The 72,089-nt window shown below is 36.9% G+C and overlaps 2 protein-coding genes and 1 long non-coding RNA gene across 10 annotated transcripts; 2 read left to right on the top strand and 1 right to left on the bottom strand.

Annotated features, from left to right (window-relative positions):
- Positions 1-25,899: 25,899 nt before the first annotated feature.
- Positions 25,900-31,887, top strand: LOC134537844 (uncharacterized). The gene is made up of 4 exons (XM_063378707.1): positions 25,900-26,192; positions 27,705-27,868; positions 28,897-29,037; positions 30,106-31,887. The coding sequence occupies exons 1-4, from the start codon at positions 26,021-26,023 to the stop codon at positions 31,885-31,887; spliced, it is 2,259 nt and encodes a 752-aa protein (XP_063234777.1). The 5' UTR covers positions 25,900-26,020.
- Positions 31,888-34,223: 2,336 nt separating this feature from the next.
- On the bottom strand, positions 34,224-38,484 carry LOC134537848 (uncharacterized). Its single transcript, XR_010076057.1, has 2 exons — positions 38,022-38,484; positions 34,224-35,728 (listed from the first exon to the last, which is right to left on the bottom strand). It is a non-coding gene; the product is annotated as an uncharacterized LOC134537848 (long non-coding RNA).
- On the top strand, positions 38,263-60,957 carry LOC134537845 (EGF domain-specific O-linked N-acetylglucosamine transferase). Of its 8 annotated transcripts, none has more exons than XM_063378715.1 (11): positions 38,263-38,428; positions 40,008-40,114; positions 42,143-42,328; positions 45,284-45,490; positions 47,461-47,609; positions 54,872-55,035; positions 55,135-55,406; positions 55,919-56,119; positions 56,604-56,737; positions 58,959-59,061; positions 60,595-60,957. In XM_063378715.1, exons 3-11 carry the CDS (start codon positions 42,146-42,148, stop codon positions 60,745-60,747), a joined length of 1,566 nt encoding a protein of 521 aa, XP_063234785.1. In that variant the 5' UTR covers positions 38,263-38,428; positions 40,008-40,114; positions 42,143-42,145; the 3' UTR covers positions 60,748-60,957. The 8 variants fall into 8 exon arrangements, with proteins under 8 accessions (XP_063234785.1, XP_063234778.1, XP_063234786.1 ...); XM_063378708.1 differs by having other exon boundaries at positions 55,132-55,406; XM_063378716.1 differs by having other exon boundaries at positions 38,263-38,662.
- Positions 60,958-72,089: the final 11,132 nt, after the last annotated feature.

The raw sequence follows: 72,089 nt of genomic DNA, 5'->3' as shown, positions 1-72,089 counted from the left end.
ATCTGTATAAAAAGTTAATACTAAAAATATGTGTGTAGCTGAAATTTGAAACAAAAATGCATTTACCTTCTCCCATACGTGTAATGATTTAACTGTATCTTCATTATCCGCAACACACATCTCATTTTCGTGGAAATAGTCAACACATTTTTTGCACTCCTTAATGTAGTTAGATACATCCACATACATGTAGCGCCAAAACATAGTAGAGTTGATCAGTTCATACATTTTTCTTGCTCCCCTGTGAACACCTGAAATAATACATAATAATGTATAAAGGGATGTAAAAAAAATAATTAGGTTTTGACATATTTTTTATATTTTTCAAATACAATTTTCTCTGCAGTGTACAGTGTTAAACATTTGATTACAGATTTTTTTTATACTTCTCTCATCTTACTTAAATTTAATAGTTAATATCACAATAATATCTCGGGCATCTATCAGTAAACCAGAGTATTTGTAGATAAATAATACCAAAGTAGCAAAAATTTCTTAGGGGCCCCATCTGCCCTGGCTCATATACAGTGTGCAGAGCTTGGGAAAAACTACGCAATTTCAAAACTGCACAAAATATCAGATAGGGGTCCGTTTACGAAATACACCTTTATTTTCATTTCTATACCACACACCAATAGAATGCATTTAAGATTAAGAGGGAGTAGAATGTAGTGTACTTGTCTCCTTTCACACCTACATTACGTACATACTACTCCGTGCAGCTGTGTTATGTTTTCATCCCCTTGCATGTGTATAACAACAAGAGTTGTATCAAGTTGTATATATGACTATGGGCATCGGCCTAGTAAAAGACAATATGCTTAAAGTTGTAGTTTTTAACGCTCCTTGCTACAGAAGCGCCCTTAGGGATTCGCTCTGAACCTCTCTAACTTCTTTCCCAGGAAGTGTCTTTCGGGGCTTGCTCCTTCCCTCACAAACCCCTCCTTACACTAGCAACCTCCTCCCCTAACCCACACTCCAGACAGATGTCTCGAGACATGTCAACCTACATTACTATAATGGATATATATATATATAAAATAAGTCTATAAGACTGTGTTTTTTTTTTTCATATTCTTACTCTATGTACATTCAATAATATTGTTACCTGTCCCTTCTTCAATATGAACTCTTGCTAGTATTTTCCTCTGTTCTTCTTTTTCACACACTACTATTTTTGGATTCTTGTGACCATAATGGAGAACCCCATCCAACACCTACAATGAAACAATTCAGAAAATAAAAACAGTTAAAAATTTTAGACATAAAAAAATTGTACCTATTATAGTTTTTGATGTGAAAAACACTTTAGCTCTCGTTATACTGCATTTGGTGGGAGTAATTTCGTGAAAATGGAACGGAAGCAGATGAACAGAAATGTGACACAAAGATGGTGAGCCCACGTGTAGCAACATAAACCCATATATAGTTACTTTTCCTAGACATTAGGGTACAAACCAAACGTATTTGTGCGTCAAACAAAGCTTTATGATAGTGAAACTACTCTGAAATATATTTGGTAAAATAAAATATGGTCACAGTAAGAAGTAATCTCAAGTATTAATATACCTAAGAAAACTGGAATTACAATGATTACAACAGATCTACTCCTAAATTCTCAAGAGTCATAGCGGCAGAGCGTGCGCTTGCTAACTTTAAGGGACATGGTTCAAATCTCGTCACTGAAAAATTTTTTTTCAATAATATTATAATATAATATTAAATAATAATTTTATATCAGCTCAATAAGGTTAAGGTTTGTTTGTATATTGGTGTTTGCCTAAATGACTGAAATCAGTCTGTAAACACCAATATACAAACATATTTGCCTACGTAGTGTTATAATGTGTGTTTTAAAATGTTTCAAGTTAATATTTTGGATAGCATCTGCACAACAAAGTTAAGCCGACCATGCTACCATGGCTGACCATGCGAGCATTGTGAATGTTGCCTAGTGCTCATGGAATATCATGACATATTCTTGTACATTGAGAGCAGCTGAAAGCACTATAAAACCACAAGCATACTTGCTGGGCAGTTGGCAGCTACACCTCAAAGTCGTCAGACTACGGCTACATGTGCTCTCCTGGTGGGCGTACTGCAATAAGGAAACTTTCACTTGTGAGCTTCTGTTTAGTTTCTAATGAAAGAAAATCCAATCACAAATCTGTCAGCATTAAAAATAGACATAAATGTCATGAAACAACATAGGGAAAATATTTTACTGTGAATTGTGATAAAACCGAAACAAAAAAAAGCATGTAGGGATGTGCGAATCCTTGATTTTCAGTTCGGTTCGAATCTGATTCAAATCCCTGGCAATATTTCAGATATGAATCCGATTCCGAATATTAAGCACAGAATAATTAAAAATAACTGATTAATTTAAAAATAATGTGTGTTCTCTTTTTTCTAACTGTAACTACTGGCAATTATCTACTACACTGAGATTGTAATGTTTATAATTATGTAAACTTAATTAATAATAAAAACTTTAAAATATGAAAACCAAAACATATTCGATTCTCCAACTCAATCGTAATAAACTGCACGCCACAGGGAAATCTCAGTTTTATAAACGTTTCAGCAAACGAAACCATTTTTTCTCCAATAAAGAGCCAAGACTTTTTTTCTTGTAGGTATGTAATTGTTTTTAGTTTATAGTTGGCTATACAACGAAATTCGTAATTATAGTTTAAGCTCTCGAAATCTCGAAATTCTTTTTATTTCACTGTGTTAATTATTTAATTTACATATCTTTTTTTGATACATCATATTATAAATACTTACGTAATAGTAGCCTAATTTTATTTTTCACTGCTGGTATTTTTGAGCCGTATTAAATTAATTTATAACTTTTGTGAATATTCGTAATACTGTTCGAATCCATGTACGTACAACGATTGCGGGTTCAGGTAATTGTGAATTCGAACCGTACCTGAAAATATTGGGTACTCGCACATCCCTAAAAGCATGTCAATACACCATATATCACCGAAATACCAGTTTATCATCGTATAGCACCGAAATGCAAGTAAAATCATGATATTATTCACAAAAACGTAATTTTTCAAAATATTAAATTCAATCAACCCCAATTATTTAGCTTTAATTTTGCACCCAAAATGTATGGGCCTAAATGATATAAAAAAAAATGAATTATCATTGTCAGAATTTGCATCTCTTACTAACTCATTTTTATTGTACTGACATTGGTATGTTTTTCGAACACATAGATAATAAGAATAGCTGATTTATTTTTACTAACCAGAGAAATTCTGTAATAACTAGCCCAATATTATTTCTCATCCTCATTTTTTAAGACTTTCCAAACCTGCTGATACAACTGTCTTTTATTTATAAACAGAAGCCCAAACACCAATTTCCATATTTCTAACTTCAAAAATTACAAACTTCTTCTCAAAATGTAATAAGTAGGCACACAAATCACAAAGAACACTCAATTAATTTGTTTCTTCTAGTCAAAGAAGCAGAGCTTTTGATATCTAAAACACAATGCTAGCCAAGAAAATTCAATGTTAGTTTGTATTTGTAATTTCACTTAATTCTGTCACTGATGTAAATTTACGAAAATACTTCTCTCACCGAGGTAAAAACACTAACCACTATATCTATTGTTCTTTGGTGTAGTACACCGTGATATATGAGTCACTGAGGTAAACATCCGAAACTTCTGTGAGTGCCTTTTAAAACTCAACTAACGAACCTCAATCTTTTGACTTATCTCCGAAGTGAACCAAGTTAAAAAGACAAAAAAAAACTTTAAATTAAGATGTATTTTTTTTTTTCTGAGACCCATTTTTGATGAAATAAAGTCTACATGTTGCCCCAAGCTATGCTCCAGTAATTTGTGAAAACCCCATGAATTAGTCGGGTAGTTTTTTGAGATTAGCATGTTAAGCAGACAAAGAGACAAAGTTTTTAAAAATAGTCTTATTGTATTCCGTCACACTCCATACAGCACCACCAATCAGTTTTTGCCAAATATTTTCAATGTTCAGACATGAAGGTTCTGCAGTTTTATTATTGTATAGAATATAGATTGTTGTTACAATTAAACATGATAACAGTCAAAACTATACTATTGTTGTGGCATATGTATTACATATTATTTTAATGTAATTTTTGTGCAATTACAAAATTTTATTTTTATTTTTAATAATAAAAACAATAATGCAGAAATTGCCTGTTTTAAAAATGAAATTGGGCTATGAATAAAACCTCAAAATATTATCTTTACAAAATTGTATTAAAGGCATAAGTTTGCATGCACAAAGCTACTGAGATTACACTGCTCACTTCTGCACGATCCACTGAAGGAGTTCAAATTAAAAACCAAACTGTATGCCAATACGGTATAAACAAGTCTTGTGGTTACTTACACAATAATACTGACAGCTCTTCTTCACCATCCGCTTTGAATTTTCTGACACACCTTCAGGAAAGCTCTTGGATGTAAGATAGGAGAAAATTTCGCCGTAGTAGCCCTTGTACTGTGTGCGTGATGCGGTCACACTCGAATGTACATCTTGAGAGGTCTTACTCACAACCTAAATGGAACAGAAAAATACTTTTTTTTTATTATTTACAATTTTTTTTATATTCTCATAATATAATATAATAAAATAATTGTAATCATAATATAATTGTGATCAAATTTTTATGGACAACAATAATTTATCTAATGGTATGATTGAAAAAAATGGGCCAAGTCTTATAGTGCATATTCCCAATAAAGATCATAATGAAATCAATTAAATACCAACTCGATAAAAAAAAGTTTGAGTCTTACTAGAAGTCACGACATGAGTGAAACAGCTCAGCAGTCACATACACCAAGGACTGTGCTATGAAGACAAATAAGCAACATCAGCTAACTCTCTAACTCTCTCTAACACTCTCTAACTCTCTCTAACTCTCTAACTCTCTCTAACTCTCTCTATCTCTCTAACTCTCTCTGTCTCTCTCTCTCTCTATTACTCCTCTTTTACTTCAGCAACATTACTTAAGCAAACAAAAACACTATCACAGAAAAATACAGATGAAGGGCAATCAGCTAGACAATGTGTGTTGTCCCTTTTAGACTTTCTATACTAATTAAATCTATTGTTGCAAATGTATGCCCAAAATATCAGTTATGTAACTGATCTTAAACTAATGTTATCATTTCCTTCAAATTTTTACTATGCAATTATTCTAATATGTAACAGTCATGTCTCCAGAAAAAAAATTATTTAAAAAAATTTTTAATATTTGGTGATAAGAAGTGGAAAGAGGCCAAGAAAAAGATTAAAATTGTCTATCCATCTGTTATTTAATGAAATCGGAATGCAAAAACTGTTTGGTAGCTTAACATACAGGCCACATATATTTAAAAGATTTTACTTAAAAGGAGGTGAAAAACCATAAAACTTGTTTTTCAATAATAAAACCATTGAGTTAAATTAGCAGTAATTAGTTTGGGTAGGAACAATAAGATCCTGTTACAAGGCTGCCAGAGGCAATGTCTGGCCAGCCAGATTGACGCGGAGGTTAGGCACTATTTGCGACACTAACGGCTTCAATCGCTTTGTAAGTTGGCTGTAAGCACTAAAGAATTTACATTAACTAAATATGAATTAATTGAATTAATGAATGAATGTATTGTGAAGTTATTTATATTATGCTTTAAATACAGTTTTAGTTTGCATTTTTTGTTTGGTTTAGTTTTAAGCAGAGCTCTTTAAAAACTCATGTGACTTCTTAGTGTTAAATAAAGTGTTAAATAAATTTAAAAAAAAAAAATAGTCATGTCAGTTTGCAATGTTGATCTAGCTTGCCAAGAATTGACAATCATGCAAGAACCCAACCATTCTAATTCCACGTGAACACAAAGTTACAGGCATAGCCAGTACAAGTACATGAATGTACGTACTTTTTGTAAGTAATGTGCTTACTCATGCGAGATATGCTAAAGTGTTTTATTAGTTTCGAGGATACAGAGGAAAGCATGCGTAACAAGTAGAGGGACAATAAGTGTATCAGAGTATCAGCAGAGCACTGGCAAAAGTGCTATCAAGACAATTATAATAATTACTGTGAGAAGCACCGTCAGAAGCTGCAAGTAGGCCACATAATCACGATTCCTTAGCCGTGAGTATAATGGCTAGATGTTGATGCATTTGGCCTCCCAGTTGATTGAAGTGAACAGGCAAGTGAGTTCGCTGACTAAAGCCAAGCAGTTTACCTCTGCAAGCTTGTTGCTCGCAACTTCTCCGGTGGACTCCGGCCGGGGCGGTGGGGCTGCCCCTCCCTCACGGCAACTGTCTGTTTCCTTGTGAACCACTTCGGTGGCTGTGGACATAAGACCACACACGTTAGTCACATCACCGAGAATGCAACAGTGCCTACTGACCAGTACATAAAAGAACATCTGTACTGAGCTGGAACACTTGGTTCTAGGAAACATGTTGGAAGCTCATGAATACTGATTACACAGTACTCAAAGAATAACTGTGTTGACCAAAGTACACTAGAGGGCTAAAGTTTACCTTCATGAACTGATTTCAATTCTGAGCAATTGACAAGAGGGCTTTAGCCACTTGGGTCCAGCCAGCTCTTTCCCAACAGAAGTTCCTGTCCTGTCTTGCGCGGACTCCTATCATATTTATATGATTCCAAACACTTAATTTTAGAGCCACATGCTTGAGAAAATAACACAAAATTGAACATAAATAGTGATAACCAAAATGTATTTTTTTGAGTGATTCTTGCAATGGGGGAGTTTGATTTTAAAAAATTTTATGGACCTACGCCACAGCGATTTTCTACATAATACGTCCCCCGAAATTCTCTGTGCTGTTTATTCATTTAAAATTTTGCATTGGCTGAATTTCACCTTTTTTTCTGTATGTTTGTGTATTCATCTTTCTTGTCCATTCCAATGGTTACTTTATGGCATATAGTGAAAACTAGCAAAGGCGTGAGTCCACAAAAATGTTCCAAGTCAACCAAAATATAATCGTAAATCTCTTACTTCACTTTGTACTTTTTTCTTGAAAATCAAAATTTGTACCCCAACCAAAAATAATGTTTTTGTTGCTACAGGCCTGAATATCAACCCCAGATACTGTCAGAAATGTGGTGGGTGCTGATTGCTGGTATTCCATCACAGCCCATATTGCAAAGGCCTCGTTTTATGTCCCCAACAGACAACTAGTTCATAAGTCCACAAGTCCTGGTTAATACCCTCAATCAGTGTCACTCCTACTGTGTTGTTGTTAATCCTGTTGTCATTGTGGTTGTTTATAACCGCTAGGTTGTACAAACTAGCCAAGGTAATTAAGTTTAGTATTTTAATGGTATGCTGAAAAACTACCTATTCCAATTAAAATTTAAACCCATCAAAAGTAAGTTTGTAGGTATAGAGGAGGCTATCAGAACTAAAAATTTTAATAATAAATTCTATGTATGACTTACTTACCTGAGCCTGGCACGCATTGTTCTACGTTAATAACGACAAATTGTGCAGCTGCTGGTTCTTCCATTACTTCTTCTGTAGGCCTGCCCACGTTTCTCCACAGTTATTTCTCAACATAAAACCAGTGCTAATATTTACAAACATAACCTGGTGATGTCAAGACAGGTTCTTTCCTTGCTTGTTGAACACTTTCGTTACCTTCGTAGTTCGAACTCAGTTATCATTTCCACTGCCCGGCGGTCCTGTAAATGAGAACCAGGATGAACTTAGAGATGCGGAAGTAATTTACAATATTTTAAATATGAGCTTGGTCCAGGAGGGCACCAGGTTAGCCCGGACATCTAACCCCCAAGGGTTGGAGTGGGTCGCCGGCCCCAGTGTGGCTCACTAAGCTCGGTAGCTGCACCTGTAGGTGAAGACCCTACTAACTAACGACATCCTTGAGCGCTCCATTTTCCACATAGGTAGTTGATTCCTAAGTAGGTTGGGCGGCAAACTACTAAATGAAACAAAATTTTTTGGAGGCTGTGGTTTTATTCACTTGAGCCGAGGGACAAGTACTGAGTCTGAGTCTGAGTCTGTCAGTGGCGTAGCCAGGATTTGTGTATGGGGGGTGTTAAGAAGCATGGCTCCCCTGTATTAAAGTGGGGGGTCCTCCCCCCGGGAAAATTTGCATTTTAAGGTGTAAAATAGTGCTATTTTAGCAGTTTTCGGTTCTTAAATTTAAATATTGTAATGGTAAAAATTTTATTAATTTTAATATGAAATTTGTTTGAGTGATGAATAAGAAATTAATTAAAGATTTGGTGCTGGGGGGGGGGGGGGGGGGTTTAACCCCTAACCACCCCCCCCCCCCCCGGCTACGCTCCTTGAGTCGGTATGCTACAAATTACACTGGAAACACTGTTAACACATGTTGCACTTCATGTTACTCGTCTACTGCCTCTGGCGGCAGTCCCACTATAGAAAGATTGCAATTCGAATCAGTTGGCCCTGAGCTCTATTTAAAACTCCATGGCACAGTCGTACGGCGAAGGAGAAGTTACGGCAGGAAGGGTTGCACCCTACACCACAAACGGGTCCAGGTATTCGTGGTGAATTAAGTACCAAAGGTTTTGGTAGATTAATAAGAGTTACTGGCACGCAGATCTCAGTGATGTAAGCGTTGCAGCTTTTCCACGTGACGGTCACCTCCGCCTTGTACCACGAACTCTTGAAGACTGCCACCAGAGGGGAGCGGCGTTAGAGGGGAGGGACAGCACCCTAGCATGCCACATCCATAAAGAACTAATACCTAAATGTTTTACGTCAAACTTTACGTCCAAACATCTTACAACTTACTTTGTTAAATTCCTCACGTGGGGAATGACTGACAGAAGGTCTAAATATGTCCATATTATTTATATGGTAATTTTTTACTTGAAAAACACCAGCCAAACCAGAGACTGTTCATCACTCGTGGGCTACTCTGTTACCTGGAGCCCAATTATTTATATATTATTAAATACACTCAGTGAGCACTACGTATTAAATCTGGCCTGGGCCGCAAAATATATTAAGACATTCGTCAAACCAGGTACTTTTAAAGGGTCACACACATACTTAATGATGCATATAATATTATGACTTTACGTCTGCACGAGTGCCATTTTAGATACTCCATTTCAAGACATCCATCTTCGTTTACATGATACATCTTTGCGTAGGTATGTGTCATTGTAGAATGACCTTTAAGCCTACACAAAAAGCCGGGGAAATAAATTCCTATTAAAAAGGACCATCACTGCATTAGTTTGGAGTAGTTTTGGGAAACGATGCAAAACCAAAAATGGATGGATGGAGGACGGTTGGATGGATGAATGGTTAGGTAGAAGGATGGATGGATAGGGATTCGAACCCAATCCTCCTGAACTTCAGATCAGAACAAGTTTATCAATTAGATGTTGAATCAGAAAAAAGTTTATCATTTGTATATCTTTATGTTTATAAGTTATATTAAAAAACCGTGTGATAAAGTAGGTATTCAAAATCTGATAATTCCAAGCAGCAGGAAAAACACTGGGTGAAGTGTATCTTGAAGACGTCATCGATGTTATGGAATCTTATACCTCACTAATCTCAAAACAAGTGTCGCTAACCAAAAAGATTATAGATAAGATTAAGAGAGATTGTGAATAATCATACAAGAATGGCAATAAGAAATATTTTAGCACTTTTAGTCAAGACTTATTTTAACACGAAAACAATATGCCTGTGAACTAGATGAAATTGATTCATTATAGCAATCAACAAAGCTAGTTAAACTGGATTTTTATATGGTTTGATTTTGCAAATATTACGCCTTAACCTAAAAAGTAATTATCTAAGCTATATACAAAATAGTTCTTTTAAAATTATTGGCGCTATTAACAAGTAGAACGAAACGCGAATGTTAATTACCTACCAATTTCAAATTGCAAGAACACTATTTGGGATAGCCTAAAATTCACAGGTTTTGATCGAACTCCCGTTCGGTCATGTTCGTGCATTTTCGGATTCTTTTTCAGTTGTAAACAAAATACATTGGATAGTATGCACACATCAATCACAAACTGTTGGAAAATTTTGTTTTTGTTTTTCCAACAATTTTACGCATCTTTCAGGTAAGAGAATATTATATTTCTTGTCAAATTGATGTTGATTGGTAACAATACTATGACGCCAGCCACCGGTGCTCCCTCTGGGTCGCCCAGGCCATTACGTCCCAACAACACTTACTCGAATTGCATGTGCAACGAACACGCCCTTGCGTGATGTGTGCCGTGACGAACAGCAAGCCGACAGAAGCGCCCGGCCGGGTGTGGCAATGCGCTAGTGTGTGATAAATGTGTAATTTTCTATTCTTTCCATAAACAAAAATAATAACAATTTTAGAGATAATAAAGTAATATAAGAATTGTACTTATACCATTGTTGAATAATTCTTTTATATATCAAATTAACAACTAAGTCCATAACTGGTCGTGGCTGTTTTCCCGCGCTCCACGCGTTTTGGCGGGGGTTCGCGCTGCGCTTTTTAGCCAGTTGCCTTCCGGCGCTCACCAGGGCAGTCGCACCGCGCCCGTCGCGCAGACATCATCGCGCCAATACCAGCATACATATATGGCATAAGAAGATCCTAACTAATGACTTTTGTATTCGCAATGCAGCCTCGTCATGGTGATCTACAGTAACTTTCATGTTTAGCATTCATTATCAAGTTAGGCTTTTCTAGGTTCATAGTTGTCGTCGTCCCTCCGAAGGCCATAAAGCCCGGCCTCCACCCGCCAGTATTAAACCCCGCTAACGGAACGCACCCCTAGCCCATGTCACGTGAGTCAAGCGAGCCGTCGACGCCGGTGAGTGCCTTCACAGATTACGTCCATAGGCCAACACCACCAAACAGTTCTTATGCATCATTAATTACTGTGAGTAATTAAGCGATTTTTAATTAACAGAACAACCCTTAATAGTGAAAGTGCCAATAATTAACCACAGTGTTAATCAACCTAATTCACCTCCATGTTTTACTTGCAAATAGCCCCTGGAGTAATCAACAACTGACAGACAGTCTCCAGCTTGACTTTCTATTTTCAAATATTATTCATCTCAATTTTTATATATTATTATTATAGGCCTTCCGCCAACTAATTCAGACAGATGTCATTAATTTACGAGGGTTCTAGAAATAATAATGACTAATTATAATTATAAAATTGGAATAACGGCACATTAGAAAGTTCAGCGCGTCATGATGCTTCCTCCCCTCCCAAGCCGGCACAACGCGGCAGTAGAGTTTTACTCACGGGCCAGGGCGGACGTGTGATCCCGTGGGGAGACTTCAACTTTTGTACTCCTGATTCTTCTTACTGGTAAATATAATAATTCACTAAAACCTCTTTTCCTCCCCCCACGTGCCCCCGTGCCTTTTTACGGTGCAGGGCTTAACCCGGCCGCTTTAATTTTTGCTCGTCGCGGAACAACGGTTTGCAACGCAGCCACTTTACGGTCCGGACCGACTCCCACGAACAGTAGTTAATGTAATTCGTTGAGCATACGACTGTCGACTGCAAACTTAAAGACTTTGCCCCTTAATATTATCTTCGTGGGCCCACGACTCACACAGGTGAGCCCGGGCACGAAGCTATCTCCAGTTCAGCACGGGAGTGGCCGTTAAAACACCCAAACTCTTCGTCGACCCTCAAGCCAATGTAGGGACCTTGTTTGCAAGTGCCGCAATATGTAACACGTAATTAATTGTCAGTGCGAGTGTGTGTAGTGCCAACGTATTTTTGTCTAGTGTAATTGTGTAACTTGTGCCCATCCACACTATGTGAGATGCGAAATTAAAAAACCAGCACCTAAATACTGTTTTCTTTATTTCGTAAACGCCTCCTGAACAATTAGGAAACAGTCCTCTATACTGTTTAGAGCCATTGCATATTAGAAGCAGGGACTCCCTCCCACCATCAATAGCCGGCGATCCTAGTGGAAACGCAGGGGCAAAAACCCACGAAAACCTCGGTTAATCCTCGAATTAACCTGGCGCCCGCCGGAGATTTCCTTTAGAACCACTGAAAACCACTACGACCGCCCCAGTTCTCGATCACCAGACCGCGGGTGACGGCATAGTTTATTTAACATTATTATAATTCATTTGTGTTATATGTTCATAATCCAGCCGCGTCATGGCAGTCATCAGTAACAGTCACGCCTCGCAGTATATTTTTCACGTACATCTAAGCGTATTTTAAATCCATCACGAACTTAGTCTTATTAATATATGTAGTTGCATTCCTGTTTAAGAACTGTTGATCATGTACTTTTGCCATTTCATATTCAAATTCAGTCATAATATAAATTTAGTTGCAACTTTTCAGTCCTGCAGTGGTTCGCCGCGGCCTTAGTTTTGTCAGTGCCGGCCTCATGATAGAACTTCTACATACGTTTTCCGCCTAACCTGTTCGTGCGCAACGTCGGTTTATTAAACCGACCGTGTAGAGACGATCTAACAGACTCGGCCAGGATTAGACCAGCAAGTGTATCAAACCGTAATAAAGTGCAGTGTCTTTTCAGTCAGTTTCCTTTTATTTCAAGGCGTCCTGGGTGGCCTGAACAGCACAGGTAGTTTAAACTAACGACGTACCTCCTGCCTGCAGCCACGAGGTCAAACCCTCCCCCCCCCCCCCCTTTGAGATCATTTTCAATTCAATATTTATTCTAAACATAATCAGGCAGCAGGAGTGGCATCAAATGGCGCCCAACTAGTGTGGCTTTTCAATAACGAACTTTCAAACTGCTTTCTAACTTCAAAGTGCATCAAAATTAATCGAACACGAGGTAGCTCTAAGGCCGACAAGTGGCATTCAACTTATGTGAATTTTATAATAATTCTGGACCATTCACTAAAGAATACTTGCTATTAACAAAATTTTATTTTATTTTCTTAACTCCGACGCAACAGTTTTACGCCAAGGCGACAGCAGAAGCTAGCGCACCGTGAGGTCACGGGAGCCGACGCCGCGAGATAGCGACGGGAGACACAAGGATCAGTTTTGCTGCAGCACGTTAACGCCGGCTCCGCGAGCAACGGCCGAATACGATTACGCGGTGTCTCACCGGGCTCGGTTACGGCTTGGCACCGCGGGAACGACGCATCTCAACCGCGCGGCACCTGCTCGAGCTGAACGGTGATGTCGCGTGGGCACGCTCGCTGTCGTGAACGGATCACAGGGCTTCCGCGGTACAGGCCGCTTGCGAGCACGGGACACTGACTCGGGGGTGAGAAGAGGTGGTCCTCCCTACCTGCTCGCGCCCTGTCATCGACGCCCCGATCCGTCGCTCGGATCGGTTTGCCGCGACCGCGTTACAGAGGCTGCATGTCATTATAAACATGAACAACTTCCAGGAAGCGTATGAGTGCTGGGCCAATGCGGACTGTTCAGAGCCAGGCGAGAGTTGCGAGCACTTCTCAAATTAAGAATGTGGATTTTGTTTCGAATACCGGGTGTATGGCATGACGATGTGGGGTGCGCATTCATGCCCCGGAGGACACCTGATGGGTGGTTCTGCAAGGAGTGCGGAAGTCTAAGAAACGAGGAGTGTTTCCATCCTATCGCTCGAGAAGAGGCGTAGATGTTTGAATTTATGTGTGACCGGTGCCGAGCAAAGCTGTGTATAGACGCTGCCACAATAGTCACGATGCCGCCCCCGGAAGTTCACACATCCACAACTACTTTAGACCAAACGACCACGAAAGCCCAGTGGTCACACTGTGCGTATGCCGACACGTTGATCACAATGTCTCTGCTTGAAACGACAATACTCCCGATGCAGCTGCAACCGACGCCACCACCCCAGACGCCACCGTGACAACGTCTAAAAAATCGATTAATGCCAGCTGCACACACAAAAAAGTGTCCCGTTACGCTCATTGTACTCTTGTGTCGCATCTATCTCTCTTCCACTCGATTGGAACAACCATCGATTTGAATTTTTCGATGCACATTAAACTTGAAACACTCCCATTCATTTCCTACTTTTTCTATCATCGTCCTGTCCTTAACAGAATAACACAGATTGGAAGAAGTTAAATAGCAAACATGTATAAAAGTTATAATTAAAATAATATCTTTGTTAAAGTAATAAACATATTTGAATTAATGAGTGCAAATAAAATTAAATTTATCAATTAAATTGTAGATTTCAATTTTATTCATAAAAGTATGCAATCATTTTGTCGTCGCCTGGTCGACTAGCCCCTGAATGATATTATTTTGCCAGCTACTCAGTGTTCGGTAGAGGGGGGTTCGGGCCGTGTGGCCAAGGGACTTAGTCACCAGAATAACAATTGACACACTCGAAAACAGTTTCCAGATTCTTTATACACGGTAAATCGAACCCTTTACAGGGGGCTGCCGCGTTTCTGCCTGTGACTGTTTCTGTAGGGTGAAGCCTGGTTCCGCGCACTTATACTGTATGGGAAAAATACGTGACGTCCTGCTCGTGACGAGCATTACCCACGCCGCTAAGACTTAAACTCGCTATGACTCGCGCAATAAGCTGACTGTCTGACCGGACAACACAGTGTCCGGGAGGGCCCGTAAATCACTGTACACGCAATGGCGAATATCCAGTCCACAAAAGAACTCCGCGACTCGCAAACCTACGGAGAGACACGCACGCGAGAAGAATGACAAACTGCAAACCGCGACTGAATGACGAGGTGACACACTCGCCTGAATTACAATACGACTGTAAGAAGTGAAATTCCTTCCCCTCGGCAAGGCCTGAACTACAGCAAGACACCACGTCCGTTCCACTCTCACCGTCTTGAAGCGATCTCGCAGACACGTCCGCTGTATCCCGTGCCCAGCTGCCGACTGCTGACTTCCCCGCCTCGCGCGCCCGAGCGCCCGCGTCCCACCCCTCTCCGCGAGCCCAAGGAACACGCTCATTGGTCACAGGCGGAAGCTACAGCCTTGGCGCCCGGTGGACAAGCAAAAACTTATTATACATCACACTTCAAATAATAAAATAAACTATTTACAGTAAAGAATGTTAAAGAATATTTACAATAATTAGTCACGTCTGGTTCTTATGTATTTACATTAAATTTCCACTGGCGCGCGAATCTCTCTTCCCTCCCCTGCCCTAGCCGCACAGCACTATCGTCGCACACGCAACTCAGGGCAGGAGAAGGCGTTGGCGTGGCATAACGGGCTGTGAGAGCTGGGTCGACACTTGGGTCGATGTCAATTTCATCAATGTTTTGTTATGACGTTGTCACGTTAAACTAACGTCCATAAACAGACTTTACAGACAACCAATTTTTTTACAAGTAAGGACGATATTGCTGTCCTATGCAGATAAAGGTGAAATAAATACATTTGTTTACTGTTCGTGTTCCGTTACAAAAGCCACTCTTAGTTTAGAGTTCATCGATCACACCACAGTAAGCTTTGGTTCGACATCGGCAGTTAGTACCTCGATGATGTGAGCTGAGTACACAATAGAGTCGGGCTTGCGCAACGGGATTGTTCTGTTTTAATGCCACGGTTTATATTAAACACCAAGTGCAATTTTTGTCGGCTTTACTACACAATTCGTTGAGTAGTGAATATACTTTATGGATATTTTTGGTGAGTGACTATAATTTCTTTTACTTACTTTTTTCTGCATTGCTGCTTTACAATGGAGGATTCAGAAACAGTTAAAATAAGTGCTTGTGGTTCATCGGGTGTTACGAAAAAATGTAAGAGGGCCTCAAAAACGGTTGGTGCACTAACAAAACGAGAACAACATTACAGAAGAGAATGCTAAAAAAATCGGAATTCCGGGGATTGTTACAGAAAGTAAAAGACGATTCACAAAAAGCTTCTTGTTTACTTTGTAAAGCAGTATTTAAAGCAGATATTACAGTGATAAAAAAATCATAGCATTAGCAAGAAACACCTTGAAATATGCAGAAATGTTGGTTCTGGATCGTCTCAAAAAACTATCGAAAATAGATTTTGTAAACTTGATGCGTTGAACAGTTCCGAAACAAAAGTGAAAGAAGCAGAAATTCACTTGACAGGTTTTATTGCTGAGCATAACATTTCGCTCCAAATCGCATCGCATCTTGTTTCTGCGAACAGGTAGTGCTATCCAGATTCCAAAATAGCTCAACAAGTTTCTTTAGGGCGAACGAAGGCAACAGCTATAGCTATAAACATGTTATCGGGAAGTCTCATTTTACAGAACTTAACGAACAGCTTTTCCAGAACAAATGTAGTGTGATTTTTGACGAATCAACTGACATAGGTACAATCAAAACTCTCGCTATTTGTGTGCACTGTGCTACTCTGAAAGAAGGCGTAGTTACTAGATTTTGGAAAACAGTACAAATTTTTACGGGCCAAGTTGCAGATGCAGCGAATGAGGGTGCAAAAGGCGAACGATTGTTTAATATTTTGATTCAATCTTTCAGTGATGCTGGGGTTCCTGTAAACAATAGCATGGGTTTCGCAAGTGATGGTTGTAATACAATGATGGGGACAGAAAACTCATTAGCCCAGCGACTGTCAGAACTGCTGCCAGGAATTATTATTCAGAAGTGCATCTGTCATTCACTGCATCTTTGTACAAATCAAGCTTGCACGAAATTGCCAAACAGATGTGAACATCTCGCTAGGAATATTTATGGTTATTTCAAACATAGCCGTAAGGGACAGACACAATTAAAAAAATTTCAAGAATTTTGTAATGTTGAACCACACAACATTTTGCGGCCATCACAGACAAGATGGCTTTCTCTTTTAAGTGTTGTCCAGAGAATAGTAGAACAATGGCAGCCACTTAAATTGTTTTTCTGTTCACAGTTATTTGAAGACACGTTAGGGACTATCAGAGATATTTTAGAAACAATGAATGAACCTTCCATAGAGTTGTATTTTTACTTTTTGGAATGGGTACTTCCTAAATTTGTACGACTCAATGAACTATTTCAAAGTGACCGAACGTTGGTAGCAGCTGCACGTAGTAAGATGAGCAGCACATTTAAGGATGTGGTGGATACATTCATGAACAGAGATTACATCACTAAACGATGCTTGAGTTCAGTTTATCCTGCTAACGAGACACAAAATAAACACATTGAGCAAATTTATCTTGGGGTTAAAATTCACCAGAAAATCTAGGGAAATGTGTTATCCAGAGATGTACTACGCATATTTTTATTGCACTGCAAGAACTTTCTCGTTGTTGCTTGTCAAGAAATGAAGAAAAGGTTTGATTTTTCACCACAGTCACCTTTTGCAAAAATGTCATGTTTGCAACCAGCAGTAGCTCTATCGCTTGATTATTCTCGACCATCTACACTGCAATCCCTAGCAGGATGTGTTCCACGAGTGTTGTCACCGCAAGACACCTGTAAACTGCAAATTATAGATGACCAATGGCGAGCGATGGTACTCTCCAATTTTTCGCCAGAACTCATATCTATGGACGCTGATAAGTTCTGGACCCAAATTGGTGCATTTACAGACTTAGGCGGGAAAAACGAATACCGAGAGCTATCGGAATTTGCATTAAATGTATTGGCCCTTCCACATTCGAGTGCTGTATGTGAACGAGTTTTTTCTAAGGTGAACCTTATAAAACTAAAAGTCGCAACAGACTTATGACAGACACTCTGAATGGATTATTGCTCTCATCACAGCATGTGTCCCTTAACGGAGGTTGCGACCAGTTCCAGCCAACACCGCGGCAATGGTCGCTTCGATGAGAGCCAATGTCCTCTATCCCTAAAATTTCTCTTCAACACCAACAATGTCAGTGGAAGTAGAAGATGACCAATTCAGTTTTGAAGATTTATGAATCGTGGACCCTGAGGTTACCCAGTGTTTGTTAAAACAACAAAATTAACTAGCAAGTTTTGACGTGACGTCTAATAAATCGATGAACGCCGGCTGCACGCACGAAAAAGTGTCCCATTACGCACATTGTTCCGTTACGCTGTGTCCCATTACACATATTGTTCAGTTACGCTGTGTCCCATTACACTCATTGTACTCTTGCGCCTCATCTATCTCTCTTTCTCTCGACTGTTTATAAAGTGAAGTGAAAAGTTAATATTGTTTTCATTGTTTATTACAACAACAATTTCGGCAATAAAGGTTATTATTCTTGCATTTTAAAAATCTGATTACTAGTATAATTTCAAGTATTTATTCTTTTATTATTCAAATAAAAATGATTCAATTTTATTCATAAAGTACACAATCATTTAATCAATGTTTTGTTATGACATTGTCACGTTAAACTATATTCCGTAAACCGACTTTACAGACAACCAATTTTTATTTTAATAATAAAAGAATAAATACTTGAAATTATACTAGTAATCAGATTTGCTTTGTTATGTGCTAAAATTGGGGGGGGAAAAAGTTAAAAAAGTGATTAGATTTGTTGCAATGTGATAGTGGACATGTGCAAATGAGAAAATGCACGAGTGAAAATCGTAAACATATTATTAAACATATTAGATTTGTTGCAATGCGATAGTGGACATGTATGTGTAAATGAGAAAATGCACGAGTGAAAATCGTAAACATATTTATTGGAGAATGCAGATGAAATCATTCAAAATGATGAGTAAACTCAGTTGTTACTCAGTTTTGTTTGATATGACTTAATTTGTATATTTAGACAATTTTACAATTTGTTTTGGAATATAATTTTATATTTTTACATTTTTGTGAAGAGTTTGTCGCGGCCTCGTCTCTGGTGAAGATGTGGAGACGGGGTGGACGTCGCTCGGTCGTTCAGTTGTAGTGTTGTTTGCCCGGCGCCAGCTCTTGGGTAGAGCAGCCTCACACTCTGAGGCGGGAGTGGACCGTTCGGCCCAGTGCAGCTGACCGAGGACGTGCTGACAAGGAGTAGCTAGCAGGAAGATTGGGTGTAGAAGAGAGGATGCCCGCGGTCTCACGAAAAGTCGCTAGCGGAAAGAATGGAAGTTGGAGAGAGGGATGCCCGCGGTCTCACTAAGAGTCGCTAGCAGAGGATTGCCCGCGGTCTCACAAGGAATCGCTAGCAAATAGGTGCGAGAGAATGAGAGAGAGAAGGAAAGCCCGCGGTCTCACGAAGAGTCGCTAGCTGAGGAAAGGAAGATGAGGAATTCAAGCCAATAATACCACTTTTGAATGAGGGTAAACTTTATTCTCCCAGATTAGCTAGGAGAGAGTAAAGCTCACAGTGGTATTTCTACTCACAGATTGGCCGGGAGAGAAGAGCTGTCTAGGCAATTTTTTTTTTCCTAACCTAACTAAAACTAAGTGTATTTTGTTTGGGAGGGGTCTGGGTTAGGGAAGACTCTAGGTGCGTCCCAGGCCGAAGCCCTTACGCCTAATCATGCTGGGTTTAAGCCATGCAGAAAGGGAGGCATGCATCGTGTGCTTTGTTCGGGGATTGGCCAACCATGGCAGCAATTGGCGCCATGGCTAACTCCCCTATCTTAATTCTAGACTAATTACTAGATAAGTTGGGCCCAGGTAAAACCTGCATAGACACAGGGAAAACCCTGGGCACTTTCATGCGGGATGCAAAATATCATGCATTATTAGCAGGCAGGTTGAGTACAGGAAAAGAAGGATGGTCCTGGAAGAAGAGTTGGGCAGATAGAAAAATTCTACTAAGCAATTTGGGAGCTTGGACCTTTTGTCCGCATTTGTTTTGGTGGGCACTGGTCTTTAGGGGCAACATGTTGTTGTTCCCACCAAGCTGCCAGTCAGCTCGCGTACCTAAAATAAAATAAGAGTGATATGTTGTGTACGCACGGTGTTGTTCATTGCATTAATTAACCGCGAGTATTGGCACTGGGTCGTACTCCGGAACAGGCATAGCTTCAGGTCGCCTGTCGCCAAGATGGCAGTCGGTCAGTTAGAGAAATTACCTGATCCGTCATTGCAAGACCCTAGCCGCAACATCTACGCTATGAAGCTACGAGTAATTAAGTTGTATTGTGTTACCCGCAAGTTGATGTGTCGGGACACACTCTGGAGAGGACATAGCTTCAGATCGCCTGTCGCCAGCAAAAGGCAGTCGGTCGGTTAGAGAAATTGCCCACTCCTTCATCGCGGATCCCTAACAACAACTCCTACGCTTTATTTCTAACGGTGTTGTACGGGCTGTGTGAGAGCTTGATGTAAGTGTTTGAGCTGCCAGCAGGCTCGTGTATTGTGCCCAGCGGCATGGCCACCCATTACAGTATAGCCACACTCGGCGCTGGACGGAATTCTCTGAACAGTCCGCAACCATTTGGTCGGGGTCCGGACTCTGGGCGCGCGCGCGCTGTGATTGGCCGGAGGGTCCGGCCAATCACAGCGCTCTACGGTGGTCGGTGCGCAAGTACCATTTTCGGTCGCTTAAATTTAATTATTTCATCTGGATCATATTGTCCTAGTGATGAAACAAGTGGATTTTCGTGTGTTGCACATTTGTCATAAAATGTCTGTGTGGTTCGGACGTAAAAATCATGTAATGTTTCTGTGTTCGTTTCCCGATGGAGAGCCTCGACTGGGCAGTATCGGGGAGCGTCTGTAGCGATGCGAATGCATCTGTTCTGTATTCGCTGTAGTTTTGCAAGGTGTGATTTAGCTGCTATAGCCCACACAGGGGCTGCATATGTAATTATTGGGCGGATGAGGGCGTTATAGAGCAGCAGTCCGTTTTTAACTGTGCCTCCGAGGCGCCTACTCATTACTGGGTACAATGCACACATTCTGCCATGTGCCTGTCCCTTCTTCGAATCTATGTGAATCCTGTATAGTAGTTTGCGATCCATTTGAACACCTAAATATTTAGCAACGTCTTTATGGGGAATTTGGTCGCCGAACAGGTTTAATTCAGGCCTGCGATCGTGGGGTGGTAGATTTTTACGCGTGAAAATTACAGTTTCTGATTTTGTAGTGTTTATTTTTATGCGCCATTTTGTGCACCAATCTTGCATGGAGCTCAGTGCGGTTTGTAGCCTATTTGTGGCTAATTGTAGGTTATGCGATCGGCTGTAGAGGACTGTGTCGTCCGCATAACAGCCTAATTTTACAAGGCGGTGTGCAGGTTTTGGCATGTCGCTCACGTATATATTAAATAAAACAGGGCCTAAAATGCTGCCTTGTGGCACGCCTGCATTTATAGGTTTTATGTCTGATTTAGAGCCTTCTGTTGTGACTCTAAATGTCCTATTGGCTAAGTAAGATGTTATTAATTTAATGTAACAGTCAGGGAAGCCTGTTTCATACATTTTATAGATTAGACCTGCGTGAAAGACTCGATCAAAGGCTTTTTCTACGTCCAGGAATGTAGCTACTACATAATCCCGCACATTAAATGCGCTAGTTATTTCTTCCGTTAGGCGGACTAGCTGTTGTACAGTCGAGTGTGCACTACGAAAACCGAATTGCTCGTCAGGCAATATGTTATTTTCTCGTATGTGTGTTTTAAGTCTGTTCAATAATATACATTCTGCTACTTTAGAGAGTGTATTTAGTAGGCTAATTGGCCTATAGTTTTGCGGCAAGGATTTGTCTTTTCCTGGCTTATGAAATACTATAACATTAGCCTCTTTCCATTGTGTCGGAAAGTAGTGTAGTGTTAGCATAGCATTTATGCATGCTGCTAAGTATTCGAGTGTTTCATCTGGTAGTTGTTTTAGGACGATAGCCTGTATACTATCATTCCCCGGGGCTTTTCTAGGTCGCATGCGTTTAATAACACGTTTGACTTCTTGCGCTAGTGTAGGGACTGGTTTTGCAACTACAGGTTGTTGTAGTTTCAGGCGTAATTCCCTGTATATTTGGGCAGTGAATTGTCTGTCGCACGGCTGATTGTGAGGCCGGAACGCAGCTTCAAGTGTATTCGCTAAGGCTTCTGCCTTATCACGGGGTTGGAAGGCAATACCAGTGTCTGTTTGTAGTGGTGGTATTTTATCTGTTTTATTTAGGAGACGTCTGGTCATAGTCCAGGCACTATTGTCCTGGATTTTGAGCCTAGAAATTTTTGCGTCCCATGTGCTCGCTCGCCAAAGGGCAATTTCGTCTGATATTACTGTTCGTAATTCATTTATTCGGCGCTTGGTTTGGGCCGTTCTACGTCGTGTGTATTCGCGGCGCAGTCGACTTTTTTGTGTGATTAATTGGCCTATGTGTGCTGGCAGCTCGTCATGCATTAACCTAATCTCCTTTTCTGGAATGCACCTGGTTACTCCGGTTTGAATTTTTGTTGTTAATTCAGTGATTGCTGCCTCTAGATTTTCACTGTCTGTTATGTTTATTTCGGCCGCGTCCGGTAGATTATTTCGGAGATAATTTTGAAAACCCCCCCAGTCGGCTTTTTTATAATCTTTGATTTTACGAGGCGTGTTTGACTCTGTTTTTGCATCATCAAATACAATGTGTACCGGAAAGTGATCGGAAGACATTTCATGCACAACTTCAAGTTCAAATCCGGAATTTACTCTTTTATTAAGTGCAATATCTAAAATGTCTGGTTGTGTGTTTTGTCTACCAAAATCATGCGTGGGCTCTGAGGGAGCATAGACATGATAGTTTCTATTTAATTGGTGCATGTAGAGTAGTCTACCATTCGCTGTTTGGTACCTACAGTTCCACTCTATATGTTTCGCGTTTATATCACCGATTGCTAAAAACGAAGGGCCTATATCAAATAGTAAATCTAGGTCCGCTACTTCTAGTGATCTGCCTGGTCGCGCGTAAATAGAAATTAATTTAATTTGCTGCCTATTTATTACAAGATTAATTCCTACAGCTTCTAAATTTGGAAAGGGAGGGAGCTGGCATTCTGAGTGTTTTATACTCTTATGCACAGCTAAGGCCACGCCCCCTCCTCTATTATTTGGTCTATCGCATCTGTATGTGACGTAATTTAAAATTGTGAACCGATCGGATTGTTGCAAGTGTGTTTCATTTATTGCCGCAATATTTATTTTATATTTGTCAAGGTGATGAATAAATTCGTTCATTTTATTTTTTATTCCATTTCCATTCCAGAAAAGGATTTTGTGTAAGTTTGTGTGGTTGGTCGATTGTGTTATGTCGGGTCCCTGATTATTTTCTGCCATTATGGCGAGCAGTGATGACCTGGACAAAGCCCATTGTGGCTCTGATTTTTTCTTTAAGCTCCGTTGCGGGATTGCACCATATGGCCATGAGTTGGCACATAGGGAGGATGGTCGCGGCCAGAACTGGGTCAGCCTTAAAGGTCTCGGACTGTTCCAAGACCTGGAGGAACTGCGACATGTCTGGCGCTGGTGCGGGCTCGCTGTGAGGCACGGCCTGTGGTTCGGTTGATGGGCCTGGGGCCGCGTCTACTGCCATTGTTTCGGGAGGTGGTGGGGCGGGGGCAGCTTGTGGCTTGGCCCGCGGGGTAGGTTTGGGTGAGGGGGCAGGTGCCGCGGGTGTGGCCGGTTGCCTGTCTCTCTCTGCACGCGTCATGGGGGAAGCACCACCACCATTTTTGTGGCCGCTGTGGTGCTTCTTGAAGTGGGGCTTTGGTTGTCCCCGATTTTGGCGGCGCGGTCGGTAATCGTTTGCGATGGCCGGGTAGTCGATTTCGTTGTAAGATGGCTCCTGCGCAATCGGAGCATACCGGTTTTGCGGTGGAGCCAGGTATTGGCCGAAGTACTGCGGCTCCGGGTACCTGGGCGGGCCCCATGGGTTGGGCCTCGGTGGTCCTTGTTGGCCTGACGGGCCTGGATGCTGGCCTGAGGGGCCTGGGTGTTGGGGCTGCGCCTGTGAGGCAGCCGCAGCTCGCCGATTCTCGCGCATGGCCAGTTTGGACTGGCGCTCGCGTTCTTTCCTCTGCTGAAGGGGGAGGTGTCGGCGAGTCTCGGCCTTATACACCGAGCAGCCGCGGTAGTTGGCCGCGTGTGGCCCGCCGCAGTTCGCGCACCTCACGTGGTCGCGGTGTCCTCCGTGGGGGCAGTCGGGAGCGCGGTGGGGCCCGCTGCACCAGCGGCACACTGGTTTTGCGCTGCAGCCTCTGCCGACATGCGAGAACCGCTGGCAGGTGCTGCACTGTGAAGGACCCGCGGGGTGACGGTAGTCCTCAACGCGGATGATCATGCCCGCGAATTCTCTGATCGCGAGAATTGTGTCTGTGTCGCAGGTCTGAGGGACCTCGACAACCAGTTTGTCGCACTTCTGGCGTGTTTGGCGATTCTCCAAGAACCAGAAGGACTGGACTGGGAGCTGCATGTCGGTGAAGACTTCGGTCAGGAATTCGGCCGGGGTTTCGCGATGTACGCCGCGGAACACGAATTTCTTTGGAATTTCGTCCTTCTGGAGAAGGACGGAGTACTGGGCGCCGATCGCCTTTAAGGCCCTGATCGCGGTGTGGTACTCGGTGACTGATGCCGTTTGGACCTGGAGTTGATCGCGGCCTCGGTTGTACACCGACCATTTCTCCTGAAGGGAGTTCTTCAGGGCGCTGAAGATGGTCGGGTAGTTGTGCCCTTTGTCCAGGAAGACAAAGAGCGGCTTGATTGCTGGTTTCTTGCTGGCCGCTGCCTGCTGCGGCTGTGCGGGCGCTGCGGGCGCGCCGGGCGCTGAGGGCGCTGCGGAGGGCGCGGGGGGTGAGGGGCCCCCGGCCACGCCTACCATGTCATCGTGATTTCGTTTCGGCCGCTTGCCCTGGACCGTTTGCCATGGGCCGTCGCTCGTGGTGTCGCCGGAGGGCATGGGAGTCATCGTCATGGAGTCCATCATGGTGCTCTCTTGTCTAAGTCCGTCACAGCCTATCTACACTGTTCACCCACTGACCGCAAGCGGCTAGGCCAAGGGGGACTAGTCCCCGGGTGTAACCAGTGTGTTGGGCGCTGTTTAGTCCGAGTCAGTTAACAGCAGCTTTAACTTTTCCCCCTGTGCGCACTCGGCGCACAGGAATTTTTTCGGTGGCTGTGCAGCACTTATATAAGTGCTAGCACAACTTGTCGAATCACTTCGCTCTTCACTTCAGGGCGGCTCCTTGAAGATCTGGATGGTCTGTCAGAACAGCTCCGTCAGACGACCTCTCTCCTCGGCAGCGCAGCTCGGAATCCTCTTTCTTTTTTCAGTCAGCTGTCTAGGCTTGTTAGCCTGCACAATTTATACAAGTTTCTTCTAGAACCATTTGTGTTAAAGTTTTACATATTTCTATCTCTTTTGCATGATGATGATCTTTTGCATTTTACAATATTATTTCCACATCTACAAAACATACTTCCAGTATACACTTAAATAATCTACCTAAATATTTACAATAATAACATATATAAAATAACTATGATACATTGTCTCTTTATATTTACACTGCCATCTGGTGACGAGTGGTGGCACTACCAGGGCCATGGCCGGAGTGTTGCGCCGCGGACAGGACTGTGACCCGGGTTTTTGTTTAATAAAGAGGAGGTACGACGTCAAGTTGAGTCTTAAAAAATATATATATTGCAAAAATAATTATGTACCATAATTTCTTTCGAAAAACGATAATTTTTGCACTGAAAACGATAATTATAAAAATAATTCAATATCCTTATATGTAGTCAAAATCCTGCTTAATTTTTTTTCTTACTTAATAAATATAATAAATCGCTTGACATATCATGCCCATGGGCATGTATAAAAGGAACAATGTAATATTTGTAATTCAGATCATCTGAAAAAATTTTATCACTATTTGTTTTACTTCAAAGTTATATGTCTGTAAAACTAAATATGTATGTGTATTTAAAACTATGTACATATAATAATGTGTGTATATGTATAATTGTAAATATGTAAATGAATCGTTCCATAGCCTTATGGTTTCTACCAAAAGAAGGCTCAATGGAATACAAATAAATAAATAAAAATAAATAAATTAAAGACCTGGCAACATTGTTAGACGGTAAGGGAAGCCATAATTTCACAGACGAGAAAGCCACATCCGAAGTTCCAAAAAATTCGCGGGCATTTATTCTCCAAATGCGCGGGTTTAACTTATAAGATGTCATTCTTAAAATTAGCAAGAAGTAATTTAAAGAATTATTCATTAAATGAAGATGAAACGGTATCTGGTTTTTTTGAGTCAAAAGAAGCATATGATCGATTTTGTAATGAACTGAAAGCTGCGGGTTATTCTTTTTCTATCAGAGACAGTGAAGTGCATGCTGCATCAAGTAAGTTAATTTTATTTTATTACTTAATTGCCAATTTAAGTATTATTATGGTACCTAACTACTTGTAACGTAAACTAAAACCAAAAATATTTTTTTGTAAATATATTTACTCACTGCATGTACATATGCCGTCACCTATAATTCAGTGAGTGAACTAATATTTAGTTAAGTTTTCTGGGAGGACGCCAGGCTAGTTTGCAAACTGGGCCAATTGCTTGGTGGGTCGTCAGTCCCAGTGTGTTTCACTAGGCTCGGCGGCTTGCAGAGGGTGTACCCTAGTTACTGAGCAGTAGGTTCACACTCCCTAGACAACATAAAACTCTGGTGCCTAGCTAGTATAGGTCAGAACTATTAAATTAAATAGTTGGCTGAAGAACGTGCGTCTTATTCACGGCGCGTCTCGTTATGCACAGGGCATGAACACGCTACGTCACAAAAATTACACTGAACTTAAACACACTGTAATGTTGCACATAAATAAACCACTACGTTCACCCTTCTCGCGGCATTCTCGGGAGAGGAGGGTTTTCCGGTTGGATTACGGCCAACCCCAGAAGTTTTAACTGTTGAGAGAAGGCTCCGAAAGCGTGGCTGTAAAGTCGTTTTGCAGTCTAGTCTGGTGTAACCAGCAGACGTATGAACGGCTTCCTTAAAGTTAAGAATGGTGGCTGGAGTCAGTCAGTACCGTACAATTGCTAACTCTGCGACAGGTTAAGTTAAGGCGGTCGGTATAGGCCCGGCTCTGCTAAAAATGGCCCGGGTACACGTGGGGGGCTCATGAAAGAGGTTTAGGTTGTAGCTAAAAATTACCAGTCAGACAAAAATCAGTGAAATGCAAAGTTGATGGCTCCCCACGGGACCTCAGGTCTGACCCGGATCGTGAGTTGGAGAGAACTGCCGGAAGATGGCGGCGAACGAGGGAGGGAAACGTCCCTCCTCCCGTATTCCCCGCGCCCTATTCACTTATATTGTACATGCATAAAACTTACTTGCTAAACCCCCTTTTGCCAATTCTTTAAATAATAATTAAGACATTGAAACAGTTACTGAAGGCTCAGAACAAGCTGACAATAGTTTTAATTTTTAATTAATAGTTCAAAATTAGTTCAAATTGGAGACTGACTGTTAGCTTGTTTAACTGCTATTTCAATTAAATATTACAATTATTAGCTTAATTTAACATATTCAGCCGCAGGTATTAATTACTTTAGGCCCTTGGCCGCAGTGATTTTTTTTGCTACTGTGTTACTGTTTTTCTTTTCTGTTACTCTCCTGCTACTCTCATTTCTTTATTTTTTGCCTCTCTGGTACTGTTGATTTTTTAATGTTCTGCCCCTCTGGTGAAGAATGAGAGAGAGCAACAACCATTTTAACAATAATTTCATGAAATTCAAGTTAAAAATGGCCTGTCTGGCATGTATTACATCAGACTGGCATTACATATCAAGATTTTAGATTATATGCAATGCACATTACATAATAGAAATAATTGTTTCTATTTATATGTTACAGGTGAAAATATAAATGAGCCAAATTTCTATTTTAAATATCACCGTGGCATTAATGTGCCAAAAATTGATTTTTTTGGGGCACCATTTTCAATTGAGAAGCGAATATTTATGCAGTGTTCACAGGGCCCAAAATATTACTGCTCAAGACAAACGTCTGATCAACTGGTAAGTTATTTCTTTTTGTATGTTCATTTTTTGTAAACATTATTATATATCAATCTGACATTACATATTTATAGCGTAGTCCAGCTAATCTAACCACTTTTAATTTCTTGTTGATTTTCTTTGAGTGAATAATTTAAAATATGAAACTTTTTAATTTGATACAAGTTGTCAGTTGAATCAAAGTAGCCTATGATAATTTGAGTTAGATTGTAAGTAGTTACTGATGCAAGAGATTGGTAGACTGTGATTCCAAAATCATATGGTTTGCAAGAGTGCATTTTACATTACCAAAGAAAACCATATAATCTTGTTTAACCACTCCAAAATTGATTAGATTATTGCATTTAAAATTAAAGGTTTTCTATGGATACCTCCCTTATTTCATTTTTTGTTTTTATTCTACTACTTAACCATGATAAATTTTAATACTTTTTGTTTAATATTAATGTAGATATTAATCATATAGCACAACAGAAAAATTTGCACATTTTAGAAATTTACAGATTTGAGTGTCACCCAGCCTTTTTAGCTTTATTTTTATTTGATAGGTGTCTTTCTTTGTATTTTATGCTGCAGAACATTGCCACATTGTGTTATGGTTCTATTGCACACAGTCTGTTCAAAATAGCATGGTTGAACAGACAAGTGTATTAAATGTAAGGCTTACGTGGTTAAAAATGTTTTATAACATGCCACATCTTCCGATGCTTTTTTGCTATGTATATGATATTTAATCATGCACCACATTTTTGAGGACATGTTACACTGTGAGATTATTTTATTGCTTGCTACTTATATATTGAATACTAGGGCTGTTTTGCATTTGGATTCTTATATGTTTAACTGAAACAATTAAGTGACAGTTCTCAATATCAAGTAATAAAAATGATTGTGTGTATTTATATGTCACTAAATAATACATGTAGTCTTAAAGATTTTTATAATTTTTTTTCATTCAAATTGGATTACATATAAATCACTCAAACCCTGAATTGAGCTTTCATCAGTTTTTTATTTATTTTTTCTAGTCTGACCATCCAATTTCAGCTAAGCGAAGATTTTGTATGCATAATACAAAAAAACTTGGATGCCCAGCATTTATGTCTGTTAACTGTGTGCGGGTGTATGAAGAATATTCAGCACCTGATCATAAATTGAAGAAACGTTCCGTAAGTTACATACCTGTTTCACTTATACCTATATAGCTACTTACTTAAATAGTATTTCCCAAACACTACATTCTTCAAGAATGTATACTAGATACATTAAATATTAGTTACCCTATATTTTTTCCTGCTAGCAATATGTTTGAAGAAATTTGACATTAGCTTGAACATTACAAAGACTGAAATATGTGTCCATTTTCTCTTTTGGTCTTGCTGATCTTTATGGCTGAACCTCACACTGACAAGCTTTTAAATTGCCTAACATATTAAAGTAAAATGAAATACCCATAAATTAAACTATAAAATTAAAACATGATTATGAAATGGAAAAAAATTAAAAGGTAACAATTTTTCTCTATTCATAGCAATGTTTATTCACCATATGCTCTTAAGTTACAATTGAAGAACATCACATTTGCTAGTAATTCTGCAACTAAAAAAAAAACAATTCACAGTATTGACGTTAATCAAGAGTTACACACCAGTTTGATTTGAAATTATATTGAATGTATTAGTTTGTAGTAAATTCTACTATTATCATTACACTTTTTCATGGTAATTATCAACTGTAACTGTGTGTCATTTCATCCAGGGAAAATTAACAATTGGTTAAAATAAACTGTCTGACCAACTTACAGTAACATGTGTTGTATGATACTAACTCCAGCATTTTAAGACATTTCTCAATTGTAAGTCGCTGTATGCTCAAGGCAAATAGTTTTATGATCAGCTTTAACCTGACTTCAAACCCAAAACCCCTCACAGTGGGATTGGTGCTCCAACCAACTACACTACAGAGGTCAGCATGTTAAAGGCAATACTTGACTAGACTTAATTCGGCGACATTATTAAAATCCAAAAGTAACTCATAAATCTGAAGTGTAAACTTCTGTACTTTGAATGGTTAGTGAATAACATAGTGCTACTTCAGCTACAATTAAATTGTCCATTTATATTAGGTAAAACTACACACCATCAATGATTGTTTTATTTCCTTTCAGTCTTACTCTATCACTGAAATAATTTGAACATTTCAAGTGCAAATAACTAATGTAATTACATTGCTTTCAGATGGTGAAAAAATTAAAAGGAGACTGGGAAAAAAAGACAACCCTTACAAGCCACCTTCGTTGGTATGTAAGAGTAAGTTGTGCTGAAACCCACAATCATTCCGCAACAAGCCCTGCTCTTACGCAGAAAATACATACTGACGTTGCCACTGAAATAAAAAGACTAGTAGAGCAAGGCATTACAAACATTAAAGATGTGAAATTTCTTCTCAAACAATATGTTGAAAGAAAATTTTCTCATGATAAAATACTTACCAGCCCCAATAAAGCCATTTACCCGGAAGACTCCACAATTTACTCACATGTATACAGGGCAATGTTTTTACAGAAACGAGACCAAATTGACCAAGAGCTGCTGCAGAAGACAATCAGTGAATGGAAAATTAAAAACAGCGAGGACTGTTTTTTTTTCAGACCCTATGCAGATGTTGCTGATGGTGATGCACCATCGCCTTTATTGTTTTGTCACCAAACAAAGTGGCAACAGAAGATGCTGTTGCGGTACGGTGGTGTCTGTCTGTTAGATGCGACTTACAAAACGACTAAATATGCATTGCCACTTTTTTTTTTAGCAGTGAAGACCAATGTTGACTACATTGTAGTTGGTACATTTGTTGTGCAGTCTGAAAGCACGGCACTCATTGCAGAAGCTTTGAATGTATTTAGAAAATGGCTTCCTGAATGGCAATCACAATTCTGGATGACAGATTTTAGTGAGATGGAAATAAACGCGATTGAAAGTGCCTTCCCTAAAAACACAGTGTACTTATGTGCATTTCACAGAGAGCAAGCCTGGTTGAGGTGGGTCAGGAAGAGTGGCAATGTCACATCAGGTGCAGAAGAGATTTTAAGTACGTGGCGTGCTATTGCAGCTTCAAGAAACGAGCACGAGTTTGAACTAAATGTACAAATAATGAATTGTAGTAATGTCATGCAGCAAAATCCGAAAGCATCCTGCTATTTTGCTTCGCACTGGCTACCTCATAAGCACAGGTGGGTACAGGCCTTCGGTGAAAAAGACTTTGTCACTATAATTCATGCCAACAATGGCATTGAAAGCCAAAATAAGGTGCTAAAGCATTCATATCTGTGTAACAATTCTGACAAATCTTTGACCGGGATGCTTAAAATTGTTATAAATAACTATTTACCAGATGCATACAAAAAATACTGCTCCGAGAATTCTATCAAGGAGTTTAATTCAGATATTCCATCATACCTGATGAACCGACCACAGCACTTTATAAAACATGTTCTCACCAGGATAAGTGCTGCTCAGTACGATTTCACAAAGGACTCCATCACAGAAGTCTCAGATGGGATTTTTGCAGTTGAGAGTTCTACAGATAAGGGAAGAATGTACTATGTTAATTTTGATGATGCCTCGTGTAGTTGCATGGACTTTATGACTTTTAGATTTCCTTGCAAACATATGTGTGCAGTATTTGAATTTTTGCCCAATTGGAGTTTCCTTCAGCTAAATTCTGCATACATTACCAGTCCATACATCACACTTGATTCAGAGAACAGTTTCTGCACCTTGGAAGGATTCAGCAATCCTTCCTCAGCAAATAGTACCTCTGACGTGACCTCTCAAAGAACACAAATTACACCTGATGTATCTCTACCATCGGAAATAATCGAACATCAACAAAATTTTCGAGAGAAACTGTACAGATTAATAGATTTATCATATGTGTGTGAGGACAGTACCTTCCTCTGCGAGGCAACAATGTTTGCACAAGACAGAATTAATGAAATGGAAAAAAAAAGTTCAACCTGATTTTGTATTATTGCCTTTTTTGTCTGAAAACGCAATAAGAATTTTAAAAATGGAATAAAACTCTTAAGATTTTTTTACATCATCCTGTTTCGATTGTTTGATTAAATTATATTCTCTTGCAACCTATGTAAACTCAGTATCAAAATTCTAAATGTTCACTAATCAAATAATTACATGTCAAGAAATTAAAAATGAGTATTTACAAATAGACTTGTGGTTATGTACACGTAAAAACAGTTGTCATAGTGGCTTTATAAATTAGTTGTCAGTGTACCAACAAACATTATGTCAGAGGTTGGTTTTCATCCTACTGTCTTAACATAACCCATTTGTCCAGGAGTCAAAAGAATATCTCCATTAAATCTGGTGGATGTTGTGTGATTGCCTATTTACTGATGTGATGAAAAGTTTAAATAATAAGGAAATGTTGAAACATGAACTTACATGTACATATTCATGTGTCCTAGATATGTAGTATAATGTATTTTGTAAATATTGGAATTATTGTGTTAATAGAGTTAAGTTTTGTCATGTAAAATTTGCTAGACAGTTTTATTTATTTTCATGTCTAGACTATAGATTTTGTAAAACAATTGGAAAATTGTCTTTTGATATAGTATGGCAGATTTATGACATTTCATTAAGAAATTTGACAAATAAATGGCATTTTAAAGCAATGTAGGATCATGAAGAGGAATAAGTATGTCCAAAATCAGAAGAAAACCACAGCTTTTTAAGTGTAATAATTATAACCAGCTTAAATTTAAATGATGCAATTCCAACATTGCTTACATAAATCAGTTTTATTCTTCAAATATAAAGAATTCAATGACCTATCACCACATACAGCAATGGCAATAAGAGTAGACTATTCTTTAGGTTAACTTTCTGGACCAAAGTGAATTAAAGAGTCTATGAGTGATTATATTGTACAAGTTGGTTTGCAAGCAATCAGCTAGAAAACTCACTCTTTACATAATTGAGCTTTAAAGTTAGAAGCATACATTTGTTACTGTGTAGCTGGTTATAGTATAGAGCTGTGATTGTTCTTGCTACGCCTTTATGTATTTGCTTTGTGGCTGTGAGTGCACTTAAAAAAAAAATTGTTTAAGTTACTAAGTACCAAAACTGACATGTATGTTTTATTGCTGGTACATCAATACATTATTCAAAATGCAGGAAATCTGGATTCTCTTCTTGCAGCAAACAACTCAACACTAATTGGATTCCACTCACCTAGGGGGGTGTTTTGGGGGTTCAAACCCTCCGGAAATAAAGACAAGAAAATTGTGAAAGCTCATGACATTTGAAGCGACGAGCGAGATAATACCACTGAGCAAACGTAAACAAAGTCAGATCGCAGTGGTTGGTTCATGATTGGTCAGTTTTAATTCTCGAATCGTGGAGATTGTTCTATGGACTAATTAGTTAACTCAACTTCAACTGTGTGTAAGTTTTGTTTAACAGAATTGAGTATTGGGTAACAGTAGTGATTGCAATGCTGCGACTTAATTACGTACAAAACTTCATAAAACAGTAAAAAAAAACTAAGAAAAAACTTTAAATGTGTTTAGTATAACACAAAGAGAAACATTTGATTATTGAGAGATGTGTAATATTAAATGATAGTTACAAACACTAAAACTGGAGTTTCCCATCTTAAATGAAATGAACCACATGGAGTGCGATGGGGTGAGAAGTTGTGATTGAGTCAGTAGCTCGGCTTGGTGGCCTCAGCTCAATGTGTGGGTGTTCATATTCTGTAGATCAGTCATTGCTAAATCGTTAAGTGGAGCGCACACATTTTTAAACTTATACGAGTGACAGGTTAAAATTTTTGGCCCTGTATTTGAAAGGACATATTCAAACACATAAATTTATATGATACAGTCCAGAGCCTCTCTTTGGCTCACCGTCCCTAAAAAATTTTTTTTTCTAAAACATGGCAATTAGGTCCAAAACTTATATTTTTTTTAAATTATGCTGTTAGTTGTTAATAGCCTTACAATAAAATTATATAACAATTGTATTGTCTTGTCAACGTCAAATTATTAGGGGTAAGATGTCCGTTAGGTTAATTAATTTGTCCGACAACAAACGTAATAGTACTTTAATTATTTTATGTAATTTTTTATTTTACTAGGTTTGTGTGGTATTTAAATATAATAATGCATACTTACTTGAGAATTGAAAGGAAAATTGTCTACAAACTACAAATGAACTTGTAATAACCCAGGTTTAAAAAATTAAATTCATTGCTATTCTATTTATTTACTTAAGGAATGAAAATAAAAAATAAAAAAAAATCATTGGAATAAAATCAAAGTTCGAAGAAATTTTGTAATAATTTAAGTTTTATTCCAGGAAAATTTTTAATTCAACTTAACTTTCATATCTTTCACATAAACTAACCTAGCTAAAATATCACACATGTTCCCAGAGTTACCAGTTAACATAATTTTTATTTTTAAATTTGGTATTTTTATTTTAAGTAATAAGAATGCTATTTGGTGTTGTTATAGGTCAAATTGTGAAATAAAACATGGGGAATAAATAAAAAAAAAAGTTACAGATTTAAAATGTACCTACCTATAGTCTCTATATATTATAGTAAAAATTCATTTTTGCTGTCTATGTATGGAATTTTTCTTAAATAATTGGACGGATCCCTCCCGAAATAAAATCCTGGGTACGCCTATGCCACTTTTGCTCTACCGTTGGTAACTATGCCGAAGTCTCTTGCCACTAACAATTATGTAGCAAACATTTTAAGGTGGTAGAAAAGGAATGCAGCCATACATTGGATAATCTTGTCACCTTTACCAAACACTTCATATGCTATACAATAAATTAATTACTTAAAATATTGAGTAGTATGGTTTTGCTTTGTTATGTTGGATATCTATCCTAAATTATAATTAATTATTGAATGCTTAAAAGTATAGGTTACTGAAAATGTTACGATATGAAAGTGCCACTGTTTAATGAACCATTTGTATGTGCATCTAATTTGGGTGTTGTAATATTTATTATTTTGCAACTTTGTTTCAAATTTTCAGCTGCATCAGCCAAATTCTGGAGAAAAATTTCTCTTCAGTGGGGAAGAAGGGAAGGGAGGAGAACTGTATATGGGTAGTTTGCTTTAAAATTATTTCCTTTTGTTGGTGTGAATGATATTAAAGTATTTGTTTATGTCAAGTTGTGATTAAAAAGAATTTTTTTATGAATGTAAAGTAACTGATGACAATTAATGTAATAAATACTGGTCCTGCAAAACTAAATAATAAGTTTTATTTCTAATGTTAGTTATTTCATGTAAATAAAACATAGGAAGTTCATCTATTGAGAACCTGAAAAAACCTTGTTATATAGTTTACTTTATCAAGTTTGTTCCCACGTTAATATGTTTGGTTTATCAGCATCTGGTCTCCTGCACCAGCTTCAAGAAAACCAAGAGTAGAGGTAGTTTTGTTTTAGTAATTCTGGAAAGTTTTGGGTTCACAGTTCAATTTGATTAATTTGCCCCTAATTACAGATTAGAACACTATTAATCAACATCATCAATTACATTTTCATATCTTCGGCCTATGACAATTTTTTTAATAATTATATTTTCCGTACTTGTTCGGTATTTTTTCATTGAACAATATGATGTTACTCTATGATTGTGAGCAAACTAATTCTAATTAAAGTTTTCCAAAAAAATATAAAGTTTGTTATAGCCTTGACCACAGCTGCAAAATTTTTTCTTCCCCTTAATGATAATAATAATAATTATGAACCATAGCAGTTGGATGACAAAGTGCACTAGTTGATTTGAAGCCGTCAATTTCTTCAGATGCTGAAACAGAAAAAAAAAATATATTAAAGGTAAGTGATATATATTTAACTTAAAGAGAATGAACTAAAAAGTTATCAACAATAAACATATCAAAGAAAAAAAAGTAATGAAAACTTGAAAGTTGTAACATTAATTTTTATATACCAACTACAAATAACAATTTTCTTTAATACTCAACATCATGGCTTTTACGTTAGTAAAATTCTGAAATTACCCTCCCCCCAACCCAAGTACTAAAGGTTTATTCTTTATATCAGAAAACTGCTAATATAAAACCTGGTTTCTGAGAAATCTCAGTTTATCGTTTTCACTACAATACGTGTGCATTGACATGGCTGTCACATTTTTTTTTGCTTTTCCTTTAGGGTCTGTGCATATGTATGTATTGGAGACGTAGAAAAATTGTGAGAATGGTCCAATAGGTTAGGTTAGCTATACTAAAAATACTGTGAAATCGCGTGAATGGTTGATTAGGTCAAAATAACTACATCTTAAAATGGTAATCCTTAAGTAACCATCAAATATAAGTTAACAGAATTTTAAATGGAGCTACATACTAACCTAACCAGCTATCCAACATTAAGTATTTTTAATGTAGCTTACCTACCTTAATCAACCACTCACGATATGACTAAAGCTTTCTAAAAAAAAAACACAGAACCACAAAAAAAAAAGTGGCTGCTTCATCAATGCACAGGTATAGTAATGTAAGCTATAAACATATAAGCAGAGATATCTCAGAAACCAGGAAGAATTTATAAACACATTTGTATGTATAATACAGGAATGCAACAAGAGGTATTTTTAGTTTTAAAAAAGATTAGTTTATTATCCTGCTAAGATGGATTCAGTAATTTCCTATAGTAACAATTTTTTTCTATAAAACAGCACCTACCTAAACTAAAAAATTATAGCGCTTGGCAAGGGCTGCAAGTCTTTAAATATACATACATACATACAATGGTTTACTAGTTACCAGTAGTTCAACATTCAAGCAGGTGATTATGGATAATACAAATAGTATGAAAACATGTCAATGGTAAGTTAAATACGTAAAAAAAAAGTTATTAAATTGTGTGTCTGGTCATTTTTGGTTAGATTAGATAAGCTAACCAACCATTCAAATGATTCGACAGAATTTGAGGACTAGTCTACAACGCGATTCCATAGATTTTTTTTAATGATGCCTCCAAGATGGCATCGTTTATGTCATTACCACCCCTACTATATTACGAAGCTACGAAACGTTTTTTAAGGAAAAAAATGGTGACAGCCGCACCAAATTACAGGTATGTTAATTTATAAACGGCGATATCTCCTAAATGAGCTAGAATTTCGCATCTCCGCAAGTTGTACTAAATAGAGGAATTTTTGTAGCACAAAATAAAAGTATTCCCAAATTTTTAATTTTTTTTTTAAGGAAGAGGGAAGAGTCGAAATAATTACCCAGTCCCACCCGATCTATTCTATTTTGCGGTGCCAGAAAATATATATTAGAAAGTGAAAAAAACTCAATGGAATATTTTCACGGTATCATGACCTGGAATAAAGTTCTACCCGGTCAATTCTATTTTGAGATGCTAGGAAAATATTTTTTAGGAAGTGAAAATTTTCAATAAAATATTTTCAGGATATCGTAAACTGGAATACAATCCCCCCCACTCTATTCTATTTTGCGATACTGGTGGTATCTCTCAAAGTAGAATAGAGCCCGGGGGGGGGGGGGGGTTGTATTCTAATATGCGATACCAGCAAAATATATTATTGAAAATATAAAATGTGTTAAATATAGTTCCGCGCCCAAAACCATCATATTCCCGCGCTTCTCCCTTCAGTAAGAAAGATGGGGGGGTAATGACATAAGTGATGCTATCTTGATGACGACATGAAAAAAAAGTATAGTATCGCGTTCTAGAACCCTCCCCCCGGGCTCTTGCAAACATGCTCACACATTCAAATAGAAAAACCACTTTAAGTATCCAAACATTTTATCAGAAAATAATTTCCACAGTAAAAAATACGCTTTTATAATGTGTTTGTAAATTACCCAAAATTAAATTAACTAACTGCACTCACCTGAAACTGAATAGTTCAGCTCAGGTAAAATTACTTCGAAATTTTCTCGCTTGAATTCTGTCAACTGCTACCATCACTTGAGCTTAATATACTAAATCTTCACAAAGATGTGAAAGAACAAAATAACTGTATAGAGCCTTCGTAATTTTTATAAACATGTTAGATACAAAACGATTCAGTATTCTAAAAATCAATCAGAAATAGCATAATTCCTTACCTGAAAATTACAAGTTGCATAAAATTGCAAGGGAATATGGGGCGTCCCAAGAATATTTGTGGAAGACAAAGACTTCCTAAATTTTATACTGTATGAAAAATATAAAAATCCACTAAGTACGTTTCTTCAATTAGGTATTTTCCTCTAAAAACAATTACAAATAAATACCGTTGCCTTGTTTTGTTTATATTCTTTCCTTTTATTTACACCGCCATATTTATTTACAATGAACAAAAAAAAAACCGAAGGTGCACGATCATGCGTTTGGCTTTCTCGTCTGTGAAAAGGAGGCTTCCTTAAACGGGAATACCTACGCCACGCAAGTGGTTAGATACATATTATTCCACTCATACCTTACGTTATTTGGTCTGTTTTTATTGTAGTTGTGAGCGGTGGTCATCGTTTGGGTAATTTATTTATTTTATTTAAGCACCAACTTAACCTCTGCCGCATTTGTTGACTAGAAACAAACATTTATATAATTTTGAACTGCAGATATTTTTCCACTGAGTTAAAGGGTTTTGTGAAAAGAGCTATTGTCATTTTATTTTTCTTGTACGATAGTTGTTCGGTTTAGGGCTTTACTGTCAAAAAAAAAAAATCTGAAAATGGTGCTATTCTGTGTTGCTGATTATGTAGAGGTACATTTTATTTTGTAATTTTTTTTTTTATCTGGTCTACTTGGGTAATTGTTCCACATTGCTTATCTAAGTTCATCCCGTGATCCTGTAGGCATTATTGTGTAGATAGATCATGTGATACATAATACTTGCTGTTTCAAAAACTCTAATTACTTACACAATAAAAACAAATTGTCAGGTTTTGTGTAAAAAAATTTTCTTTCATATTCAACTTATAATCATAATTAATTGTTAAATGACAAGTGATTTTTATATTCCGAATCTTTCGACATAAGTACTTAATTATAACAGCATTCATCATGTACCCGATAATGTATGTAGGATCATGCCATCAGGATATAGGGATAAATTTTGATACATAATATGAAACTTTTACCGCGACTTGTATTATTTTGTCCTTTGTTTTGAATATTTTTTTTTCAAACAACATGAAGCATGCGATTAAAATACTGTAGGTAGATGGGTGTAAAGATAAAACTGCAGTTGAATGGGATTTTTCAAACAAGAAGAATAAAAATTCTAAATTTATTTCACTGTCATGTATGTTTTTTAATCATTGTTTAAGAGAGTGTTGTGAAACTTTAAATAGTTTATCAGCGGTTTACTGTTTTAATGACTGGTTACTTATGTTAGGTTTACATATTACAAATACTGTGGTATTGTAATTTGGACAGTTAGGCTAGGATATCTATATTTAAAATTCTTTAAAACAGCGTGAGCGGTTGGTGAGGTTATGTTAGTTACATTAAAAAAATACTGTTAAAATGTGTAAATGTTTAGTCAAATTAGGTTATCTACATTATAAATACTAATGTAAACTACTGGTAAACTACTTGAAGTTTCACATTGCCTGCTTAGAGAATAATTCAAAATCATGTCAGAAAGTGAGGGAAAAAGGCATTTCATAGTTTTGATTAGGGCTATTCTCCTATGTAAAAGCCTTGAGACTGCATTATTACCAGTGTGATGTCTACTTTTTCTTTGTTTGCACTGGATCGGCCAAATTAATTACAACTACGAGGGCCAATCAATATTTAATGAGACAAATTGATGTGAAAGAAAAACTGTATTTTTACAAAATGAGACTTTTACTACTTCTCAACATAATCCCCACAAATATATAAAACACTCATCCGAACTATAAACCAGTTTTTTTTTATACCTGATGCAAAGAAGTCTTTGTCTTGTTGTTTAAGCTGCTTTTCCCTCAAATTCTTTGACCACCTTGATACTGAAATTTTTTACACTTTTTTTTCTCCCTGAGTGGACCAAACAAAGGAAAATCTTAGGGACCCAAATCTGCACTTTGCAAAATAAATCTCTAATGACTTGGTGTGGCTTTCAGGAGATTTAACATGTGCGGATGATGATTGGACATCAGTTGATAAAACTAATTACCTGGTGTTTGAACTTTTCGCAGACAAGAAGCACATAAAAACAATAAAATTTGAAGTAAGTATAAGACCCTTAGCCATAACCCACAATGTTTTAAAGTGTCAAAAATGAGGGCCAGTTTTAATTACAGTAGAATCTCGCTAACCCAAACTCCACTCGTCCGGATATTCGGTTCATTCAATGGGATTTATTCGCAAGGATTTTTTTTATGTCCATCATACATCAGTTCATAGGTTAAAAACTTTCTACTTATAAAGTAGTGTTAAAGTAAAAATTAAGGTGTAGAATTGTATTTATGAAAACTAAAATTAATTTTTATTAGTGATGGGCAATATGGATAAAAACTGATATTGATTCAATTAACAATAGTACATTTATTTAACAGATCCCATAACTGATACAAAACTATTCAATATTTTTTGTAAATAATCACTGTGCAATTAATTTTAGTAACAGATGCCATTGATACTGTAAAAATGTTAATTGTAAAGATTGGTGACACCTGAATTGATGGGATTGTACTTTCATTATTTGTATCGGTTTGTTAACTATTGGTTGGAAACCTTTACATCTGAAATCCGGAAAATTTTAATATCAGCTGATACCTATATAAAACCTTTACATCGGTAAATCACCAATTTTGGTAGTTTTATCCATTGTTGACTGATTTAAACCACAATGGTTTAAACCAAGTGGTTTTTATAAGAAAAAATTAAATTTTTAAAAATAATTTATTTATAAATAGAATAAATTAATATTTTTAGTGAAATATCTAATTCAACTCTAATAACAACAAAGTTTGCTCATTAATATTTCTTGTGATTTACAGGAACAAAAAATTGATTACTAATCAATATCTTATAATTTAAATTATCAGAATAAGTTGGAAAGTTATACCCAGCAAAATACACTTCTAAATTTAAAAAAAAAATTAAATAGTTAATTCCTATTCTGTGGGAAATCACAGACTGAGCTGTAAATCCCATGCTGTGGAAAACACCCATTCTGTGGAGAATTCTCCTGTGGGGAAATACCCTTTCTGTAGTTAAGTCCCACTCAGATTTGCTGGACTTCAGTTCTTTGGTGTTATAATTTTTCGGGTTCAATATGAGTGGCAGAAAGCGGGATGTTGTATGGCTTTCATTTGGATATGCTGAGAAACAAAATTAACATAAAAATAAAAGCCGGTTTTAAACCTAAAAAAAAAAAAAAATTATTTTTTTTTTCCAACCTTGGTTTTACCCATCTAAAACTTGTACTACATGCATTTCAAGCAGTAGCATAGCCAGGATTTGTGTGTGTGTGTGTGGGGGGGGGGGGGGTGTTTAAGAAGCATGGTAAACCCCCCCCCCGCACCTATTAAAGCGTGGGAGGGGGGGTCCTCCCCCGGAAAAAATAGGATTTTAAGGTGTAAAATAGTGCTATTTGAGCAGTTTTCGGTACTTAACATTAAATATTGTAATGGTAAAAATATTATTAATTTTTTAAAAAAAAATTGTTTGAGTGATCAAGTAAGAAATTAATTACAGATATTTTAATCAATCCAAGTGCCTTGTCCACGTCACTCAAAATCATAAATCATGCTCAAAGCTCGACAATACAAAAATAAAGGAATAAAAATGGTTGGGTTTCGGCAGAACTGGCCTATTCCTGGAAACAATTAGCTTTAGCTTAAAGAGTTAACCAGTCAACACCTGCTTATAATTACCGCGCTGGTTAAATACAATAGGTGTAAGATATTTGAAAACTTGGGACCCGTCACGGTGTCACAACCTTATAGCTTCTGCTCGCGACAGGGGTAGGGGAAGGGAAGGAGAATCGGTAGGGCTCGCTTACTCTTCCCCTCCAGTGCAGTGGCCGGTGATAACAGTAAGACACCGAGGCTTTTAGCTAACCTGCTTTCAGATGAGAAAAAAATAGTGGCTATGGAGGGGGGGGGGGTTAGAACCCCTAAACCCCCACCCCCCTGGCTACGCCCCTGATTTCAAGGCAAATTCCGTTCTATCCAGACTTTGTGTGATCCAGACAGTATTCATTTCCGTCTAGTCCAGATTAGCGAGAGACTGTTGTATTTTCCTTTTGCAGGACATGAATCATTGTGCGGACGCAGTGTTGCTGTTGTTGCTGATGTGTGTCGCTGTGTGCAAGGAAGCAGAATGCGAATTCAACCACAGCAGCATAGACCTCCCGGATGAGCACATGCCGTTTTATTTCCGTAACTTCCCAGAAGTGGGGAAGAAATGCCAAGCCGATGAAACCTGCTCATACAAAGTAAGCTGCTTCTTATTTGTGCATCTGTCGAGCGTAAGAGTTGTCTGATCTCACGTACCACTGTACTCCATGGTAATGTGATGTATCCAGCAGTGGTAGTGAAAGTTTCCGCTTCTCAAAACGATATCTCTTTAAAGATTGGTTACACCCATTACAGTCAGCAGTGGTTTCAGCTTAGAAGATACAGGGAAAGCTAGACGGCCTCTCCAATAGCTGCTGGTAGCCTGTTTTCAATGCTCCAATGGCTGTGCACATTACTGACATAAGGAAACATTAGCATTACCTCCTAGACTACTTATTATTTATTGGTTATTTTTCTGTATTGCAAGGAAATTGAATCTTTGTACAAAAACCCAAGAAAGGACTTGAAGGCCAGTTTTCAAGGGAGAGAGCAGTTAAGAATCATGTTCTTATAAGTTTCTGGGTATGATTTATTCTCAGAAAATTTGCAGAAGTCAAGTTGATGTTTATACTTTGCAACTATAGCTTAATTTTATTTACCATGCTGTCATTTTTTTACATCTGTTTCTTTTTCAGAACATGTATCACATATTGGCTCTATAAACATTGCCTGAAATACCACATGTGCACGAAACAGACTTGACTACCAAATCATGGAGGTTTTAAGTAGCAAATGCACAAAAAAATATCAAAGTGGCTTTTATGTTCTACAAATAATTTTGTAGCTTTGCACAGCCTTTTAGAACTTTTGCTCTTGGAAGTAAAAAGGAGAGAAGGCTTTGAATATTAGGGAAGCTGTAGAGCATGTAAAAGGATCTCAACAACTTTTAGTAACGTTGTAGGCCTTATGAACATTAGCTGCATCTGAGTAATAGCCTAATGGATCCCATAATTGCTTCCGAATTCTCACAAGGAATGCATTGGCATCCCTTCATGCGTCCACTAAAATTGAGGTTTTTAGGTAGGCGACACTCGCATCCACTAATGCGTCCCTACATCCATTTGCTTTCTTAATTGTGTTTTAATTTTTTGTATTTAATATTACCTACTTTAGATTTTTGGCATGAGATTTGTTTAAAACATTATATGCATGAGTTATAACTCAATTGGAGACAATTAAAAACTTTAATACAAATTACCAAGAAAGTGAACTTAAACTTACATTGAATTCTCATTACAAGTACAGTATCTTAAATATTTTGAGATTCATTACAAATTTCTTATTAATAATCACTGACATTTTTAACAGTCACGCTACATTACATTTTTAAAATTGGTGGTTAGTTATGTATATTTTGCTGAATATCCATAGATATCACTACTCAAAATGGATACGTTTCACATTAGTACGGATCAATTGTCAACAGGTGGTGCTAGCAGAAAAAGTATTTGGATACTATCCATCCATTATAAATGCATCCTTTACATACCTAGTGGCTGCATTTGCTAAGGGATGTAGGGATGTGTTTGCTATGGATGCATCGCTATATATTCGCATACAGCTATTATTTTTATGATACCAAAAATAATTCTGTAGACTCCAAACACAATAATAATTTGTATCCACCTTTAATTAAAATGAGGAGGGGGCAGCAGGGCACAATTCTAAAATGTTAGTGCAGTCTGACAAACATTCAGCTAATACCATGAGCCAACCAGCTACATTAAAATAGCTCAAATAACTCAAAGAGGGACAACTCACTCTGAACTCTCCACGAGATAAGGCAGCAGCTGTGGCTTCTCATTTTGAAATGACATTCAGACCTCATTGCGATCCTAGATTGCCACATTTCGATCATCCAGAATTTCAGCGTCTTCCAATGCCTCCGGATGATGGAACACTCCTGACTGCTCCACGTCAGGTTTACAAAGTGATTACCAAACCGAAAGCTGGAAAAGCACCAGGACCTGGTGGTATTCACCCGATCATGGTGAAATCTCTCTCAAGAAAAGCAGCAATCTGACAAAGTTGCTGAATTTTTGCTTCACGTTAGCCCACTTCACATCACCCTGGTGGCACGCAGTCATTGTACCAATAGCAAAAACATCTCTGCATCAATACTCGCCTACTGCTTATATGCCAATTTCAATGCTGCCTTGTCTTGCTAAAGTATTTGAGCACATCATCCTGGAACGTATCAGTAGACATCTAATAACTGAGCATATTTTGCCAGATTTCCAGTTTGGGTTTAGACGCAGAGTTTCTGCACTCCATACCAATGCTTATGTTGCTGATAAAATCACCACTGGTTTTAATGAACATCTTCCTTCTATTCTCATCCTTCTGGATCTAAAAAGAGCTTTTGATTCTGTTCACCATACTGCACTTCTTCACAAAATTCATCTAACTGGTATGCATCCGGGCCTAGTCAAACCTCATTCACAGTTTCCTTTCTGACCGCACTTTTGCAGTGCATGTGGATGATCAATTGACTGTTATTAAAATTGCCGTGACTGGTTTACCTCAGGACACCGTACTCAGCCCAGAGCTGTTTCAATATTCATTGCAGATGTACCCGTCTCACGAGAACATCAATAGTATTTTTTTTAATGCTGATGACACTTCTCTTCTATTGAAAGTGAAAGGGGAAGAGGCTTTAACTGATAGCTCGTTCCCAGTCAGTATTCAACCAGGTTTGTGGGTATTTCTTCAGGTGGGGAGACTTTCCTAACCCAGAGATGCAAGTCATGTTTGCGACTAACATCGGAAACGTTCACCAGAACCATTAACACTGATGGGGAAAAATACTGCCATACACGAATACCGTCAAGTACTTAGGTGTGAACATAAACCATACGACATCGGTGCAGAAGGCGAAAAATTTACATCAGATTCTGCGTCCTTTACTTTTGGCTGCCTGCCCTATTGCAGTGTGCCCACAACAGTATTACTCATCCGCCCTTAGCATATCCTTAAATGTTTGTCCGTGGGTTTTTTGTCTGAAGCTCTGCGCACCAGGCAGGAGCCGGCACTGACTGTTTCTGCCTGCGCAGGATGCTGTCGACAGCGACGTGTGCTGGGGCTACGAGCGGGACTGCGACAGAAAGAAAGCGTACTCGGTCCCGTCTTGCCCCGGGGACCACCGAGGGTGGGTCAAGACCAAGGAAGATCAGCTCAACACTTTCTACACCCAGGGAGACTTTGGCTACATCAGAGACCAGTTGGATGAACTAATGGTCATGTGTGAGCCTTTGTTTCTGGTATTTATATATGATATAACTTTACCTATTTTATTAGATATATTTGATTACTTATGCTCCATAGTGTCTGATTAGTTAAATCACTTAGAACCATTTATAGTCTATATGTATGCTAACAAATATAAACCCTCACTTTTATGTAGATTTCAAAGAAAGACTACCTATTATAGCCGTTACCATGGTGGGACTTCAAGAAAAATTTTATATATTTTTTTATTTCATGGTCCATAGACCCAAAATTGTCAACTCAAAAATTTGTGTGTCTCGGTTGAGTTCGTTAATGGGCAAAATTCCACCAAAGGGGTGGAAATGGGGAATGTTTTTTAAAAAACAGAAAAATTACTATATCTCTCATAACTATACAAATATTGCATCCATTTGAATGTATTATAATTCATAGGAGTAATACAAAAAACTTTAGTTAAAATAAATTTTTGATACAACCAACCATAACCGCAAGGGTTGAAATAAACAAGGGTTGGTGGACAAAAAAATTTTGCAACTTCCAAATTATTTGTAAATGGTACAATTTTTTTTCTTAAACTTTTATCTGAAACAATTTTTGATAAAATGAACCCTCGCAAAAAAAAGGATGAAAAATCATGGATAGAATTTTAAAAAAAATTATAATTTCCATACCACATACACTATCAAATCCATTTTTATTTATTGTGAAGTCTTAAAATATTTTCTCAACTTTTGTTCAAAAAATTTTTTTTATATGACCTACCATTATAGCAAGGGATGGAAAAAAAACAAAAGTTGAAGGAAAAAAAATTCATAACTTCCTTAGTATATACTCTTCCTGGTGCTTGGAACCTCGGGGATTATCCCCTTCCCCCTCCTTCTCTTTCCCCTCAACGCAGCCCTACTCCCAACCAGAAACTGTACTTTTTACTTCTCGGTCTCCCAACCATATGCCTTTTCTGAGAAGCATAGCACTATTAACAAAGAAAATCCTTGCACTACAACCATTTTGGTTATTTTACTAATGGTTTGTTCAAATTAAGCTGCAATTTCACTATATATGTCCATAGAAGAGTAAAAAATATAGCAAGTACCTATATGCAACTGTTAAAATTCTTTGTATATAATTTTAAGACTTTATGTTTATTAGGTACAGTATAACTATATATTTAACAGTGGATAAAAAGCAAAATTATTGACACGGTGTATTAGCATTTGCACAAAAACCTGTTTTTAAGATATTGGAAAATTGCTGAGTTATATGCAATAACCTGTAATGTGTACACATTTCAAATGCACTTCATATGTTAAACTTACTATTGTATAAGTAATTTTTAGTGGCACTGACAGTTGGATAATTAGCTACATAAATGTTTCATTGTTATTCAGTGCATAGATATGCAGGATGTTCATATTAACACCTTATTGAAGCACTCAAAGTTGTAACTATTTATTTTTCTTACTGTATCTAAATATTTACGTGATCTTTGACTTTAATCTTCAGCGAAGACTTAGATCTTCGTTTTCAACTTCAATTCCAATTTTTAAAAAATGGTCTTCGAACACTTTTAGTACATGCACACACTATAATATCATAGAAATCTGTGTTCTTTTTATGCTTATCTTTCTATGACTTAGACTGTTGGTGACTCATCGAATTATGATTGGCTGGCGTTTAATGCTAAACCCAAAAACTTGGATATTGGCCAACTAACGCTGTTGCGTTTAGATTTTTTTTCTGCAGAAGCAAATGTCTAATTTGGTTGAAGATGGTGTCATTTGTTTACGTGTGTGGAAGTTTTTTGAGTTACTTGTCATAGAAACTACAACTACATTGTATAAGGAGCTTTAGGCAGTTTAAAGTAGTAGATATGATATGATGGCACCATTAACAGACTTGTATATCACCATTAACAGACTTGTATATCACCATTAAATTTTTCTAGGATTGTTTTGTTAACTAAATGATGTACATATTTATAATACTAATTACCTTTTTTTAGGAAGATTCTTCCCTTGAGTGTACGAAACATCTAAGATTTTGTAGAGGCCGCAACATCATGATTAATTTCACGGATTTAATTAGCAGGACAGAACCTTTCCGATACAAGATGGATGTTCTGAAGCAAGATCAAATTGGAGGGTACTGCGTGTAAGTACTCAGATTTTAGTTTCAATTGTACTGTTAGAGACAATATTTGCTTCCAGTTTAAATTGTGATTCTGCCTTGGGAATGTCTGAATCAGCTTATCAGCTTGTAACATTGCAGAGCCTCTACCACCTCTGTGGTAAAGGTATAATGTTAATTGATTTTGGTAGTTATTAGATAAATAATACCTTAGTATTGTGCATATCTAAAATTATGAGAATTTATTTTTGGTGATTTGAAGTTTAATTTCATTTTATTCATGTGTTTTATTGAGGTGCTATGGTGGTTTAGAACTATTTATTTAAATTTTCTAAAAATACTTAAATGAATAACTTTATTTTTGGATTATTGATATGTATGAACATATTACTTTGTATTGTTAATTCTTATGTTTAAATTAAATTTATTTCTTGTACATTTTTTTTTTGATATTTTCGCTCTTATAGAAGCATGGGGGAAAAAGAACAAATGCAAGTAGGTGGTGTTATCCATTCTGAAGATCATGCTGTCTGATCACACTAGTGTCTGCAACTATATTACCTTATTTAGTGCAGGTTTGCTGGGAGGAGTTGGGGATACTCCCATCCAGGAATGCTGTAAGGTAGCGGTCCGGTTGTCTCGCTGGGTTCCGAGCCGTTGACTTCCCGAGGTTCTGACTTGGTTCTCCCTGAGATGGTCCCTGAGCATGTTGCTTGTAGAGGGTTGGGCTGGATCGGTGCTGGGAAGAAGGCAGGTGGCCGGCTAGGAGTGGCCACGCTCCTTCTCCACTCTGCTGCTCAGTGTACACCCACAGGGCCTCGTCTGGGGTAGCCATAAGGAGGAAAACAAGGAAGTCTCTGCAGATTATTTTGGTGCTTTCTGCCCCTTACCTGTATGGGAGAAGTGCGTGGACGGCAGATACTTACTCTCTGATGCACATATCTCTTGCCTCGTGGTGCTGGTGGTGTGCGGAAAGAACGCACTCCTCTCGCCTCGTGTCGAGGAACACTTTCCAAAGTAGTACTTGCATGGGGTTTATTGATGCGTTCGACACAATGACATGAGAACCCCACCTTCTTATCTCAGGCTGTGGGACTACTTCGGGCGATCTTAACTGCGGCCTTAACTTAGGCAGGTACTGCTCAGCGATCTATGTCTGTATGTCACAGGGGTAGTCAGCATTCTTCTGTGTACCAACGCGATGAGGCTGTTCCGCAGCTGGTGGAGGTGGAGTGTGGCGAGCGAGCTCGGTTTCTTTTCGGAGTTTCCTCCTGGTGCCCTCCACAGGCCAACTGCCCTTTGCTGGGCCCACCCTTTCTTCTCTTTCCTTCCCTGAGAGCCCGTGCTAGGGCCCTCGGGAAGGGTTTATTTGTTTTTGTTTTTTTCATCATTAGTTTTTAAGGGCTATTTCTACAAATGTTAACTTGGTACCTCCATTGCATTTACTGTTCTGCCACAAATATTTTCAACAGTTATTTACTCAGTGTAACATCATGTGTGTAAAAGGGGTATGCAAGTGATGATAATTACAAAGACATGCGTGCCTTTTCACACCCACTATATTGCACTAAGTGAATATCTGTTGAAAATATTTGTGGCAGAGTGACAAATGCAAAGAGGCATGAGCTAAAATTAAAAAAAAATAGCCCTTAGAAATATGTAATGAATGACAAAAAAAATTTTTAAAAAATCAACATTTTGTGTAAGTCCAAGCCTTAAGAGTTTCTCCAAAACACCATACATGTGTATTTCTGTGTGCACTCAGCGAGATTGGAAGAATGGCGGGAGAGGAACGGGCTCGGGCCTTCAGGGCGGCTCTTGGCGTGATTGCCTCGGGCAACAGGAAATGCAGGCTTGACTACGGTTCTGATTGCAACAGGCCACGCAGCCGCTGGGTTGCTTCGCGGACCAAAATGAAAATGGACGTGTGTGGCCTCCAGCATCTCAAAATGTTGCCTAATGTTTTTTTTTCACAATGATTGAAAAAAATCAACCTAACTGCTTCAATTTTGATGCATTATCATTTTGCCACAAATTTTTTTTTCCCTTTAAAGTATGTAGTTTATTAACTATAACCATCTAAACAGTCATTAAGAAAAAATTTGTAATTTTTTGTGTGTGTGTGTGTGTGTGAGCGCGCAAGTTCGCGTGTGTTTGTGTTTTGGTTTTTGTGTGTGTTTGTGTTGTGTTTGTGGGTGTGTATTTGTTTGTGAGTGTGTGTTTGTGTTTTTGTGTGTTTATTTTGGTTTGTATACCTATTGTCCAACATTCCCAGAATTTTCCCTAACTAGATACTTAAGGTCACTGATCAGAATGTAGAAACTTGGAAGTTACAGAGTGCATTGTTTTTATTTCTGTTTTTGTTTTTACAGTATAAAACACAACTGTTCTGTTAATAACAGCCTAGTGTACCTATATATTTTTTTACCACTTAGTTATACTTATTTGTTTAAGTAAGGCAACCTTTACTTATACATATTAACATTTAACAACATATTAAAGGAAGTTCTTTTACCTCTCATTAAAATTTATAATAGGAACCGAGAGTTTATCATATCACACGTGAGGGTTATTTGCTTGAAAATTATCGTTAGAGGGCACATAAACACTATTAAAATATTCAGCTAAAACATTAGATCAGAGGTTCCCAACATTTTAGCAATTGCGTACCACTTTACATTGGTGTACCACTAGGCAGGTCTACTTAATCTTTTTGTTTAAATATTAATATATAAACTATATGGTTATTTTTTAAATTTAGGAAAAAATAAATTTTTTATTGCAATATGGCAGTTTTATTTATAACATATAACTCTGAAAACAAATAGTTATAGAATTTAATTCAAATTGAACAACATTATAAAAAAAAAAAATTAGACAATTATTTCCAATTGAGTTCAAAAATCAAGATTTGAAAAAAAAAAAAAAAAAAAAAAAAAGCTATTTTTAGTGTGAACTTGCTGTTTGTCCATTATCAAACTTTCAATGAAACTTAACTTGAAAGCATTTGCTTGCATACCACCTGGGCAACCCTGCATTAGATAATAAGACTGGGTCACAAGATGCTGCACCAGTGCACTTTTAGTGAGTGGTGTTCATGAAAACCATTTCTCATTAGTTTGACAAATCGCCAAAACTTTTTAGTTTTTAGATGTTGTTAATAAATCTAGACTGATTAATTTGGTCTGGCTTGATGAGGATTTTGACTTGCTTCCGGTACTGTGAAAAGTATGAATCATAAAACATGTTATTTTTGTGAAAGTGTTTCTTTGATTTAAGGGCTTAGTATTAACTCCCTAGAGAACCAACAGGGTAGTTAGAGGCCTTTTAGTACTAACCAGAATATAGACATTAATATCTATACTTAATAATATTATAAAGCTGAAGAGTTTGTTTGTTTTTTTGTTTGTTTGAACGCGCTAATCTCAGGAACCAATGGTCCGATTTGAAAAATTCTTTCAGTGTTGGATAGTACATTTATCAAGGAAGGCTATAGGCTATATTATATTATCAATAACATTAGGGATCCTTACTAAAAGTCCAATTTAGAATCAAATGCATTGGAGGGGGTTAGACACAACATGCAGTACATGTACGAAGTGTGTGTTGACAATGCCGCAGGCGCTAGAAGTTTATTTCCTATTGCCTATTAACATTGTTGCCACGCACTAAATGCCTTATCATTCTTAATTTTCCCATACAAGTAAAAAACACCCGTGTGATATTAACAACGAAGCAATCAGTACCCTCATAAGAGTTCAATTAGTATTTAAATAATTTTTATCACTTTAAATTGCAAACCTAAACTATTGTTTGTTTCCTCTCTGTGTATTTAATTTGTTTTTTTATTGCCCTTTTTTTCAAGTATATATATTTTACAGACTTGAAACTTCACAGTAATGTTCCTTATGTTACGCAGGATGACATTTTCCGAAAATTAGATCCCATGGGTGGTTAAAACCAGGCAACAGTGGGTACTTTGTCTGCATGAGAACAGGATTTTGCATTGTTCATGCCTTCTGCGTCTCCATGGCAACAGGCAGTGGTGTATCCACAAGGAGGGGCATGTACGAGGGTTTTTTTTTTTTTTCAACCTCCAATCGGCTGTAATAAAAAAACGGGAATGAATTGGGAAATTATTTTAATGTCAAAAGAAACGTACATCTTTACTCTATTTTTCCACATAATCACCATGCAGATTAGGCATTGTCGTACCGATGCACCAGCTTTCCAATACCCTCTGCATAAAATGATGCCTCCTGCCTATTCAGCCACGTTTTAACAGTGCTCTGCAGTTCATCATTGGTGTTGAAGCGTCGTCCTCCAAGCCACTTTTTCAACGTGGGGAAAAGGTGATAGTCACTCGGTGCCAAATCCGGACTGTAAGGTGTGAGTTGGCCGCTCCACATGGTTGGTGGAAGGGGGTAAACACTACGAGACGTGTCGATTCGTGTACGAGCGATTAGGGTATCGATTAATGGGCATGCCATGGAGAAATGAAACTGTAATCACACTGCAGGGCACTGTTAAAACGTGGCTGAATAGGCAGGAGGCATCATTTTATGCAGAAGGTATTGGAAAGCTGGTGCATCGGTACGACAAATGCCTCAATCTGCACGGTGATTATGTGGAAAAATAGAGTAAAGATGTACGTTTCTTTTGACATTAAAATAATTTCCCAATTCATTCCCTTTTTTTATTACAGCCGATCGGAGGTTGAAAAAAAAATAACTCTCGTATAATGAGCTGCGCAAGAGTGATCTACCTGTAGACTGCTGTAGCGAATTACGGATACATCAGTTGTACGTTGCGTGCACGAGTCGGGAAACCATCGGTGCTATTCATTTTCTCTCCGGTACATTATACAGCATTGTAATAAATTTTCACTGAATTTTTTTTTATTTACCATTACTGTAAATGGGAGATGTGGCTTAATTTTTTTCCATTAGTATAGCCGTGCGAAGCCGGGTCGGGCAGCTTGTTATTACATATGCAAGTATTTAATTGGTCGACTAGATGATTTACATAGGATGATTGTAATAGCTGGACCAATAAAAAAATTTTATGAAATTGTAAAGGTCAAGTTTTTAAAGTTCCTAAAGGCAGTAGATGAAATGATCATGTTGGGGAAACTGTCCAAAGTAATATTTATAATTAAGGCAGGATGGTGTATATCTTCTTTGCCAAGTGCTTCATCTGCTTTAACCACTGAACACTGCAATAAATTACTAAAACAAAGGTCTAAAAGATTTTTGGGTGCTTGAGAGTCCAAGTTGTAGTCCAAGACTAGATGATAACTTAAACAGATACTGTGCCTTTAGTTGTCAAATAGTGTGTTTGTTATTTCTAAATGTAAGATCTTGGTCCATGAAGAAATTTGAATTGAAACTATGATTACTGAACAATGTTTCCATTAGACAGATTGGCATAATGGTAATTGAGAAAATTTTCAAAAATTTCAGTAGATTTGAACCTAAGACCTCTGACATTTTAATAGAAAAGTTCCCACTCCTTAGGATTTGGATGCAGGAAAGAAATTTACACTGCTCCTCCAGGCAACTGGATTGGAATCAAGGCAGAGTTATAGACTGATAAAGGTTTAGGGCCAGCCCTTTCTAAGTGGTCAGGATGAAAGGTGGTTGAGTCATTGCAGGCAAGTTTTGTTGGGTGAATTTGCCATAAAAAGGTCTTATCAAACATTTTCTTGGCCAAAACACAATATTATTAGGTAATTCTAATAAAATCTTCTTCTAGAACAGATATGTGGAAAGAGGCATAAGAATTAAATTTTGTCCTTAGTTCTGACACTTTTACATAAGATAAAATGAGTTCATTAGAAACATATTCAACAATCTTTTGTTCTTGAACTGAAGGGTCCAAACAGGTAACAAACAAGAGCCTTAGTTTTTTTTTCAATGCAGGCTTGCCAACCGTTTTTAGAATGGGATCATTCCTAATCTACATTTGCATGTATTTTTTCTTCCTTTCAACATCACGTTTGTTATCAGAGTTCACATTTCGCCTGGACTTAGGCCTGTGTTGCACAACAGTAATTCCATCAAGGTATGCTTTAGCATGCTGAGTGTTGTCACTTCTTCTGACATTGACGCTTTTCACGGAGTCAGATGTAGGTCGGAACTGTTGTTGCTGAGACAACAGGAGTTTTGACACATTCTGACTTCTTACCATGCGTACCGTTTGAGGATTTCTTGAGTACTTGACTGTGTGACTTCATTATCATTTTTAAGGCACAACCTTTGCCAGGTGAATTGAATTTCTAGGTTGATTTCGGTAGCCTCTGAACAAGAATCAGTAAGCAAGGTCCTGAAAAGTTAACTATTCATTTTTTAGGTTGTCGACCTTCGAAGAAAGCAGCTCAGCGGTCTTGAGACGATCCTCCATTTTGTAGACTTCCAGCTTGAGAACCTCAGAGGAGGATTGCTTCCGGCTGTTAGTCTGCCAGGATCCCGATTTTTTGCGAGGCTACTTGAACCTATTGACACAGTTTACCTGTGCACATTCTAAAGATGTTGCATTATTTTGGGGTAATGAAAACTGCATAACATCAGGTTGATCAAGCATAGATGAATTAATATTGAAAATTCACCATAGAGACAAATGGAAAACAAAGTACAATAAAGTATATTGAGAGCAGCGTGCACGCATTCTGTCGACTTTAAACATACAGCTGCAACTGTAGTTATCAGATACAACAGTAATCATCATGACTAATAATAATTTTGATAATCACTAATTTATCAGAGTATCTGCACTGGTGCACCACTAAATGCAAGTAGTAATTCTCTATTTTTGACTATCCATTCAGGTTTTACCTGGGCTTACCTAACTATAATAAGTCCCGCGTTGCCAATCTTGTTCGATATTTCACTCTGTACCAGAGTGGGCAGTTATGGGAGTAAGTTTATAGTGCCAATCAGTGCCACGCCTGGCCAATCACATTACAAAGCACAAGACGCATGGGTTACAACCAGCATGATCAGGAGTATAGACACATACTCCTCCCTAACACAGACCAATTGAAAACACACTGAACTATGGTTTTAAGCTAAATTAGAAAAAACATTTGGCAGGACTGTGTCTCATGTCGAAGTTTCTACTGCTGGTCAAGTTAACGTCTCAAAACAACTCCTTAACATATTCAAAAGAAAAACTGTGATAGACTTAATGTTGTCACACAGTTGAAGTTTTTTTTATTTCTTAAGTTATAAATAATATCAAATATTAATGACCACATAATGTATATCTTTATTTTATGCTGTTTTTAGCCTGAAGGAAGACAGGCTCAAAGCGGAATGCGACCAGCTAAGTCCACTTCAGTCTTGGGGGCCAGAAATGAGGTACTTCACAAGCTTGTCAAGGCGACCAATTGTAGAAAACGACTGTGACATTGTCATCGAAAAACCAACCTTCATTCTAAAAATCGATGCCAGTGAGTACAGTATTGTAGTTTTGTGTGTAATTTTCATCCACTAAATGGAATAAAGTTGGGTCTTTTCGTAAAGTGACAGTGGATTTCTGTTGGCAGCAGTCAACATGTACCACCACTTCTGTGATTTCTTCAACCTGTACGCATCTCTGCACGTGAATGCTTCTCACCCTAGCATGTTCTCCACCGACATCCACATCTTGGTCTGGGAGAGCTACACGTACCAGTCCAGTTTCCGGGAAACTTGGGAAGCCTTTACTTCGCATCCCATCTGGGACCTGAAGACTTTCAGAGGAGAAACAGTTTGCTTCAAGAACGTTGTTTTCCCTCTGCTACCCAGGATGATTTTTGGGCTGTTCTACAATACACCGTTAGTAAGTTTTATTGATAAATGTTATTTATTTTAGAGGTTTATTTCTTTTGAAACTGTAATATAGAAACAATTTTTTAACAATAGCCTTCCCCCCTTCCCCTTAACCATTATCTGAAAAATGTAATACATAAAGTGGTAATTTTTTTTTACTTCAGGGCTCCAGGGCTAATCCTATATAGTTTAATGTTTAAACTGCTAAATATAATGAAAGATACACATAAATATTTAGTCTTTATTTTAAGAATTGAGATTGAGTGTATTGTAGATATTCAATTTTTTTTTAAAAAAGGCAAAACAGGAGTTGCATCAAGCCAATCGGTAAACCACGGGATTTGGGATAAAATAATGACAACATTTTATTATTTAGCTGAACAAATAAAATCTCCATCCATTTCAAAGGGTCTGTGTGTAAAACATTAGTAGGTAAAACTAAACTTAAAATATTTATGTGATTAAATTAAGTGCACTGTTACTTTGATCGTTATGTACACATTTTAAAATATGTTTTGACAGATTTGGGGCTGTGAAAAAAGTGGGATCTTCCATGCATTTTCAAAACATATTTTGCACCGGCTTCGAATCCCTCTGCACAGCAGGAATGATGACAAAATTCATGTGACGCTGCTCTCTAGAGACACGATGTACAGAAAAATTTTGAATGAAGATGCTCTTATTGAGGAGTTGGAGAAAAATCCAAATTATGTTGTCCAACGGGTAAGTGTAACAAGATCTCAAAAAAAAATGTGTTAATGGCTACTATAAGGAAAAATAAAACGTTTATTGCACCTCTTTTTTCAAGAGTTGACACACAAATTCTCGTCAGTGCTGTACTGTCGAACAAAAATTTTACTTATCCTTCTGAAAAATATAATATTGATAGTATGTACATTTTTTATAGTGTGTTGCCCAGTAGCCATGATTGCTAATAGTAATAGGTAATATATTCATGTCGGGAAGGTCGTGAGTTCAATCCCAACAACGGGCAGCACTGATGTAATAAAGCAACATTTATTAATGTGTAGTGCCAACAGTTAAAATTATACAGAATTAGCTATTTTATCCTACCTGCCTGCTATAAATATTTCTTGTCCTTTTTAAGCATAATATATTTGTAAAGTTGTAACACAAGAAAGGCTCAACTGGATGCAGTAATGAACTCGTTGGCTGAGGCACGGCTCTAGAGGAGGCTTCGTTGCAGGTGACGTACAACCGCAACATGAACTTCCGTGCCCAGCTGGAGCGCACGCACAACACGGACGTGTTCATCGGGATGCACGGCGCCGGCCTCACACACCTGCTCTTCCTGCCGGACTGGGCCGTCGTGTTCGAACTGTGAGTGCTGCATCGTCCAGGCATCCGTGCTGTCTCCGCCTCGTCAAAGCATTTCCTCTTACTTGTAGCTCGTCTCCACCATTTCTCCAAAGGTTTTTTTTTTTTATGGATCGTTAACCACACCGAATTTATAAATGACCGCAACACAGAATCGAGATGTAATCACAATGCCGAATGATGGGTAGCGTGTTGCCTTTTCACTTTGCACTCAAATACTTCAATTGTTATTCTTACAGTGAAATTTATAGATTATTATTTTTTGTGTAGAAAACACTACCTTGCATAATACATGCATCTTTTGAGGCTTCAAGAATTGTATCGTAGTAACAAATTTTAAATTTATATTATCTTTTACAATGAGCTGTTTGCTTTACAAGAATTGCTTTAACGTTAAGAACACAATTAGTTGAGTGACAGTTGTGAAAGTAAGGTAGTGTGGTTTTGAGTGAAACTGTTCACACAACACTTTTTTTCCAAACTTAAAATTCAAATAATTTTTTTAATACCTCCAAATCTCTGGCATTATGATATCATTTTGATGTACAAAGCATTAATTAAATTATATTTTAATGAAAAATCTTAAGAACAGCAATTCCATTGATCTTATTCACAAACAAACTAATCAATGTAATGTTAACTTGTTATAACTATCAACCACTGATCACAATAGAGCATAATGGGTCCTGGCATGAAGTTTATTTCCTATGGAAGTATAATAGTATTTACAGTTAAATAAAAATGATGGAATTTCAAAAAATTATTAAAACATTTTGCATAACAAAATAAATAGTATAGCCTACAATATGGCCTTGCATGAAAACGGCTCATTTCCGTCTCAGTGCAAAACATTGCTACGACAATGTTTGAAGGTTTTGTAAAAACTAAGGCAATCAATTTTTAAAATATAAGTGTCATATGTATTACGAACGAAGTACTTCAGAAACTAACAGTTCCACATACCGTATTTACCTGTGTATACTGCGACTCTGAATATAATTTGACCCCAAACTTTTTGATCGAGAGTGTAGGTTAAAGAATGTTTGGAGAGATCACAGTTAAAATACATAATTATGGAGAGGAAATCACAGTTAAAAGACAAAGCACCACACAAACATACTTTTCTTTGTTGATTTTTGATTGAAAAATGTGTATATGCATATTAGTGTTGTACCATGTACGTGGTGGCTTATACATTTATTATAATCATCAGTACAAATTGTGTTTAAAAATGAATTTGATTACATGCATGATAGTGTGAGTGAATTTGATAATATTTTTTTATCATGTGGTTAGGCACACAGACTTACGTTGATGGGACCTCCAAGATTATAGTGGTCTCCGAACCACTCGATACCAATTCACAACTCAAAAATTGTAGTAGTGCCAGGGTATAAGGGTCGAACCAATGATCTTGGTGCATGAGCAAGATGCGTGGTGTGCGCTGACATCACACGCTGAGCCTTCCATTGGCAAATGACTGAGCAGTTATTGTGTCTTGTAATGCTTGAAGAAATGACAAAAATCATGTGCTGTTGGGGTATGTGAGAAAACTGATTTGAAAGTCTTGGTAATGTAGAATTTTATCTGAATCATTTTATTAATTAATGGGTAAAAATACTTAAAAGTACTTATATAATCTTGAAACAAAAAAAAAGCTGCCGTATGAAACGTCTGAAATAAATAAAAAATATAACTTTTTCACAATTATTTTTTTATAAAAATGGCTTTGTCTTGGCATAGTTCAGGGCCCATCTTTATTTGTCAAGTAGTTTTTTTATATATAAAAAAATATATTTAAACTGTTTTCGTTTTGAAATGTTTTCATAAATAATCAATATGTTCATGTGACAATCCAGCATGGAGATTATTGGGGTGGTTGTAGTTGTTGTTGTTGTTGTTGTTGTTGTTGTTGTTTTTGTTTGTATTGTGGTCATTCAACATTGTGTTACATATCACTTTCAACTTATCCTAACATTTGTAAAAAAATTAACTTCAAGATTAGAAAATTGAGTTTCCTGTGTACAGTACTAAACATATTTTTTGATAATTGTATTTTTGTGTGTCTGGTTGTGTCTTGCCGGGTGGACTGGGTGTGGCTGAGCTGGTGCTTGACAGCAAAATAAATTCTGAATACTTATCGTTAGTCATTACGTACTTCTGATTCATTATTTTGATAGCTTGAAGGCACCGGGTAAGCCTCTCGTTGATTGTCGTGTTGCAGGTACAATTGTGAGGACGAGAGCTGCTACCTGGACCTGGCCAGGCTCAGGGGTGTCAAGTATATCACGTGGAAGGACAAGTCTAAACTCTTCCAGCAAGATCAGGTAATTGTATTGCGTCACGGGCAACGAGTATCAGGCAAGGTTTTGATGAGAGATTTCCATGCAGCGTTTAACGAATTTGTTCAGGTTTTCCATAAATCTGGAAATCCTGGAAGTATTAAACAAAAAGTCATGTAGTTGTAAACGCACACTCCACAGTTTTTTGGTGCATGTTGCTTCAACATAGCATCTGTTTGTTGTTTTATCAGTTATCATTTGACTGAGTTGCCTGTAATTTGTGCTTATCTGTCGTGGTCAGTTGTATAGTTTCATTTAGTGATGGGATTTTCGATACTTCAATACCTCGATACCTTCGATACTTGACGGTATCGCAAAGTATCGAGTATCGAAACAGTAAGTTCGATACATTTTTTCGATACCGGAATGCTTGTTCATTTGTATTGAATTAAGTTTTGAGTCGCCATCGTACAAAATACAACTACAGTAGAACTTCGATGATACGTTCCCGTTTCATACATTTTCCCGTGTCAAACGCCTATTAATTTTAGTCCCGCCGAAAGTACTATATATATTTACAATGGTTTACTTTCCGGGAACATACACTTATGAAATCATTAATTTCCCGTTTCATACGTTTTTACGAAGCGGATAAGTCCTAAAATTCACAATTTTTTTTTGTTATATTCCTCCTGATAAACTACGTTTTAATGCTTTTATTTTGAAAAACGTTCATTGTTTACCTTTGCAAATGTGAGAAAATAACTTTATCGCACCATAGATATGGATAGTATCAGGAAGACTATACACTTCAGTAGTAGCATCTATGGCCAGCACCAAGCGAGACTAGTGGCGCAAACTAGCAATGATTATGAAAATGGTGTACGCGCTTTACCAAGGCAGGGATCTCATATTTTGTGCATTCATTAATCTTTGAACTGAATATACCAGTTTTTTTATTGTTTCCTTACGATCGGATTGTTTTGTATTTTACGTTTCTCAAGTTAAAATTTCATTGAAAATTATTCTGTTGCATAAAGTTGTTTGTAAAATGAAACAAACAAGCAAAAATTTCTGATTTTCTTTTTACAATAGCCTAATTTTTTTTATTTCTAATTTAGGCTTGGTGATTTTTCCCCCCTCCAAGAAAGGACTTCATAAAATTTTGTAAGGCCACTGTTTCTCATGTCAGCTTTACTTGATTATGGACTGTATTTTACATTTCTGGTGGTTTTATTATCGGTATATATAATGATGAATTTATATATTTCATTAATATAATGCAATTATTTACATAATACTATTTTTTTGATGCGAAGTAAATATTGAATTAAATGTTTAAAATATGTGTAAGATCGAATCAAATTGTGAATACTGTTCTTAGTACGTTTAATTTTAATTTGTATGTGGCCTTTTTTTTATCTTGTAAAAATTTTGTTGCGTGATGCGCACATCATAAAAATTCATTTTTTCATAATGCTCCTAAAAAGGTATAACTTCAAAAATATTTAAAAAAAAAACTATGTTTAGGGAACTAGTTACGGATGTGAACGTATAAAAAAAGGTTATATATTTCAGGGCCATCACCCAGACGGTGGTGCGCACGCCAAGTTCACGAACTACGCCTTCGACCAGACAGAGTTCTCGAGGCTTGTGGGCGAAGCAGCGGACCACGTGAGGAGCCACGCCGCCTTCAGGAGGTTCCTGAGCACGGGACACGACGAGCTGTAGCTCTGCCTGCGGGGCGCCTCCAGAAGAGCGCCCTCGAGATGAAGCTGGGGCGATGGTGATCACGCCCCGCGGGCAGGCGGGCGGCCACGTTGAGCGCCATCTGCTCGCTGACAGCAAAGCTTTACAGAGATCGTACTAATCTGAACTCTTTCGAAATCGACCTGTCGAAGCAATTCGTGAAAAAAAAAATTGGCTTCATTATTTTTATAATGAATTATCATTTTTCATCCTTCCCTGATCACGGCACTTTACTGCTAATTAATAAACTTTTCATGTCCCAACTCATTCAGTTACCTTTGAATTGGTGACCATTGTTGCATGAGGTGGGCATGGATCGTTTGGCTGGGGCGTACATTGGGGTTAAAAGAATTTGAAACCAAACTGCAATCCAAGTGGTTCTATCCCCCACCCTCTCTGAAATGAAATTGTGCATACACTCCTATGTTTACGGCCCATGTCAATGGTAATTTTACTTGCAGAAAAATAATATACAGACACTATGTTCATTTAAATTTGAACCTAATATGTCACATGACGCAATGTACAGTTGTCAACTCTACTTAATTTCCTTCTTCTGGTGCATGCATATTATTCGACATTACATAGGGACTAAAGTACTTTCCAAGGGGAATGTGAATATGTCTTAAGGTAGAGCTGAACAACTGGTTTATTGCAAAAATATAGAAAGTATTTACGATGTAACATGAGAATCTGGATAATGTTTAATTGTACAAAGTTCAACCACCGCAAAACTATTCACTCTCATGAAATCATTTATTAAAATAATTGAGGCGGTCTACGTAAAAAGGGCACTTTGGCTATATGTGTGTTCTGAGAAAAATGGATTTTAATATTTCACTGTTAATTTAAATATTGTTATGTTTGTTACCAATTGTACAGTATCTCAAGCAATGGATAACACAGGTTTCTTATACTAAATAATCTTATTATATGTTGATAAATATTATATTTAATAATATATCAAATAGTTTTAAATTGCATGTTATGAGCCCTTTTTACGTAGAACATATTACATTAGATATGTAAATGCCATTAAGTAGATTTACTATTGTACTAGATCTAAATGATAATTTCCTTACGTTTAAAATAAAAGTGTTTGTGTTATAATCATATTGTCTGTTACATTATTAATTTTAGCTTATAATAAAAATGCAAAAATAAATGCAATTTGTGTGCTTAGTAACAATAAATACTTTACTGTTCTGATTGTTGTTGCTGACTGTGACAGTTACGACATATTAAAAATACAATAAAGATCTTAAAATAAACAAAAAAATTACTTTGTCGAACATAAGTAATAATAACAACTTAATAACTTAAAAAACAACCCCATCTTACTACTTCATTATACATGTTTTTTTTGACATTTTTGAAAAATTCAATAGAGTTGTAGAGTCTGTACCACATAAGGTTTCCAGATTTTGAAAGATGCTTATCAACCCCATTGTGTTGACCTTTAATCCCTAGGAGTTTCTTGGAAAAACCCAGACTTTGCAATCCTGTTTACAGTCCGTTTTCTCAGAAGAGAACTGTCACAATCTGGAAACATTATGTGGTACAAACTATAGTCTTATTTACAAAGGGATCTAACATAAATCTTTAAAGTAAGACTTTTTTAATGTTGGAAACATTACTGATTATTGCAGTCTTTGGAACTTTTAGCAATGATTTATCATGCCAACAATAAAGTCTTTGTCATCCTCACTCAAAAAACAAAACAGGCTTTTCACATCATCTTCGTTGACCTCTGGCCATGGCGAAAGCTCTGCACAAGCATTTTTGAAGTCTCCAGTAGCAGGTTTCCAGATACGGAAGACATCAAAGAGTTCAGTGTAGGTCTGAGAACATAAAATTGCACCATTCCTCTGGTATTTGATAATCACATACTTCATGATGGTGAAAGAAAATTTGTGTGTGGAAATAGGCTTGGTGTAGAAAAACTGTGACAGATATTTGTCCCAATCTTTCAGCAAACCCCTATCCATAATAACCTCAAATGGCGAAGGACTTATTCGGCATGTGACCATAGATTCAAGATAAGGCTTTGCACTACCAATCACTTCCTTTTTCTTGATTTTCTTCCTGATCAATCCGAAATTGCGGTCACACTGAGAAACGCTGTGCCCCCGTACAGGAAACATAATATGTACAATATTCACATTATGCACCTTGGCAAACCAGGCTGAAAATTTTGCCACAGTCATGTTTCTGTTCTGTCTTCCAGCTGCATCAGAGAGGAAAACTATTGTAGATACAAGAGCAAACTTACGTAACTGTTTCTTCCGGCAATCGTACAAAAAAGACACAACAGAATTAGGGTTTTTCTTTCCATCACACTCAGTAAAACAGTAGCAATAACTGGAATCATCATTGAAAACATGTACGTTAAAGCAGTACAGCCAAAACATTCTTTTATAAAACTGAGTATTTACATTCAATTTTCGAATGTGATAGTTCTGAGCATAATCAAACTATTATAAGAAGTGAATGGTCTTCTTTGCATTTATTTTTGTAGTTGTCACGCAACTGTTTACGTTTTTGAACTTTCCTTTTGTGCAATTCAAAGAGTGGACGACATGGATCACTGGAGTCATTATTCAGCTTGATTTTGCATTCTTCACAATAATCACATACACCCGTCTTTGGTTTACGCACACTGTATGGAAAACGTGTTTTGAAGTACTCATATTAAGTCTTATACGTCATCCCCAAAGGTTTACTACATTTTTCTTTGTAGTACTTCTTAAACATGTCATATAAATCTTTTGTAGTGAGGAGTGTATTGTCAAAATACATGTTACTTTTTTCTTTACAATAGTGACTTTCATCATGAGGTAACATACTAAGATGTACACCCATCATTTCAATCACATCATCAGATATATTTCTAGGTCGATTATTGTGAGTGCCTCTCTTCTCTTCGAAAGATTCATTCAATAATAGTTTTTTCTGAATAACTCTTAGACGTTTCACAGATACTTTAAACAAACTTAAAAGAAATTTACGGCATACTTGTATCCTGCAACCACTTGCAACAATAACATATATCCAACTGTGGTCCTGCGGCTTTTTTTGGTTTACAGTCTTCCTCTTAGGTTCTGCTGCAACCTCCATGCATTTTCCCAATAAAGAATCTTGAAAACATTTTGATTGACCATTATAAAACGAATCATACATATTTACCTGTGCTTCAAAACCCATCCTCTCATAACACTTCTTTTGACAACAGTCAGAAACAAATGTGAAGTTTTTGTCACACACAATTTTCCCTGAAGAGCAAACATAACCTTCTCCTCGAGCACGTTTCTTTTTCACTTCCTCATGATGTTTGTTCTTTTGTTTATTAACAATCTTCCTTTTTCTTACAGATGTGCAATCACACTCTACCGTATTCTCATTACACCCATTCATCTTAAAAACTACGTGAAATAAATCTAACTTGCAAGACACATTGCTTCACAACATAAACAAGAACTTTAAATAAAACCATAGAACAGTGTACTGTCATGATGTTGCACATCTTACTACAAACATGTGTACCTACCAACTTCAGTTTTTAACATATTCAGTTAATTTACTATTATGCTAAACAACATGGAGAGAAAATTAGTTCTGCTTAAAAAGGGCACATAGACTAGTGTGTTTGCACGTCTTACTATAAAAAGGTGTACCAACTTCAGTTTTCTTGATATCCAGTTGAAAATTTTACTACATATGCTTAACAACATAGCGGAATAGAAAATGAATTCTGCTTAAAAAGGGCACTTACACCAACGTGCCCCTTTTACGTCGACCGCCTCAATTGTAGGTAACACTCTTATTTTACATAATTTTTCTAAAGTGTTGTTACCCATAATTATTTCATTGAAATCATTTTACGACAGTTGCAAATTTGGCGGTGGTTGTAAAACTTTTTTTAATTAAACATTATCCAGACACAGTGTTCCATCTTAAATACTTTCTCTATTTTTTTTTAAATAAATTCCAAAGGCATATACCAGCCTTGAGAAGCACTTAAGACCATAAATCATTTTCAATTTTTTTTTTTTTTTTTTGTGGTAAATCTGCAGCTAAAGTTTATTGGTTGATTTCAAACTCGCCCAGTTTAGCCATTACATTACATAATAGTTCATTTAACTTGCTAATGAACGAATTTCATCCATGCATCAGTCCCTATATGTAGGTACAAGATTATATGGTGAATTGCAATAAAACAGAAAAAACACCGAAAAGTCAATGCACCACATAAAATAGAAATGTAACTATAATCATGAAATCAATCAGTGTTTAGCAGAACTTTACTTAAATACAAAAAAAAATTAAATTTTAATGTATTAAATGAATTTAATTTTTTATCAAATGTACCATTTAAAAATGGAATGGAAAAAATTAATTTTACTTTGTTTAAGCTTGAATATCTTATAACATTATTACTAGTAACTCATTTACAATCCAAATAGTTCTTCCTTAGGCATACTTACTACAAATTATTATTATTGTAAAAATGCATCACATAATAGTCAAAATGGTACTGTTTTGATTAAATCAGTATTTAAAAATATATTTGTCTATTATTTGTTGAAAAAAAACTATCGTTTTGAGTAAAGTTGGTTTATAAACATAAAAAAACACTTAACACCAAAATCTATTTTAAAAACAATCTTGTCCCTACCTATAACACCTAGAGTGCAAGGGTATTACACTGTGTGGTGAGACATGCATACCTGCCAACTTTCCAAACTCCTCACCAGTAAAATTTTACAATATAATAAATTTTAGCGTAAACTGGACGCGATAATTTTTCACTCAATTGGTTGATGTAGGCCTACTTCAAGCACATTTCTCCTATTGAGACCCATTTCCTTACACTATAAACAAAACCCAATTAACTTATTTACAATAAATATTAAAAACCAGATGTAAAGTAAGCAAAGTGATTAAATAGTAACACAATAACAGGTCTTACCTTCTCTGCAGTTGTATCTTAAATAGGTAAGTCCTATGCAAAAATTCTGGCTCCCATGGGAAATGTTTATATCACATCTACAAACTCCTCAAAACACGAACTTCTCTCATTTGTTAGATTTTAAGATGCATGGAAATTCATCCGTATACTCTTTTCTGAAAGTCTGAAAATACGATTTCTTGCGTTTTCCACTCATGTTAAAAATTATTCAACGCACAACACACGTAACATCAGAACATAACCTTAACATTCCACAACAAACTGGGAGGCAAAGACATAATGACAAAATGCAAAGATACACGTACCAAGACAGTGTTCAATTTATACATATTTCAGCGCCACCTACAAGCACAATGCGATTAGCAGCCATCTTTTTTATCGTTCGCTTGACGCATCTCTACTGCGTGATCTGTGGCCTTGTAAAAAACGTAAACAAAACATAAATGTTGCTTTGCTCAAAAATAAATTTAAAAAAATGTTAAATTTGTGTCCTTTCCCGTAAAAACGTAAACATTGTGCCAAAACCGTAAATGTTACGGCTAAAACGTAAAAGTTGGCAGGTATGGACATGGGGTCATGGTTTGAGCTTTGGCTGTGACAACAATCGTGGTTATTCACTGTGAGCACCAGTTTGGTTCCAAACTGTTTGGAGCCCATTTTAATCTTGTTCTCATTACCTTTAAACCTTTCTATGCATAACAGCAATGTTAAACACAAAATATTTGTACTTTACTTAGTTCCTTTTGACTCCACATATCAAAACTGTGAAATTGTTTAAAGATATTAACTACGCTCCAAAAACTTTAAGTAAAAAATTTTAAAAAAATTTCAGCAGCAACCAATTCATATATTTCTAGTTCTCTTCTAGCATTTAAAGTCTGATTTCAGTACTAAGTTGTAGTACTTGCTAGAGTTTAAGTTTGCTACTGTTTGGACCAAAACAGGTTACATATTATGTGTTACATATGTATTACATGGTGGCCACATGTCCTGTATTCCTTAAAAAGCATGATTTACCTGGAATTTTAAAAATATTTTGAAAAATCAGGAAGAATGCTTGAATTTTGGTGTTAATCCTTGAATTTTATTGTTTTGTAAGTTATTTTGATCCATATAGCAAATAAATACTATACTCTATCTACATTTTATACTGAGCCACGATTCTGTGATTAGTAATAATTAAGATATTGATACATGTCATATGTCATTCATTGTTTAAGTACTGATCCATATATGTGTTCGCATATCGCTGTGTTCACGACTGACTTTGGTAAATCTTGTATTTTGAAATATTTAGTGGCTGTTAATATTTTTGTTGGAGATGGCCGGTCAAATACTTGAATCCCACCAAATCTCTATTTAGTAATTGTAAGATTCGATGTTTAAGGAAATGTAATAAATTCAAAAATGGCAACTATTTCTTTAGTTTACTAGGCTTATTTATGTTTTTGCGAGTTAATAGACATAATTTCTGAAAAACATAAATATAGGTCATATATCTTAAACACAGCAATCAAATTTCAATAACAAAGTATTTTGCAATATCTCAAAAGTAGAAAGTTTTAGAAATGTTATATGTTAAGCCAATATATTTTTGTTAATTAATGGTATGTGAAGACACATTATGATGTGTTTAATATGCATTTAGCCAGTCCCTATATACGAAAATATATATTTTTGTAAATTTAAAAAAAAAAGCATATAATCACTGACTTCATGACTGGTTATTTTTCTCGCAGACAAACAATGTTTTGTTATTGCTGTGCATTTTATATTGTGTGAAGACATTCTTAAATTTTTAGAACTATTAAGTGTGTCTGATTATATTCCTTTTATATATATATATTTTTTTTTTTCAAAATAGCTATAAATTTTTGACAGCCTGCTGCAAATGTATAAAGAGAATTACATCATGTTTGTTACTGCAATTAAATCATTATTTCTTTCACATCAGAATATAGGTATAGTTACATTGTCTGTGGAAAATATTAGCTCTTAAAGGAACATACTTTCTGTCCTATAAAAACCTGTTGGATTAGTAAGTTATGTTTATGCTTTGAATTATTTTCATCACTTTTCTTAAATTTACTGATTCTTGAAAACACAATTTTGTTCCTTGAAATCCTTTAATTTCTAATGCAAATATTTTTGGCAACCCTGATTATGATTTTTAGCCCAAATTATTAAATTAATCTAATGTGTCTAATTTTTAGTGTCCCAGTTTTTAGAGTTTTCACAACAGGATTGTCATACACGAAACATCAAATTCTTTACTGAAATTATTTCCATTTTGTTGATGTAGTAGAACTCATTGGTTTGTTGGTGATGTTTAGCTAATTGACTGAATTTATTCGCCTTTTCTATCGACTATCTAAGTATTTTTTTATGTGTTGGTGAATGTTTTTTTTGTTAAAGTTGTTTGTTCTGATTTCCACATAAAATAATTGATTTCTGCAGATAGTAGATTTTAGTAGACTTTTTGTCAACTGCAGCTGTTGGAAAACCTAACTTGCCACTACATTATGATTTCTCCACAACACATCATTTAAACCCATCAAATCACAAAAATTAGGTGCCCTTATGCAACTTATCTATAGAAGGTAAGCCATCATGTGTGTAAATAGACATATATGTAAATAATGTAGGCTAATTTGGAAAAAGGAATGATGAAGTGTTAGAACATTTTATAGCGATTGATTAAACGTGAAGTAATTGTTTTGTGGAATGGGTGGATGAAGTTGGTAAAATGGTGAATGGAATGCAATTAGGAAAAAACACAGGGAATAGGTACTCAAAGGAAAATAACTAAATAAGCAGATTGTTATTGCAGAACAAACATTTACTAGATAATCAAAAGCACAAACAACATACATCCAGTATAAGACTGATAATATCCGTGGGTTCCGACCACTTAAGGTGACTTACCTGGTAAGGGGTGTATATGTGTTAGTGAGCCGGGATGGTGTGACACTCACTGGTGTTTCTAGTGCAGTGTCACCTATTAAGCACTACACTTTAGCTGGCACACAGTCTTCTTGTTGTGCATAGAGCAACTACGTATGATATTTGAGTAATAAACATAACATTATATGGTGCAGAAATGACAGATTACTGTGCATTGCAAGTCCTTGAGTGCTTTCAAGAATGTGTACCGGGTGTTTTATACAAAAAATTAATTTTAAACATGTGTTTTAGCCCTTTTCACTCCTAAAAATACGGTTTAAAAGGTAAATACTGAAACAAAATTGCTAATATGCCCTCCGCACATTCTTAAATGCTTTTCATAAACAGATGCCACTTGGATGTTGTTTCGAAATTGTGTGCTCGGTTAGGCAGGAGTCTTGCGGCTGTTTCGCTTGGCATGTTGTTTCAGTTTATTGTCATTATTGTTATTTAATGGCTATTTCTGTCAACTTTTAATTGTAGCGCTTTTACACTCAAATTCTGCCACTTTGTATTCACTTGTATCTGATAGAGACAAGCATCAATGGTTTGATTTGCATGCAACCCTGGTTGAGCAAAACTTGTAACACCATAAAACAGTTTATTAACAAACGCCTTGAAGTCTGAACAGCTTGCAGTCCTACTGTGAAAGCAATGTTGAGCCCCAACACTGCTCTCGATAATACTACAAAACATATGTCTGTGTTTAAAATATCTCAAATATAAATTTTATTGTTAACATAAACATCATTTAAATAATGTTCTAATTACAGTTAGTAACAAATAAGCAAAACAACAAACGTGAACAAGGCAATACAACAGTGGAAAAAAAAAAACCAGTGAATGTTATTTTTTAATGTATGTTTATGTATTCCGTGCTATAATGTTGTCATCTCTGCCTGATGAACTGCAAGTTATTGCTGCCATTTGTTGTTTTTTTTTGTTTTTTTTTTTCCATTATGCACTGAATTTTCAGTTTATAGCCAGCTCAAAAATAATCTACTACTATGTAACAAACAACTGCCATAACTACCAATTTCAAAGAACATTTGCGATCATTAAAAAAAAATTACGTAATAATTTTTTTATGAAAATGCAATGAATATGTGAATAAAGTTACCAAAACCCAAAAAGAAACTGTCACAACATAGTTATCAGAGCTCACTTCTTAAAATGAAAATACATAGCAAATTAAAAAGCAGTCTAAATCTAGGCTCAGAATTAGAAGCTTTTATTACAGTATAGGCTAAAATCCTTAAAATATACAGTACTGAACTAATGCCGCTTAAACATGGTGCATTCGGTATTGCATGTAATTTGTGTTTAACTAAAACAATGTCTCTCTCCAAATTGGAGTGACATCTTAAGTTCGCTTCTTATAGTTACTCGTTTGATAGGTTCTTGCATGTTGTGTAGGTACTAGTAGGCATGGGAGGCCATGTTTATTGGGGTAAAACATCTCTGCTTTTCTCCCATCCATACTGAAAGATTGATATTTCGATATGCTGGCAAGTGCCTTAGGATGCAAAATGCAGGGGGGAAACTTGTGATAGTTTTTGCTAATGCAATACAAGGTGGGAAGAAAGGATTTCAGGTAACATTTGGCATTAACAGGATGAGACAGTTTTAACCTTGAATGGACTCTAGTTTCACTTAAATGTTAATAATTTATTTGCGCTATCTTCATTCTTCATAAACTCACCTCTGCAGTGAATGAGTGCAAAAATGAAAAAGTATAATAGAGCAGTTTAGTTCAGTATCAGAAGTATGCCATTTGAAATTAACTGGACATTATGATGATTGTACTGTAATGGCATTATAGTTCTATACCGTGTTTCATCGCATAATCTTTGCAATTTTATTCTAATAAAATTAAGTTTGAAAAGTAGGTCATGCAACAAAAACATATTTTGTTCATCTTTAAAAACTAAAACTGTGACCCGAACGTGAGCTGAAACTAATATAACTATCGTCACAGTACACACGAACCACAAAAGAGTGCGGGCTATCAAATGTAGTTTACTTGGCACTAGACAGAGTGCACGCGTTACATGCAATCAGCGAGCTATTGTATCATAATGGACTATGTGCACAAACTCTATACAGACCAAAAACATCATGTGACGTTTGAGCGAGAATTTTTTTTTACAAATTTTGATGCCCTAAAATAACGGTACGACGGTTATGTGAGTGCGGCAATTATGCGATAAAACACTGTCTTTATTTCCTAGTTTTCCTAAATTATTAGTACTTCTTGGTCACATTGTGCTGTTGTCTGGCCAAATATATATATAAATGTTACAAAGAAATAACTTGGGTGACTAGTTAACATTTCATAATCATGTTGTCAGATAAAACAACGTTTTGCCTCTACTAACTTCAAACTTTTTTTAAATAGGAAATATAAAGCTTGCTGCCAGTTTCAGAGTTTGGAATTGACTCTGCAATGTAAAATAAACCACATGTAATTAAATCTGAGATAAGGTGCTTATTTAAATTAACTTGTAAATTTTAAAAAACAGTATGAATATATATTTTCTGTGATTGCTAGAATATTTTGATAAAAGAATTTGTAAAACCTGCATGGATCAAACAGTACATGTGTGTACTGTTAACAACACATGCAGGGATGATGTGAACTTCTTTACTGCTTGCATGCAGTTGTTTAACCTGATGTGTTCTCGCTTGTGATAAAATGTATGTATTACCATTCAAAATGTTTTCGAATTGTGCAACATGCAGAGATGTTTTGCTGTGTACTAAATTAACAGTATGTGATTCTTATAGTTCAAGAATGTATGCATACATGCATACATACTACTTATATTTTAACAAAACTGGCAGTGAAAAAGATTGTTTGGATGTAAAGAAACTTTTGCCCAGAATTTGAAGCTTTCGTAGCAAGAAAGTATGCATACATGCTGCTCCACAGTTTGTGTTATCAGTAGCCTATCTCACTGCTGCAGGTTCTCATTGCAAGTAATTCTAGTTTCGCTGCTAATGAACAACTCCTGAATTTCAAGTTTTCCAAAAGTTTTAAGACTTTTTCTTTCGCTCACCAAGCTAACCTACCATTACTGTCTGTTACGGCTCGAACAAAGCAGCAGGTAGTCTTTACTAGGGTCAGCTGTTTCTGAAGGACTTCTGTTTGTTCAGTTTACTCTTGAGCACGAGACTGTTGCCACTTTTGGCCAGGTCCAGCAACACAGAAAGGATACAAGTAGTAACAATTGGGACGTTTTGGATGACTGTGTTTGACGATCTGTTTTTTCTGATCTGCCTCAGACTGCCTTGTTTTCATTCCCTCCTCTCACGTCCACACAGGTAGCAGATGCACTTGTATTTTGCACAATTTTTGGCTCACTGCAACATTGCCTGCCTATTGGCTACAACAGTCTGAGAACTTTAGAAC

The sequence above is a fragment of the Bacillus rossius genome, chromosome 12, assembly GCF_032445375.1.
Source record: "Bacillus rossius redtenbacheri isolate Brsri chromosome 12, Brsri_v3, whole genome shotgun sequence".
Lineage (NCBI taxonomy): Eukaryota > Metazoa > Arthropoda > Insecta > Phasmatodea > Bacillidae > Bacillus > Bacillus rossius.
Note: the sequence above shows the minus strand (reverse complement) of the source record. Positions and strands in the feature narration are given on the sequence as shown.

Excerpts from the sequence above, each read along its gene's own strand:
- LOC134537844 (XM_063378707.1), top strand. The coding sequence starts at position 26,021 with ATGTCATTCTTAAAATTAGCAAGAAGTAATTTAAAGAATTATTCATTA. Across the intron at positions 26,193-27,704 it reads TGAAGTGCATGCTGCATCAA|GTGAAAATATAAATGAGCCA; the intron begins GTAAGTTAATTT and ends TATATGTTACAG. Across the intron at positions 27,869-28,896 it reads GACAAACGTCTGATCAACTG|TCTGACCATCCAATTTCAGC; the intron begins GTAAGTTATTTC and ends TATTTTTTCTAG.
- LOC134537845 (XM_063378708.1), top strand. The coding sequence starts at position 42,146 with ATGAATCATTGTGCGGACGCAGTGTTGCTGTTGTTGCTGATGTGTGTC. Across the intron at positions 45,491-47,460 it reads TGTGTGAGCCTTTGTTTCTG|GAAGATTCTTCCCTTGAGTG; the intron begins GTATTTATATAT and ends ACCTTTTTTTAG. Across the intron at positions 47,610-54,871 it reads CAAATTGGAGGGTACTGCGT|CCTGAAGGAAGACAGGCTCA; the intron begins GTAAGTACTCAG and ends TGCTGTTTTTAG.